General features: G+C 42.9%; 2 protein-coding genes across 3 annotated transcripts; both read left to right on the top strand.

The window, feature by feature from the left end:
* Positions 1-10,564: 10,564 nt before the first annotated feature.
* Positions 10,565-13,138, top strand: LOC138579873 (neuropeptide Y receptor type 6-like). The gene has a single exon (XM_069650099.1). It carries the CDS (start codon positions 10,715-10,717, stop codon positions 11,831-11,833), a length of 1,119 nt encoding a protein of 372 aa, XP_069506200.1. The 5' UTR covers positions 10,565-10,714; the 3' UTR covers positions 11,834-13,138.
* A 7,565-nt stretch (positions 13,139-20,703) lies between these two features.
* LOC138581352 (neuropeptide Y receptor type 6-like) lies at positions 20,704-50,895 on the top strand. 2 transcript variants are annotated; one of them, XM_069652623.1, is made up of 3 exons: positions 20,704-20,893; positions 40,077-40,180; positions 48,565-50,895. In XM_069652623.1, exon 3 carries the CDS (start codon positions 48,743-48,745, stop codon positions 49,859-49,861), a length of 1,119 nt encoding a protein of 372 aa, XP_069508724.1. In that variant the 5' UTR covers positions 20,704-20,893; positions 40,077-40,180; positions 48,565-48,742; the 3' UTR covers positions 49,862-50,895. The 2 variants fall into 2 exon arrangements, with proteins under 2 accessions (XP_069508724.1, XP_069508725.1); XM_069652624.1 differs by lacking the exon at positions 40,077-40,180.
* The last annotated feature ends 19,037 nt before the right edge of the window (positions 50,896-69,932 follow it).

Here is a 69,932-nt window from a genome sequence, read left to right as displayed (position 1 = left end):
TTGAGACTTTCCTTCTATGCTCTTCTCTGTCCAGTGCACATTCATCCCTCCTTTCATCTCTTTCTGATGGCCTTTTGTATTGTATATGTTTTAATAGTTCTTTTCTTCTATTTTCATTCATTTGTGCTGATTTCTTCTCGTCATCTTTCTTTTCTTTTTTTCCCTCCAAGTTTGAAAATGTGCTGATGACTTGCCAGTCTGTTAAACTGATATTCTCCCATGTTTCATCTTCATGGTTATTTTTAATTACTTCAATGAGATCACTCAGGCACTCTGATCTATCTAAGTCTACTACTGACACTTCATCAGTGTCATCTTCCCTTGTATTGATCTTTTTCCTCTGTGGGCTTTTATTAGGGACTTTACTTAGAGTCAATTCTCTTCCTACTTTCTTTAGAGGCGGTTGCAATTCATCTCGTGGTGGGGTTCGCATGTTTCTTAGAAATGCTTGTGAGCCATTTGATTTACATTTAACTGCTTGTTTTTTTTAATTTCTTTGGTGGAAGTGATGAGGATGACTTTGGGAGACTATTTCCCAGATCCACTTTTTGCGTCTTCTCTTGATGATTTCCTTCTTGAAACATTGCGTATTTTAGGGGGACTTCATTATTGCCTAGATTTTTTCCCCTACCCCTTTTGTCTTCTTTGTGTTTACTTTGCATTTACCCTGATTTAGGAGGCCTTCCATGCTTTGTGTAGGGACTTTACGTTCTACTCCCAATGTTAATTTTTTTCTCGGGACAGTAGGGACCGGACTCGTTTTTTGTAGCTCTTTATTTGTTCCACTAACGGTAGCTCTTATTTCACAGGATTTTCTTATCTACTTGTTGTCCTCTAGAATAGCTTCCATTAGTAGATGTTTATCATTTGTATCTTTACATGCCAGATCGCACAGGCGGCTTTGCCATTGGCATAAAGTCTCCGATTCTTTTTCAAGCCTTGCGTCTAGTCATTTTTCAAATCCTGCCAATTCGCAAAAACCTGTTCTTGTGTATTCAGGTTTAATGCATAGGCCAATTTACTGAATCATTGATGGTCTCGTAAAGTTTCAAGAATGGTGCCATTGTTCTATTCAGGGCTGCCATAACAATGATCTGGATATGGATAAAGTCCTCTTGTCGACTTTTATCGCACATATCGCTAATTTTCCTCAGGGCCTCAATATTGATTATTCTAAATTGGTCCCCTTGGTCCAGTCCAGAATGAGGCGTGTTAGATAATTCGCCTGTCACTGGCCTTTGTGTGGATTTCCTTGCTTCAGATTGTGAGATTCCAATTGAAGCAGGATGGTTTGATGGGTCGTCTTCTTCCAGTGCTGCGTTTTTCCCATTATGAAGGATAGATTCCTTTTTTTTTCTCACTTACTATTTTTCCTGTGAGATTAGCAATGTCTTGGATCAGCTTAGTAGCCAGGGTTGAGTTTTTCTGTACTGGGGTCTTTGGGCTAGGTAGTTCATCTACCTGAAACAGAGGAATCCTTCTGTCTTGGTGCAAGGGTAGCTTCCCTTCATTTACTGGTTGTATTAGATGACTAATTTTTGCCTTTTTTCCGCTTCTTTCAGTTCTATTTGGTCCTTAGTCAATGTGGTGGCCATCATCTTGGTTTGTGGTTTTAGGGATGGTATATTTTCTTGATTATTCAAGTCATCCCAAATTTCATCCTGCCAGTCCAGCTCACTTATGTGGTTTGGTGAGTCTTGAGTGATTTCTACTATTTGACAGTCTTCGTCCAATTTGGGTTCTTGATGCTGTTGCCTCTGGTCTCCTTGTATTTGGTCGGGGTTACGCTGGGGCCTTTCATCTGGGAAATCTCCTCTCCTGGTATCGGAGTCTTTTGTCCCCCGTGCCCCTCCCATTCCTTCTCCTTGTTCTGGTACAATCCGATTTGCTTTGGATTTTCTAATGGTATAATTGGTATTTCTACATTGGTGATCTTTAAAGGGGTTGTAATTCTGTCCCCCTCTCGCTCGTGTTCCTCAAGCTCGTTTAGTCCCTCCTTTCCATTTAGTAAGGCACTTGTCTTTGCCAGGGCTAAATCGGCCCCAGGCCTCCTGATATCGTCATTTTTGTCCAGGTCACCCATCATAGGGGTCTTTGCCGGCTCCTCCTCGAGGGCCATGCTTGTGAAAATTAGGTGAGATTGGATTAGAGAAGAGAGTATTTTATGTCTGATTCGGGATGTGGTGGGAGACGTGGATTGGGTGGCAGGGTGGGAGGCCAGGCGCTGTCTTACCTGTAAACACGTATTTCTTTGCAAACTTGCCTCAGGGTCCTTTGAATCACTTATTGTGCGCATGTTCTAGGGCGTAGTGCACCTCCTCTAGTGCAGACCTCATTCGCGGCCAGCAACGGTAGATGATGGTCTTATCGTTTCTGCGCTCTTTACAGCCGTTCCGGCCGTAAACAGCAGGAAACAGCAATGATTCCGTGCCCTTGACTCCTCTGCGGGCTTAACGCCGCAAGGGTAGCTGGGCAGTGGTTTTGTGCTGACTTCCTGGGGGCATGGCTCGTAGGTATCACGTGACTTGCGACTCGCTTACCGAGTCAAATCAGCTGATGCCCGCGGTCGCTTCGAACTGCTGTGGCTCCAACAACAGTCTCACGTGAGTTCAAGCGGGGTAAAACAGTGTTCAGTGTAGGCAAAGGTAGGCTTCAGTTTACAAGAGATGCAGGCAATTTCAGCAGGAAACAGCAATGATTCGGCGCCCTTGACTCCTCGGCGGGCTTAGTGTTAGTTATGGAAACCCAATAGCAAGTAACAGTCCAATCCGAGGTAAGTGGTGGAAGGGAGTATGGAATGGGCATAGTGAAACAGCCTGGCAAGGAGATGAAGCAGCCTGGGAGAAGAGAGCCACGGAGAGGGAACCCAGGTCGAGCACAAGTAGGAATTACATCGCCGTACGGAAGGCTCGCAAGCGGGCGTTCCTGTGTGAAAGCTCAGCCTCAAGGAATGGTCGAGGATAGCAAATGGCAAAGCCGGTGAAGGAAAGGAAAAGAAAAGGCAGGAAGCGGACAGGCCATGAAAGAGAGAAAGAGACGGAGCGCTGGTGGCCCATGACTGAGGATAGAGAGCCGAGGGATGACGGGCACAGCAGGACAGCTGAGAGAAAAGAAACAGGGTGAGTAGGAGTGGGCCCCTCGAAGGGAGAGAGCACAGCAAGCCGCGGGGGAGAGAAACAAGTGGAGACTCAGGGAAAGGAAGAAAAGACGAAGCAGTGGCAGGGTTCTGAGAAAGCACGGAAAACAGCGTTGGTACCCAAAAGAGTAGAAGCACTATGTAGGGTTGTAATGCACCGGGCTCTGGCTGCGAATTGCATAAGAGCCAGTAGGCGGCAGCCATGACAGGCGAAGACTAGACCGTTGAGGCACTTAGAAACAGAACGTAGTGTGTATGTTCAATGGCACCCGAACCTCCAGGGTTTCCACAAGCGCCAGGATGGCAGGCGCGTGACAGTACCAGACAGATGTAAGCTACAAGAACATACACCTGACAAAAGTCCTTACAGAAAGGATACGAGGCAATTTAAAAGCTGCAAGACCATAAACAGAGGAGAAAAGCCCTTGTAAGAAAGTATACCAGGCTGGTTTAAATCAGAAGAGGAAAACTCCCTGATAAGAAAGAATGCAGAGATGAGAAGCCCTGGCAGTAGATTATACCAGGTATAGTCAAGTTGAACAGTGTGTACTATACAGTACCTAAAACAGTCTGCTAGAAGGCTGTGAAAACACAATAAAATGAAGTGGAAACCTGTCAGAAGAGAACACCAGGTATCCAAGTAAAATACGGATTAGCAGCCAAGTTGCTTTGTGTGATTGATAGTCTTAAAGAATTGACATTCTTGAAACACAAGGAAGAGTGAAGAGAAATCCAGGGGAAGGGAATCACACTCTGGAACAAGGAACTCTATTTGTGTGGATCAATTTTGTATTGGAGTTACGCATTTTCTTTTGGAACATTTGTGCTCTACTGAAGGCAAATACATTTTTCCTTTTCACCTTAGAGTTATTTTTCTTAGATGTGAGAGCCAGAATAGAACTTTGGACACTGGGTGTCGGGCAATTTGATTTAGACATCCTGACCTTTGACAGACCCTTAGTTTTGATTTTAGACAGGGAAACACCTCTTACAATAGGAACGGAGAGGCATTTCCCACCCCATTTCATGTTAATAAAAGTCTTTGACGAAAACCATGAATCCAATGTGTCTGCATCTCATTCCTGGCTCTTCACACTATCTTCTCTTTCCATTTGCTATGCCCTTTCTATCCTATTCACTCCTCCTTCACTTTTCACCCCATTCACCTTCCATCAGCTCCCCTAACCACCATTCCCAGCTACCCCACTACTCGCACCATGTCTTCTTGGCCTGGGTTTGGAAAATCGATGATGATGCCACCTGCTCCTCTGCAGGGGCTGAGCAATGAGGCCCCCAGTCCTGATTTCTACTCAAATGGTGTGTGCTCAACAATATCTCCCTGAATACAGTGGCTACTCCTAGCAGGCCACGGAGGAGGTGCTTGTGGTCGAGCCATTTTGTTATAAAAAGACAGACCTCTCCTACTCCTCGATAAATAATGAAGCAAGGAATAGGACATTTCGTTTCTTCCAAATAAATTTTGAAGCACAAAATCTTAGTTTTTGTTGCAATTTTGCAGCACATTTTAATTGAGTTGATGGTCTGTGGGAGTGCTAGCATGCATGACAGAGTGGAATCAGGAGGTAGACAGTGCAGATTGAGGGGTTTCTGGACTCCTGGTATCGCTCCCAGTTGGGTGTGGCAGTGAGGAGGGGCTGCTGCTCCCCTGCTACCCCCTAAACGTCATTGTCTGGTACATGCTGTTTACATATGGTTTATATCATGCAATAGTCCATGATGACTTCTTGTTTGACAACTTTAAGTTGATTTGCTATTGATTGTCACAATTTGGTTCAATAAATATGGCCTTATATTTTCCAAAGAAAGATGTGTGTGTGTTTCTCCTTGGTGAGCCCTGACCCCTGTGTTGCCCATCTATTAAACCATGAATGGGCCTTTTTTGGAATATTTCATACTGTAAACTAAATCACTCTAGGGGCATTTTGGCCGGAAACACACAGCGAGATTAAATGATTTGACCAGCATTATACACTTTATTTAAGTTGAAATGTAGGTACTTGACCACACATCCTCCCAGCTCATGTTGGTACAAATATGTATTGAAATTTGGTTTTAAAAACATAAGCAATACTAAATTGTATACAAATTACTTTAAAATTGCATTAGTTACATGATAAACCAACCTGACAATGTATAACACCATTGTAAAATGGGTTGATGAAAAGAGTAATGGGATACTTAGTTTTGAATCCTACATTTCATGGAGGTGACCACTCCTGTTTGCACTGTTTTGCAAAATAGCCCCTGCCGGCAATTTTAATTGTTTCCGGCAAGTACTGGAAAAGTAAATAGCAAAACATAGGCAGAATCGTCTTTTCTCGTCACTTCTATACTACATGTTTGCAAAAGTGTAAATCTCTCCCACAATTAATAATTTGGAATCAGCCTGCTTTTACCAATAAAGCTACAATCATAGGCTGTCATTTTTCAAGTCCTGCGAAGTGGAGAAAACAGTGCTAAAACGATTTTATGATTGTAGCTTTATAATCTCCATCCTGAATGGAAGCCTACAAGCTCCAGAATGCAGATTAATGAAATACAGACACAACGTGAAATTAAATTCATAGCAAAAGTAGTTGTTTCACACAGCTTGTTCTGTACCCCCATCAGCCGGTCAAGTGGCACAGCGAGCAGAGCGCTCGTTTTGACATCCTTGCAGAGCCTGCTAGTGCAGGTTTAAATCCCAGCAGGGCCAAACTCAGCCTTCCATCCTTCCGAGGTTGATAAATGAGCACCACACACCGTGGGTAAAAATAAGCAGCGCTCAGATACCTGAGGGTTTGTAGCGCTATATAAATACCAAATTATTATTATTATTATCATTTTAAATCACTCAACAATCTCACTTACATAGCTTATTAAAACCTTATATAATTTAAAGAAAAAAGAGCCAGTTACCTTTTCCCATGACTAATCACATCCTTTTTTAAATTATCTGCTTCTGAGACATGTTAAAAGGATAAGGCCTCCCTGGAAGGGCCTGTGCAGCCCTGGCTGACTCTGAGCGGAGAAAGGCAGAGCAGGGGGTCCCATGGGCATGTGCCCCTTGTCCTACTATTAAATCCTATACAACTACACAATGTTCCCCACTGTGTTTGATTTCTTAAGAGAAGAGAAATTGTTTATAGTGGTTGTGTGTACCAACATGGATATCACGCTGGGTAGCACCAAAACAGGTAAAAGAAACAGTGTTTTATTTGAAAGATGGGCAGAGTATGTTTTTTAAAAACATTCAATATGAAAAAAGGACTGAAAATGCTCGACGAAGAAAAAAGACAAAAAGCAAAAAACCTTAAATTAAGCAGGGCTGTACTAGCAAGTGGTGTATTCCAGTTAACTCAAGACGAGTGCTTAAATTTAAACGTTATGCAAATCATAAAGAACATTTTCGAAACAATTGTGCAACAAAAGCCAAGGAAGTCATATTTAACAACATAGAGGAACATCCAAACCGTGCAAAATTAAATAGGCATTCACTGTTGAAAACAGCTTTCCATGAAGTAACTCTGAATTATTGACAACATTGTTGACAGTAAAATTGATGATCTGATTCATCAAGCTAGATTCATCAATCCTCTAAGATTATGTGGAGCTGTTTAGAGGACTAAAGTCTGTTAATTCATTGTTACATTCAGATCACTGAGCTTATGCATCATCCCTATGTGAGTGTACACTTGTGGGTCTAGGTGTGCACTCTTCTCTTAAGTAATCACACACAGTGGAGAACATTTTGTAGTTGTTTAGACATAGATTACCCCTAACACCGCTGTTACCAGGGCCAGTCCCTACCTGCTTTTCTACTGTTAAATCCACCTCTGATTGCACTCTGCAGGAAATATTCCAATACCCTTTTTTTATTTTTAAAAGATGTGCACCGTTTATACTAGGCCAGCAACATAATACAAAATGCTCTTTTCTTGTGTTATTTTCCAGGTATTCATGATCCATCTTCTGAGAGGCAAATGTTTATTGTGGTTTGGGGGGGCATTCCTCCAGTTCCTCTCCCCCTCTCTGTCACTGGTGGGATCCCACATTAAATACGTTTATTTTCTGGTACTGCCTAAACACCCAGCAGTTACATTACACTTTCCAAACAAGATCCACAATACACATGATGTATTGTGTTTGCATGCAAACTGTTAATAGTTACTCCAACAGTATGACTTTATCAAGTCTGTATTTAGAAGTTCATTTCATGAAATGTTCTGGCCAGGAAGGCGAGTCTTCCATCAAGACAATGATACATACTGTTTAGGTCAGAACCCAACTGGTAAGTATGCATGAGAAGATCTGAAGCTGGTCCATACTCACCATCCTAGCCTGGAAATTTTCCAGTAGGGCCATTTTGGAACAGCTCAGTAAGATATACAAGCAAGGCACCCACATCTGGGCATATACACTTTAACTTAGGGAGACAAACTGAAACCATCACACATTGGCAACACCAACAGTTTGGTCTTTTGAATACGCATGGGATAGGCATTTGCCAGGTACTGCCATCACGCTACCTACCACCTGGCCATAGGATGGGAGCACCTGGAAAATGGTGCGAGTAGCTACGCATATGATGTAATTGTCTGGCAAATGTCCATCTAATACCAATACAGAAGCCAACACTGTTGGATTTGTGTTTGTGTTAGACAGGACTCCCTTGTAAGGAGCAGATGTGAGTTCACACCTATTGCTTTTAAATCTACTGCCTGAAAACATGCATTGTTAAGAGACTGTATTATTACAACAGGAGCTCATTTACAGAGACAATTAAGTCATTAAACACTCAAACAAATGCTTAGCTTTAACACAATCAGGCTCTATAGAGCACACAGTCTGGTGTTACTTTGTGACAGAGCTAGCTCAAAGAGTACCCTAGGGGATATGTTTCAGCAGGGAGGGGCGGGCAGGTAGTTGGTGGGACTACCATAGGGATTAACATGGCAATGGAAGGGTAAACGACCAAATTCGTCCATAGAATGTGTGTCCCTCCTAACATCCTGTCTCCATCCTATCTGTGATCCAATACAATCCTTCTGACTTACACCTAATATCTAATGCTAATTACGTAATCCCCCTGCCTGCAACCCCCCTTGGCCCACTGGGTTCCATTTGTGGTTAACACGACTAGCAAGGCCTCCTTTCTAGGAGGGGCAAGGGGGTGGCATTGTGGGAGGGGCCTGGCCCTCTTCTCCCCCTTGCTGGAGCTGGACCTGGTGCATCCCCATTCTCCAGTCTTTCATAGAGGTTCATAAGCCCCCAAATAACCTTTATCCAGTTACAGACTAATCCAAGGCTTGTGGAAGACACTCGTGCCATACCTTCAAGGATGGCCAATCTTGCAGCCCCTTTCCAAGGGCACACACGTGCTTTAGTGCACAGACCTCAGTACGGATTGCACCTGCAACCATTTCCACAATACTGCAATAGGTGCTGGCATTTATCAGGTGTACAGTGTGGTGCTGTCTTCTATTCCGCCGGCTCACTGTTCATTTACAGGGGGTGAGACCCGAGCTTGCCATTACCAACTTTATATTTTAAAACCATCTCATGTGCTCTGAAAAATCCTTCCTCTTACTTCACTTCAATGTCCTTATTTCACATCTTACAAACCAGCCATAGCATGTATGCCTTTTTCTAAGCTTTTGCTCTGTTTTTCTCTGTTGAATATCTTGCAGAAACGGACAGTGTGACACTGCTATTCAGGTGAGGGGGGGATACATGGCCCTGATGGATAACTACTGTCAGGGGATAAGAACAGAAGTTGGCGACTCTCAGATTTGGTACTTTCTTTATTTTAGTTTCTTTTCATTATTAATGAAGTACAAATGTATTAGATGCTAAGGATATGCAAGCTGTACTTTTTGAGGATTTTGAGCATACCTGCCCATTCTATTGGATTTTCCTTTAGAACCGCGTTTGAAAGTTTATTGGGTCCCGGTGTTCACAAGCCCTTAGGGTTATGGATCTCAGTCGTAATTACCCTCAGGGGCCAGTGGGCATTTGTCTTAAGTATCCCCATTAATGGAGTAGTTTGGCTATATTGCTTTTAAAGAAAGATTGACCATTTCCATGCTGGGATGGGGTTGACTAGCTTCTTTTGCCCATCTCCCTTTATCTTAGACAGCATTTGCCAGATATCTCCGGTGTTCCTGTTACATAACACTCTTAGAATCTGCTGCCATTGCTTTTTTTCATTACTGAATTGATGGCATGCTAGCCATTTTTTAACAAGTCCTTTTTTACTTTCCAATCATGCTAGCTTTTGCCTCAGGGATCTCTATAGATAATACCACTTTCCTAATAGCTCTGCGTAATGGTCTTTTTTCACCTTGCACCTCATGATCGAATTGGTGCATAGGCTTGTTATGACGGATCAATAGGTTTCTGTGTCTGAGGGACCCGACATTAAATGCTGGAGTGCTCAAGCAGTCACCCATCTCAGCCAGACCATATGTAGAAAATGTAGGTAGATCATATCTAAATAGACGCTGTGTGGCGCTGCCAGCCCTACGAAGATTTCCTGGTGTCCACCCCATTTGATTCCCTCCATTATTAATGTTGCTGCGCTTTCCTTGCACTAGGAAAAGCCCTGTGAGATATTTTACCTTTGTTCACGCACTCGTTATGTGGGCTCAGAGAAAAGCTATTGCTGCAGCAATTATACATTTGGAATGAGCCCCTGGGCTTGCATAGAACTGCACATTGCATCTCGGGCATAGTTGGTTTTTCACAGGAACAGCACTGTGAATGCAACTGCAGGCAACCCCTGCCATTGCATGCATGCTTTTCATGCACAACACGTCATGATTGTCACATTGCTAAACTATTTTCTAAATCAAATATGGTCCTAAAAATGAGAGCAAGCCGTTTACCATGGTGTTTTTCTCATTGCACCATATTCACCCATCTTACTTCTGATTGAGCACTTGGATGCCTTTGACAGACTCCATTTTATCATTTCTCGGTCTGCCTCACCAATCCAGCACTCCTCATGCAGGCTGCAATTGTAATTCACTTATTTGTTATTTCACAATGGCTGTTTCTCTAGCACCACTCTGGAAGCTTGTGGAAGCGGCAGGGCTCTGTGTAGAGAGCATGGCAAATGTAATGAGGTTGACAAATTAGAAGGATATGAAAGAGGTATCTTTTGTGTGCCAGGGTAATGTAGATAATGACAGGGCACAGGTGGAGTTTTGCAGATAGCGGATTAATGGGCCAAGTAAAGTAAAGTCTCGGTTGACGTGGGCACAAGAGGTCCTTTGTGTCGTCATTAAATCCATCGATAGAAATCTTACGCATCTTTAATGCATCTCCTACAGAGTTAAAATTATCGGTTGTTACAAGGTGTATAATAATTTCTACTAAAACATTGTGTTCTTTTCCAGGATCCTGCTGTATGTATTATTGTGAACGCTGAAAACAGTTACGAAAAGAACAAGCAGGAAAAATGAGTCTTAACAACCACATCTCAACAAGGCTCCGGCAAAGAACCTTCTGACGAAAGAATCAGCACAAACATTGCAGGCTGATTTTGGCGGGTAGTTTCAATCGTTGGACCATAACATGACTGAGCAAGTGCCTGCTCACAGTGGGGCCCTGCTTAATGTAACCGTTATGAGCAGCAGTAGGCCGCCCTTGCAGGAATTTGACTGCCAGCCTTTCGTTTCTGTTTACGTCCTGCTGATTATCGCCTACACGATAGTGACTTTAGTTGGCCTTTTTGGAAACCTCTGTTTGATAATTATTGTAAAGAAGCAGAAGGAAGCTCAAAATGTGACCAACGTGTTGATTGCCAACCTCTCCCTCTCCGACATCTTGATTTGCTTCATGTGCATTCCTTTCACGGTTGCCTACACCTTGATGGACTACTGGATCTTTGGCGAAGCCATGTGTAAGATGAGCTCCTTTGCTCAAAGTGTCTCTGTCTCTGTATCCATATTCTCACTTGTCTTGATTGCCATTGAGAGATATCAGCTTATTGTAAACCCGCGCGGGTGGAAGCCGTGCGTTACGCATGCTTATTGGGGCATCGTCTTCATATGGCTCTTTTCCGTCATCATCTCCATTCCATTTTTCATCTTCCACCAAATCACAGATGAGCCATTCAAAAACATTTCCTTGCACAATGATTTGTATAAAGGCAAGGTGGCCTGCATGGAGGTGTGGCCTACGGTTGCCAAGCGACGGGTATTTACCACCTGCCTTCTGGTTTTCCAGTACTGTGTGCCGCTGTGCTTCATTTTCATTTGCTACCTGAAGATATTTGTGTGCCTCAGGAGGAGGAACGGTAAGGGGGACAGGCTGAAGGAGCGGGAGAGCCGGGTGAATGATAGCAAGAGGATTAACATGATGCTTGTCTCCATCGTGGTCACCTTTGCTGCCTGCTGGCTGCCGTTAACCATCTTCAATGTTGTCTTTGATTGGCATCATGAGGCCCTGATGAGCTGTCACCATGATCTGATGTTTACGCTGTGTCACTTGGTAGCCATGATTTCCACCTGCATCAACCCGATCTTCTATGGCTTTCTAAACAAGAATTTTCAGAAGGATTTGCTTTTTCTCATACGCCACTGCAACTGTGCCATGCCACAGGAAGAATGCGAGAATATTGCCCTCTCAACCATGCAAACCGATGTATCAAAAGGCTCTCTGAAGTTGAATAATGCACCCACCGATATCTAATGCAACTAATTCATTATCACCAAAATCAGCTGTATTTCATGTCCTGTAACTGGCTATCAGATTTCCAATGTGTACTAGTACGAGTAAATGGTTTATGGTCTTTGCATCGAATGCTATTACATCTAATGCCATTCCATCGAAATGTTTCCATCTAAAAAATGGCCATCAAATGCATTTTTTTTCCTTATTTTGGGGGTCCCCACCTCAAACCCCTATTTTTTTACCCTTTGAAATGCACCTTAACAAAAATTAACCCTTTATCCCCCAAAAATATGCATTCAATGGACATTTTTTAGATGGAAACATTTTGATGAAATGGCATTAGATGCAATGGCATTCGATGCAAAGACCAGATACCCTGGTAAATGTGTGATGCTAACAGGTTAAACACATGTAATTATTGGTCCAACATTGTGTGCTGTGGGTGAATCCAGTATATAGCTAGTTGTGTTCATGGTTGCTGTGAAATGTCTATTACAAATGCAAAGTCTCCTGCCCCCTACCAACACCAAAGCACATCCACACATGCCACTTGCATGCTGTTTGGTGAAGCAGGACAGTAGGGTGTCTCACTGGGTCCATTACAGAGCTTGCATCCAAACACTGTGATTATGGCGCTCAGAAAACTTTGACAACATCATGAGATTTGGCACACATGTCCATGCAATATTATGTATGACAAAATATCATCTGTCTGGATAGTCATTAATATTGATTATTGGGACAGATTGTCAGGCGTGAACAACTAATGTGTGGATCTCACATTGCCATCAATTCACAGTGTCTCTTGGAACCCATTTAGGAGGTCCCCTCGCCCATTTTTCAATGCTACTAGGAGTAGTTATCCCCCCTCTGCCCAAAGAGTTACTACTCCTTTAATTAGGATTTTTACTCATGCCTCACTCTACTTTAAAATATATCAGAGCTCACTCAACCTCCACTTGCGGGCGAGTGGGGGAAGCAGCCCCTACCTCACTCTACCCCTCTTAAACTGGCCCCAACCCACCTCTACTGTAAATGTTAATCCTGGTTGTATATAGATTAATATGTTTATTGGTCCAATATACATTGTGGTACTATGCCCCTTATGTTAATATTATTGTTTCTGTCTGCTCCAGTATCCCTTTGCTCCATCCATAACCGCCCATCACCAGCCGGCACACGCCCAGCTCAGAACCAGTGCACACTCTAATGTCCTCCTTAACCAGGTGCTGCCTCTGCCATCTAGAAATGTATCCTATGTAAGGCATTTCGATTTCCAATGGCATCCCTAAAAGAAGGCGTGGAGACCGAAGAAATGCACAGGCAGCCATAGAGATAATTGAGAATATGCCGCGTTAGGGGTGGAAACTGGTGGACTTCTGTATTCTCCCCTCACCCCGGTGCAAACCCCCACATCCCGCCATTGGGGAAAACTAGAAAGCATGGTTAATGTTAGTACTGAATCACCATCCAATCAGCTGTGGCCCTAGTGTGGCTGCCCCACACTAGTTCTGGGATTAGCAGAGATGGGGTGGTCATCCAAGGGTTCTCCACAAAAAGGTTTAGAAAGGAAGGTGAAGTGTTGAACCAACTACTGACCAAGTGAAGACACTGTTTTGCAGCCACAGTGGCGCCTTTAAGCACATCATGACACCGGTATTGTTAGTTCTTGCCCTGTTTGTCTTGTAACAAGATAGTCAATCAGATCTCAGTCTATTGTCTACTAACTGTGGAATTGTTCTGTTGATGTTAATAAATGCAAGAGAACGGTATTCACATGGAAGGAGAGTTATTTTTTATTTTACTTCGCATGAGTCTAGCTATTGACATTGTAGAGAGTGATGGTTTACGTCTGAGTTCCGCAGGTATTTTGTGCCCCCACCCCTCCTTTTCTGCTCAACACCACTAAGCACCCTCTTTTCCAGCTGAATAGCTGCTTAAGGCAACAATCAACTGATGAGAGCTCGGTATGTCTTCATCTTCTGAGATAAATGGATTAAGGCCAGTCAATTGTGCAGTATTTGGGCTGAGGTATGCATTGGAGGAAGGCAAGCAATGTACACCTCAATAGCCATAAAACCAAAGTTCTGCTATTTCAATTCCACCCACAGAATGCCCCCCCATATGTATGGTCCTATTCAAAAGGGGTCTCTATAATTGGTATACTCGTTTAGTCATCTGAGAGGTTGATATATCCTTTTACTATAGTGGCACAAGTCCAAGGTATATCTGAAGCGGCCCCTGACCATACACACGAATTGTGCAGGATACGCTCCCTTACTCAAGACCAGGCAGACCAGCACTATCGCAGACCCTCAGTAAGTGCTCGTTGAAAACCCACAGCCACATTTATCTACGACTCTTAAATGGAAAGACCACAGCCATATGTTTCCAGGACTCAAATTAAAAGATTCCAGCCTTGCTTTTAAAGATGATCAGGAATAGAGCGAGCATGCCTAGATTGTGGGGATCATGACCCCAAAACTGTGTCCTGGTGAGAGTGGATAGTGGTGTATGCAGCGTTATAACTTCAAAGTCTGATCCTCTTATGGCCCTGGTTGATATCCTGCGAAACACATTCTGCGGGAAAGGTGAAGTCAACCCACGACGCCTAGCCTCTGCCAGTGGTCAAAATAAATACTCACGAAGTGAACCTGGTTTTTGCCAAAGACATGCGCCGAGGTAGGGGAACTTTGGATTCATTTTCTCCAAGCTGTCAGATTGGATTCATTTTCTCCACGCTGTCACATGGATTCATAGATCTATGCCCTTGTGTTGCAGAGGTTTTTCATGTGGAGTCCTCTCTGTGCGATGTTTAACTATGCTATGTTCGTTTTCATTTTATTGTCATAATGTTTTGGGATTTTCTTTTCAGCTAGTCAAATAGCAAAAGCCTTTTCAGACTGCACAAGGTAAAATGGCATCAGATAGAAGACAATGCAAATGGTCAGTGCCACATTACTGGATCGCTTCAGCTTTCTGAAGGCTTTTTCCAATGCACCACTGAGAATAGAAATAGGCCTGGGCACAGAGGCGGTAGTCCCATGTGATATGGCAAACACCGTCAACTGTAAGATTTGTTTCAGACACAGCATTCAGGAAGCACTGAAGTGCCTCCAATGGGATTTGTGATAGGAATTTGTGACGTGATACAAACCTAATTGCACCTACGTCACTATGAAATGAGCCCCTATACCGAACCTGTAGACAAAGTAGGGGAATTTTCATCGAAAGCATTGACATATTTTTCTACCTGTATGTTCTTTATGTGGGTTTATTTGTATAGTTGATGTATATATAATTGGGAACATATGCAATGTACTGTTGTATGGCAGTTGTAACATTAGCCAACAATGGATGGATCATTTTCCCCAATATGAGACCTGTTATCCCACCCAGTGATATCTGCTTTATTTAGTTATTTTTTCGCATTATCAATATACCTAAAGAGAAAGAACCATGCCTCTCTACTCTCTCTAACTTGTGGTACTTGACGGAACTGTGATGACCATGTGCAAAGTTCTTCATGAGATGAGTGCATGGTGGGATATGGGGAGGAGCTAAAATGTGTGACGCACTTCTTAACTGCTCAAGCTGCCCTTTCCTCGCTCGCTCCCGCTCCCTTTAGCTGTTGACACCTGACTGCAACTCGGTCCTCTGTGGAAAGGCGCAAAGTACAAGCTGGGGCAGTATCAGGCACACTGTAGGCTGGCCTCCAAAAACAAATTGAAAGGGCCCTGTAAAAAAGAGTAAGAAATGAAAAGAGGAGGTCGCAACCATAGCACACATTTCAATAAAGAGGTCACACTACAGAAACAACATTTTGTTTACTGTTATTTTACACAGAAGCCAATACAGTGAAATCCTCAGCTGCAAATTGTCCAAGTATGTAAATGGCGTGTGCTGAATTAAACAGCACTGCCCTTTGCCCTTTCTAGTCAATGAAGCAATGCAATCTAGAGGAAAGTCCCTACCTAGAGGATTGAGCTTTAAAATGGTTGGCATCAGGGTACCAACCTTGTCCTATTTAAAAATGCCTTTAGTGACACACCTGTACTAAAGGTGCCCTGCATATGTATGTACACCACTATATAGCTTTAAAAGTAGAAAAGTGAATTCTGACCTTTGAAAATCTCACGTGAGCACTGTCTAAATGAACATTTAAAGGTCTCTGAATAAAGGTACCTGAACCATTTTTAAAATTCCATGGTGAGAAATACATGTATTCTTCTTTTAAAGCCCCTTTTGAACCTGCCTCCAACCAAAGATTGTATGCATGCTGTCTGTGAATTCTGCGGCTTGTTAACACTGAGCGGTAGCATATTCCTGTATGAGGTGCTGATAAATCTCCTGCTGGGAGCAGCCGAGCTCATCTTGTCTAGTGGTTATGAACGTTTCATGTTAAATTTTACGTTTGTGGGAATTTATCTGCTCAGAAAAATTCTGTATTTGATCAATCTTTAAAAGCTGTAGAGTGGGCTGCCCCCTATGACCACCTCTAACACTAAGCCCACACCATCTATAACCACAGACGCTAGCTGAAAACAGCTGGCAAATCTCTGTTGGTGAGGTGATTGGCAACCAATGCCAACCCTTAGCAACCATTGGCAACTGATGAGTCTTTATATGACTAAAGTGGGGAGGGATACAGTAGGCCAGGTTTGAATGGGCTACTTTTCTGTAAGAGCAGTAACAGGTGGCGGGGCAGGGAGGGATGGGGCAGGAATAGACCATAAGTATGTACTTCCTCCTCGGTTATGCCATAAGTATGTGAAAAGGCACGAGAACGCAACAGACCTCTGTCTTTTGGTCTCTGGCTGTGTGCACAGAGGTGTTTTAATGAGTGCCTGAACATGTTTGGGGAATCCAGGATAATGCAACAAGGACATGGACATGTGATATCAAAACCTGCCAAATGTGTGAATACCTAGACTTTTTTCGCACTATCTAGCATACGATAGCGATACCTGTCATATGATGTAATTCTTATAGCAAATAATGGCAGTAACTGGTATATGGAAAATGCCTGGACAATTCCTAAACACTTGCATTACCAGTGCTTTTTTTGTTGTTTTCGTAATGTAGCGGTTTATTGAGAAGCCACACTCAACACAGGGAGTCCCTTCCCTCCCCACTCAAGTGGTTATTCAACAAACTGTTTAACAGATATTTTTCTTTAGCCCTATCTCAGACACATATTATGCCCCTTGCAACCCTCGCCCCAAAGCTAACAATGAGCCAAGAACCAGGCCGACGAACAGGAAATGTATTGGTATTTATTTAAATGAAAAGTAATAGAAATTAGCCTGGAAATATCAAACACACCACTTTATCCGTGGCACAACACAATCACCTTCTGTCAGCATAAATAAATCACAAAAGTGAGTTGATAAGAACACTGTCACAATTGTACACTTTCTGCCAATTTCACTTCATGAAATAATGACACTGATCAATAATATAATTTCACCCAAGCTTTTGGTTTAAAACAAACACAGAGCGATGTATCCCTCTGTTTTTCAGACGGCCCCCTTGCTTTGGTTTATGTTGGGAAGTCAGACAAAAAAATGGAATGCTTTGGGGAATGTGGGATTTAAGACCTCCCCTTACAATGTGAAGTGAAGTTTGTTAATTTCAAATGTTAACAATATTCACCCATAGTGTTCTGCCAAATGGGGAATTAATTAAATGAATATGTTTGTGTACATAGGCTAAGGATCTACACAGTATTGCCTCCTGCCCTGCTATAAAGGGAAAGGATTCATGGTAAGCAGATTATCCACATGTTTTGGTTTTGCAGGGATTAGTTCTACTTACATAGCATGCCTCTGTTTAAGGTTCAGGAAAGCCAGCTGCATCTCAGGACACTCTGGAAAGATAGGGCAGGGGTCTGGCCACTCCACCCTCAAATATGGCCCCCACTCTCCACCACAGGACCCAGTCAGCTTTGAGGCCTTTCTAGAAATAGACAGCTCCACCCAGATGCACTCTCAGCAATCTCCTCTGGTGTCTCCTTACAGATGGCAAATTTCAGCAGCCTTCCTGATGGTCTGTCTCTTCTCTCCTTCCTCCTGTCTTTCTCCTTTTCTGTCTGTCCGGTTTTGGTCTGTCGTTGTCCTAGTGCAGCCCCCCTTATAAGCAGCAATGACATCACCAATTTTACAATCTTGGGGAAGTACCCTGCAATAATTCCTGCCACTAGGATTAGACAGTTACGCCCCACTCTCCTCCCAATCCAACTTCCAAGCCAGGATTGGTGTTGGGGTCTGCAGCACCATATGGCAATTCCTATTTGTAATCATCCCTTTGTTCTCCTTTCAACTTTTTGACCCAAACTAGTTATGTATCACAACTTCATAATTTTACTAGCAACTGCCATACTAAACATATTTTCTGATTGAGCTAACCATGGAGAATTAGATAAGCCAACCACCAAATCCGTACGATGTAGCATGGCCATGTGGCACATCTCTGCCGTTTCCATATAAAGCACAGCAGTTATGAAGATGTAAGTTATTAAGCATATCCCTAATTTAATTTTACACCCGCTTACCAAATCTCACATTTGGAACATGTTCAGATCAGCCAGAAACCTAGTCTAACTAGCTATTACAGTTCCCAGAGTCACAGGTAGATGCATTTTATATCCCCAAAATTGCCTAGAAATTAGATAACAAATAGTACAAAAATGAAATCAATCCACATTATGGTTGCTGAGAAAAAGGCCTAAATGATAATAGTCCTTTTAACTTATTTGAGAATATTCCTGTGGGACAAATGGCAATTTCTGCTTCAAGCCATTTGTTTTCACTGGGTCAGCCTGTACCTTCATCAGCCTCCTTTATGTTGGAAGCTTGCTCTTTGAAGTGGGTGCCCCCATTTTCACACGTTAGTCATGCTCCAGCCAAGGGTGATTTTTCTTGAAGTCCCTGCTTTCAGAGACAGCAGGTCTGCAGAACACTGAATTTCGACACCCTTAGCAGCACATTTTTATTGCGGTGGTTATTAGATGGGCGATGTGACATCTAGGCTAGAAGTGGGAGTTTCCTTCATGAGGTTTTGCCCACAGTCAGAAACATTTCCCGACATTGTTCTGTGAGCAGTCATATTTTTTTAAGTTTTGCTTTTGAAAGGCGTTTTAATTTGCACACAAATCAGTTTGTGTGCAGTCCCTTTTTGTTTTCAATGTTTACAAATCCTGTTTTCCATGTGACAGGGAGCTTTGATTCCTCCTTCTTTTGTAAATTAAAATGCTGCTTGTCCATTGGTAATGACAGGGAAGCCTCTTTCCACATGGCTCTATAACTTTACTTGAAAAACAAAAACAAAAGCCAGCCCGTTTTTGTTTTAGTGTTTAAAATCTTGCTATTCATGTTAAAGGGGCTTCTGTTTGTGGCCTTTAAATGCATCTAACATGGCCCGCCTGTTCTTCCATGACTCTTGGTTGGGGAAGAGCATGGCATAGTGAGGTTTCCTTAGGCGTAATTTCCTTCTTCAGGGAACGGGCACTCCAGTCTCCCCTTCCATCTCTGGATTGGGGGTATTGCATGGCACCCCCTTTTCTTCCTTCTTTTGGGAGTGTACACTCCAGTTTCCCCTTCCATCTTTGGGTTGGAGTGCGTGGCATGGCAACCTGTTTCTTCCTTCCTTTCCAGGTCCCTGGGGTTCTCACTGGACTCCACTCTGAGCTCCAGGCTGGAAGTTTAAGGAGGTTAGTTCTCTAATAAAAGACAGAAAGAGAGTTTCAATACTTTTTACACACATTTTTGCCCCAGGAAGATTTACATAGAATTTACAACAACAACAACATACTTTTTATTTTTATTTTTTTATTTGTTTTTGGTTTATGAGAAAACCTTTACAAAAGAAAGTATTAAAAATTCAGATTTCGTACAAAAAGCAGTTTTTCCCGCATATTTAAGAATACAGAAAGTGAAAGAATAAAGCAAAAGGGTGAAATAACAAGGTAAAATAAAGGCTTAGAAACCAGGGATTTAACTAAGCAGACTGATCCCCTTGACTGGAGGGTTCAAGAACTTGGCTAGTCTGTTGATGGTTCCTTAAGATAGTAAGCTTCTCCAAAATGTTTACAATCTCAGCAGTTAGCATGACTTCTTGGCCAGAGATCAGTCTGTCCCAAAATGCATCTTGAACTAGGCTCTCCTCTCTGGTTATAAATCTCCCCAGTGATGATACCCTGATTGTCCATGTGCTTTCACACTCCAGCAGCAGGTGTTTGAGGGATTGTAAGTTCGGAGTGGCACAGATCTTGCAAAGGCTTATTGCCTTCTCGCCCTGGTTTCTTTGGTCCAGTATTTCACCCGTGTGGGCTATATTCAATCTGAGCCTGAGAAAGTTGTTTCTGATTCTTTGGTCCGGGAATTTTTCCAGGTAGTGCGGGATGGTGCCAAGCTTTCTGTCCGCTGTCAGGAATAGGTTTGGAGGGTTAAGTCTTCTGATTCCCTCGATCGTTTTGATCCAGTCCTCCGTTTCTAATGTTTTTTTAACTTTCTTAGGATTTTGTATGAGAGTTTCTCTTGTTAATTCCAGCCTATATAAAATGCAGCCAATCTTTTCTTCCAAGCCGAGGAGTTTTTTTTGATTTACACTTTTTTAGATGTTGGTTTACATCGAAGAAAAGAGTGGATACACTGACTGTAATTATGTTACGATAGAGGGACAGTAACTTCCACTCCGCGCGGCAGCTCAAAGAGGTCAGGCCCAACTCAAATCTCAGACTAGCGAGAGGAGTGCACAATGGGAGATGAAGAGAAGATTTCCACAAAGAGGCCTCAATTTTGCTCCAGTTGTAGCAACAACAACAACATACAGTTATAACATGATATTTCCATTTCACCAAACACATTTTATTTATTTTCTTAGTATGTACAATAACAAAAAGTAAATCCATCTGAGTTATCATCCTTCCTTTTCAAACTTCAGATGGTTCCTCTGCTCGACTTTCATTTGGCTCATCAATCAGTCGTAAAGCGTGTCTGGGATGACAGCTTCAAAGGCACCACGCGAAGATGGGAGGAAATTTCACTCCTTGACCTGATTCCTTTGAGAATTGTACAGGTAAGCCTTGTCACCTACTTCATACTCTTTCTTGTTGGTCTTTAGATCATAGTAGGTCTTCATTCCTTCAGCCGACTTTTCTAAATTGTGCTGAGCATAAGCAAAAGAATCCTGTAGGTGCTTCCTTAAATTTTCAATGTACTCATGAGTAGTGGATGCATTTATCAGGGTCTGCTCCTGAGTCCTATAGAGGAGATGTTGTGGTAACACCATTTTTTGTCCGTTCATGAGCTCAAATGGAGACATCTTGGTTGCAGAAGATAGTGTATACCTAATAGCCATCAGGACAAGTGGCAATCGGATGTCCCAAATGGGTCCAGTGTCTGCCACAAACTTCTTTAAGATACTCACAATTGTTTTGTTGCATCTCTCAACCCCTCCACTTGAGGCCTGGCGGAAGTCAATGTGGAGTTTTCTTTTTAGCCCTAGAATCTCCTACACCTTCACCATAACCTCACTGGTAAAATGGCTTTCTCTGTATGACTCAATACTTTGCTGGATGCCGCAACGAGAGAAGATGTGGTTGATCTTTAGTGCAGCAGCATGTCACAGTCAACATGTACTGAGCGAATCACTAGCCTGGTAAAATCAACTTTCAAATCTGACCAAGGCAGTGTAATTCACCTTCTTTGCAGGGGAGCTCTGTGTGTGAGAGAACTGGATTGGAATTGAGCACACACAAAACACCCCTTTAGGTAAGTGTCAAGGTCCTATCCTATATATGGCCAATAGCCAACCTTCCGCAAGATTTCCAATGTCGTATGAAACCCCCTATGACCGGCAGTGGCAGTAAAATGGGCGTGGTTCAATATCAGGCCTCGGAATGAGGTAGGTACAACCCACTGGTCACTGCCAACAAACCGTCTTATCTGAAACATCTTGGAAAACTTCATGAACACCCGGAGATCCTCTTTACCCGTGTAATCTGACTCTGTTAGAGGATAGCTTCCGGGGTCTTCAGTGTGTCAACAGAATGTCCCAATAATTGGGTCCTCTTTCTGTGCAGTGATCAAATCTGCCTCTGAGGTATCTTTTCTCCACTGGGCTGTTGAGAGTTCACTGTTAGCCCGAGTTTGTGACCTGGTGACAGCTGCATTTGGATTTCACCCAGGAGGGATTCCGTTTCTACGAAATCTCCCTGCAGAACTCCAATTTTCGCCATCTTGTCAGCCAGGTCCTTCCCAGTCTTATCTGGCCCCTCTATCTTGGAATGACCTCTTATCTTCTTCCAATAGATGGTCATCTCAGTGGAAGTCACCAGATTGTCGATTCACTGGATCAGTTGGGCATGCTTTAGGGGTTTGTTGTTTGCAGAAAGCATGCCTCGATTCTTCCAGTTATTCAGGTGTTCCACAAACCCATTCCTGACATAATTAGAGTATGTGATTATGACCAGTTGGTGGAGCACTGTAGTGAGGATGGCTTGATAAACATCCATCAGCTCTGTAAGCAGACTCATTTGGGGTCCTATTTTTTTATTTTTTTTATTTGTATATGGTTTACATAAGAAACCTTACATTTAATGAATAGAAAAAGAAAAAATACAAAACTATAAATTAGCAATACAACCAAACCCTAAACTCCTTATAAAATGTTTACACAGCAGATACAATCAGTGCAGAGAGATATAAAAATTGGACATTAATAAAAATTACAAACAAGACAGGGCATCGCAGGCACTCCTACTTAACTGATATAGCTCAGATAGTAGAGTCATAGAGCAAAGATAGAGGGAATGTAGATGAGAATGCATTAGACAAGAGACTCAAATCAGGGGTGCATAGAGATCTAAAGATTTGATAAAGCCTGCAACCGCAAGGCCCTCGATAACGTTAGAAATTGAGAGACATCTTGACCATATATACTTTTCCACCCACAGATGTCCCAACATATTGAATTTTCCCAAATAAAGTGCCCTTAAACCTTTCAGTGCAACACAGTCTAAAAACAGATGACTAACCATTTCAATGACCCCTGTCGCATGACAGAAATGACAGAGGATATTTAGATCTTTAATTGCCTTCCTTCTGTGTAAGACTTCCTTCGTAGGAAGAATATTCCACCTTAATTTCAAAAGGAGGGAGCGATAATAGCGATTGGGAAATTGTGTCAAGATAAAGGACATAATACTTCTCTTCTTATGTTCGAACTTCAAATCACAGAGAGAAGGATAAGGATGGAGTTTTTCAGTTGTACTTATCCAATCATGGGAGTAGAGGAGCTTTTTCACTTTGTCCGGGTTAATCATCAAGGTATCCAGGTCCGTAGACAGATCTAATAGAGTCCCATCACAGAGGTCTCTAAATTATAGAAAATATACATTGGGATCCAAGCATCCTTGTGAGAGGAGGATTTTGCCCAAATCGACATAAAGAGAATCCTCTTTATGACAGAGCAGAGAACGGAAAAGCGCTAAAACCCACCAAAGGTTTTTGGCTCCCAAAGATACCAGATATCAGACCTAATTCAAACCTTATAGCCACTACAGGGATAATATTTGGAAGTTTCATAACCTTTCTCCAAAAAATACCCCCAAGAGAATCCCAGAAAGTGTAGATATCCAAGTAGTGGAGTTCCAGGCCATATATTAATTTTGGAACAACCTTTCCTTCTAAAAAAGTCTACTGCTGGCTTAAAAGAGAACCTACCATACTTATTGTCCAACTTAATAGTCTGAGAAATAAGGGGTAGTGCTTTATATCTGATATAACGTCTAAGTTCACCAACTGAGGGTTGAGCCAGGATCAAGAAACCTAAATGAACAATTTTTTGTGCTCTAACAATCAGTTCCCCACATATTGTCCACACTTGTTTGTTCCCTTTTTTTCCTTTCGAGAAGACCATGATACGAGTTTTATTAGGGTTGATTTTTAACCCATTAATTACAGCATATTCTTTGAACTTACATATTAGTTCTTGTAAGCCGACTTTGGTCTGATCAAAAAGGAGAAAATCGCCAGCATATGCCAACCACGAGAACCTTAGCTCTCCCAATTTTGCGCTAACCAGTCCTGAATCCCTAAGGAATTCCCCCATATCAGCCAGATATAGGATAAAAAGACAGGGGGCCAAAGAACAGCCTTGTCTTACCCCTATGCAAGTTCTTATTCTTCTTGAGAGGGTCCCTTCTAGATGAATCCTTAAATGGACCCCCAAATTCTCATACAAGGCCATAATCACATTGGGAAGGCCTGCCGGTGGCCCCCATTTAGAGAGTTTGGCCCATAGATGGGACCTAATCACCAAATCAAAAGCATTTGACAAATTGATCGATGCAACATATAACGTTCCACCAAATTTGCTCCATGCTGAGCCTTGTAGAGCAGTTAAAATAAAAGCATTTAGGTTGGTAGAATGGCCAGCCATGAACCCTGTTTGGAATTTCTCTAGAATATGATTCTCTTGAATCCAGACATTAAAATGAGAGAGAAGCAGAGAGGCAAACAGCCTGCAATCCGCATCAATAAGGGAGATCGCTCTATAGTTCTTAACAAGAGTCCGCTGACATCTCTTAAAGATGGGAACAATATGAACAGTCTGCCAGCTAGTTGGTATAGTGCCAGTTCTCACTATGTCTTGGAAGCGTGAGCGTACCTGGGAACCCGTGTCAAACATGAATGCTCCCAGGTTGGTTCGACGATTTCATCTGATCCATCCGGGCAAACCCAGAGGAGCTGGTTTCCAGAGGAGGCATACTGTCATGAACCGTCGTCTACGTCCTTTCTGGAGCTCCTGGTCCCTGACTCGCAGGGGATTGCATGCAGTTATCCTTCCAACATGGCCGCCCGGAACAGAATACTCTGGATCGGTCTATGCGTTCCACGCTGCTCATCCTACAAAAGGGACACACCCCCGCGGCTCTGCGCGTCTCAACGCTACCGCTACCTGTAGTTGGACGTGCTTAGCCGGAGTTCAATCGGGGCTCTAGCTTGATTCCTTGTTCCCAGTCCCTTGAATTCCCTCCTGTTCCCTTTCCTCCCCAATCTCCTGGAAAACTTTCCGCGCTCGATTCACGGTCTTCCGTGCCTCCGAGCGTACCTTAATTACTTCCTGGAATTACCCTGGACTTGTAGAACGCTCCTGGAAACTGAACCGCTGCTCTCACGCTGGACGCCGAAGACCAGCGTTCGGGACTATACAAATCCCAGTCCGTAAAGAAGAAGAAAGGTTGCAAGTACACAACAGAAACAGATGAGAAGGGGAGAAACTTGTGACACATAGCTACTGTATTAGTATTAGTAAGGAGATGTAGATTTCCCCTTGTATTCTAGGACATAAAACCCAATTTATTAGAGTCTGTTTTCTTTGTAACAAAGCCCAGACTATTACTAGGTAGCTAAATTCCACAGTCCAGAGGTAACCTGGTCCCAATTTCGAGCGCCTCCGTAATTCCTGGCCATGAAATGCTTCCATTGAGGATGAGAGGGTCTTTCTGGTAAACCATAGTAAATTTCCCCTTTACTCCTCAGAACTCCCATGCATACGGGGTGGTTGACTTGGTTTTACCAATTTAATTTCAAAACCAAGCTCCCTCAAACCCTCTTTTTCTCCCATTATCAGGTGCAACACCACTCTCGATTTCAAAACAATATTGCTAAGATATACATGATCCTTAAGGGGAAAGTAGATCCTTTCTAAATAATAGCTAAAGATCAGAGATAATGTAGGAATTTGATGTAAAATTTTAAGGATATTCCCTCGGTTAAGACACAAGAGGGACACTACCCCAGAGACTTACAAGTTGTTCATTATTTCCTGAGAAATAAGGCAGGGAGTCCGAGATATCCTTACTGAATTGATTTAATGGATTATCTTGAGATTCAGGGTCCCTTGCACCCCGTAGTCTAGTCCTTTTCTGAACTAAATGGGGACCCCTTGGGAATCTTTTCGGGCTACCCAGGGATCCTAGATTAATAGGCTTAGATTGAGTAGAGCCCAAAAAACCAGGGACATAAAGATCCCCCAGTGCCCTGAATCCCACCATAGGGTCTTTGGAATCTGGAGAAAGAAAATCCTCACCAGTTTTCAGAGACTCAAGAGTAGCCTCAATGGCTGATTGACTCCTAAGACCCCTAAGTGTCATCCAAATACCGATCCACGCACAAAACTAGAGAACCAGAGAAGCAAACTAGAGATAGAGACAGTACTCAGACCAACAGGGGCAAAATGCAACCACAATATATAAGTCATAAACTTCAGTAAAGATACAAATAGAAACACATTATTTCAATAAAAAGCCCTGAGTAGGGGTAAGAGCTGAGTTAAGTCATAAAATAGGGATGTACATTTGCAACAAGAACATCAAGACATCCAGATGTATATCTAAAATGCTGCTTCTAGATATTAAATAAGTGTTAATATTTAAACACGTATAGACACCAAAATTCCTAGAGAGCAGCCAATTATCCAGTAAATACTGTATAAGTCACACGGTAAGGAATGCCCGACAATGACTTAAGCTGTTAAAATAGTAAAGATGGCCAAGATATTAATTAGCTGAGTTTGTACAGCTTTATGCTACTCACACGTTCACTTCTGGGTGGTAGTCAGCCATCAGCAGGGCAGAGCAAGTCAAATATGTTCCCAGGGTCAGGGGCACAGGTCACAGCCAAACAGCAAAACAGCGGCTCCAGCCCTTACAGCTCCAGGGCTTAACGCTGCAAGGGTGGCTGTGCTGGTTAAGAGCCTCCTTGCAACGTCACCTGAAGTGGTCATGTGATCAGGAGCTCCGCCTTCCGTCCCTCGGAGCAACAAGAGCAGCAAGAGCAGGTGGCTCGCAGTGCTGCCTTGGACGTGTGGAAATGTACAGTCAAAAAACAGAAAACAAAGTGACACCAGCACTATTAAGATGCAGTTTCTGAACCTTTTATAACCAGCGCAGGGTTGCAGGGTATCATTCACCCAGGCATTCCCAATGCCAGCCACCAGTTCTTTTGCCCCATTGCTATCAGCATGGTAGGAGCACCCATCCACATAAACTGTGGGTATCTCCCCTGACACATGTCTTCTTCATAGACCTTGTGTGGGGAAGTTAAGTACGCCTCCAGGTTGTTGTTGGTCATTAGACTTTCATCCTCGAGACAGTTTTCTTGAGCACAGTCATGCAAGTCCACCAACCCTTGCGCTAGGGGACTCCTCCTGTTTTGGTCATATCTGACCTCCACAGGAAAGCCTTGAATGTACAGAATCTAGGAAGTAATTCTGGAATTACTAACGTTCCCACCCAGATTCTGTCACTTCGTAGATACTGCAAGTGTAGGTGAGGAGTCTCGACAATGATGTGCACCTCCGGTAGTTTTTCAGCTCCCACATCATTGCCAGGAGTGCCTTCTCGCAGTCATTGAAATTTTCCTCCACAGAGACACTCGTGTCAGGAGCCTGATTTAGCAGGAAAGCTAAATCAGGCTCCTGACACGAGTGACTCGACGTCTCCATTGAATTCATCTGCACGGACCGACCCAGGAGATAGAGCTGCCGCCTGCCACATGGAGCCAGCCCAGCCTGCCTGACATCCGTGACTGCAGTCCTGCACTCGAGTTGCCCCGACCCTCTGCAGACCACCCGACCGTCGGCGGCGTCAACATCTTGACATGTGGACCTGTTTGTTCAACTCCCTCAGGTCTGCACATAGTCTCCATTGGCAGTTTGGTTTGAGGATCCCCAGTACTGGGTTATTGAAGGTACTCTGGATCAGACAAATTATCCCACAGGATTCTAAATTCTTAATAGTCTCTGTGAGTGACTCCATGGATGCGAGAGGTAACGAGTATTGTTTCACAAATATGGGAGCCATCTCGGGGTCCGTGGGAATGGTAGTTGAATGAATAGATGTGCGTCCACAGTCATATGAGTCCACTGAAAAGATATCTTGTAATTCAAGGAAGACCTGTTTTAGCTTTTGTCTTTGCTCCTCAGTCTTACAGGCTTCAGCCAGATTGAGCCTTTCCTCTAGCATCTGCCTGATATCTGGAAAGGCCAGAGGCCTGGCAATTTCAGCGGTATCCTCCAGTTGGGTGGAGAGATCTCTTCTGATGGTGTTGACCTGGACAGGGGATTCGAGGTAATGGTCCTTGACTCTGAACACTACCGCTTCCCTCATAATGTGACAGGTCACTTGTTCCACACTGTAGGGGCAGGAAAAGTACACCAGGAAATTCCCCCCATGCATAGTAAAAATATTTTCTGGAGGAATACCGTATCTGATGTCAAAACAGTTGTTTGCGATTAGTCCCATGATTTCATTACTTAAGTCAATAGAATAATGTTGGGCGTCAACTGTCATTCCAATAAAGGTGACTGCACCCAAAGTGATACTTCAAGGGTCGCTGTTATACACCAATATTCAAATTGTGTTGTGTTCTAGGTCTACTAGAGGTGTTGGATTTAAATATAAACCTTGTTGTTGGAGATGGGAATTTAGATTTATATATGCGTCCTGAAGTTTGAGGTTCTGTCCTCGCTTAATTTTGAGGGGAAGAGTAAATTGTCACACCTGTCCTGGGATGTAACCTCTTCTTGCACTTGAACTTCAAACACATAAGGCAGCAATAGAGCTGACCGGAATGCTTTTTCAATGTTGTGAAAGCCCATGGGGTTACTCCCCAGTTGGGACCAGGCTTTATTATCAATTAGATCCAAATTGATTGCGAATCGGTTCAGAATGTCACTTCCCTGATAAAAGGCAGAAGGGACATCTCTCACGACCCAGCAATTATGGTCTATGCTTTTGTTGCCAATGGAAATCTTTAGCATACACCTGCTAGGCAGGAAATGTTTCCAGACCTACTTCCCATTTGTCAATCAATTTAAATGTGGGAATGGTCTGATCTTTTGGGAGTTTCCTGAATAATTCTCTGCTAATGAAGCTCCTTCCATTATTCAGGCATTCTCTGGCGAGCACAGGTTCCTCCCCCTCATTTAACTGAATGGGGAAAAACAACTGTTCTCCCTTTTTCTGAATGTCTGTCAGACTTTGAGTAGATTCTTCCTTGTCTGGTTTCACAGGACTCAAGGTAACTTCTGATTTTGGACTGGTGTAACATTTTAGGGTGTGCCCTTCCAGTGTGGATTGCCACTTAAAATGGAGAGAAAGGTGGGTCTGCATAGAATTAACCGCAAAGAAGTTCAGAAGGTCAAAGGGTTTGATGGTAGCCCTCTTAGTTCCGGAACAATCACCCAGACAACTGAACTCTTACTTTTGTCTATTCAACAGCACTCCAAAGAAATCCGGTTCAACATAATACGTGCTGCACACTTTTCGTTAATCCTGGGAATCATTTGGTTGTGGAAACACAATCCCTGCATCGACTGGTCTACCAATAGTTTGAGCTACGAATCTTTGTTCTGTTGGAACAGCTGTCTTCACAACACACCTATCTGGAGGCGAAGGCTCATTTCGTTCCTCCGGACAATACCTTTGGGGTACACTCCATTCCGTTCGATCTCACAGACTTCAAAGCAGTCTTCGCAGAAACGACCCCCGCTAGAACTACCACCTCATCGCCCAGAAGACTGTTCTATAGATCTAATCCCCACACTTTGGTTCCATTTGATAGGATGTTTGCGTTATCCCAGGTAGAAAAGAAGGCACTCTGATCCTACCTGGAAGACAACTTACAGAATGGCCTTATTAGACCATCCAAGTCCCCTGCAGGGGCACCACTGTTTTTCATTCCAAAGAGGGACTCCCTTGATCTCTGGCCTTGCTTTGACTACAGTGGGTTAAATAAAGTGACTATCCAGGATTGCTACCCTATACCGCTTATCACAGACATCCTGGAGGCGGTGCAGGGAGCTAAAATATTCACAAAATTGGATCTCTGCAATGCCTACCATTTGCTAAGGATCCGCTCTGGCGAAAAGTGGAAGACGGCCTTTAGAACACCTTTTGGGCTGTATGAGTACCAGGTGATGCCGTTCGGGTTGGTTAACAGCCCGGCCATGTTCCAACGATTTATGGACCGTGTTTTCTTAGACCTCATGTTTGTGTCAGTAATCGCGTACCTCGACGATATACTGGTGTTCTCTCGAGATATACAAGAACATAAATCCCACCTGACAGAAGTCCTTAATCGTCTCAAGCTACATCGTCTCCTCGCCAAAAGAGAAAAATGCATCATTGGGGCCAGTCTGTACCTTACTTAGGATTCATTTTATCATCGCAGGCAATACAGATGGACGGAAAGAAGACGGAAGCTATCCTAAACTGGCCCTCTCCCGATTCTGTGAAAGAAGTCCAGAGGTTCCTGGGGGTGGCTAATTTCTATAGGCGCTTTATTCTCCAGTTTTCAGAAGTCATATTGCCCATAACCCTGCTACTCAAGAAGACCTACACTCCTTTGGCATGGGATTCTCCAGCAGAAGAAAGCTTATAACATCTCAAAGCTCTGTTTTGCAGCGCTCCCATACTGCACCACCCGGACCAAGGAAAACCCTTCATACTAGAAACCAATGTCTCAGCCGTGGGAGCTGTACTGCTGCAAGAACAAGATCAAGAGGAACACCCTAATGCATATCTATCACGCACACTCCGAGACAGTCAACTGAACTATTCCGTAATTGAAAGAGAGCTCCTACCTATGGAATTAGCTTGTGAGGAATGGAGGCATTTGTTTCAAGGGAGCACTTACCCCTTCACCATCAGAACAGATCACAAGAATCTCCAAGTGCTCCAAACTATGGACTGTATCAATTCACGACAGGCCCGTTGGGCTCATTTCCTTGCACAGTACGATTTCCGTATCACATACATACCGGGAAGCCAGAATACTATGGCGAATGCTTTGTCATGTAAGGGAGTGTTTCCTGGTTCACATCTTCCCCCTCTAGAAAGGTTATTCCCGAGAAACAAGTTTGTCAGCCAGGTAGTGACATTTCTACAGCAAGTCAAAGAGGCCCTGATCATGCAAGGACCACTCGAGGAAAAGAAGACGCTCACCGAACAGGAAGGTCTCAACACCATGTCTCTTGCCCTCTCTGACCCGAGCTGTATAACAATCCATCCATCCTGCTTTCATCTATGAATTCAGTAATCGCTATATCATCTGCCCGCAGCTTGTCACCTCGAAGAAACTGATTTAACAGCATAGTTAAATTTTTTCTATTCAGAAGAATTTTCTCATGACTTTTGTTCATCCTTTCCAATTTCAATTTAAGGAAATTTGTATTTGGGATAGTTCCCCTTGGGTCAACTTTCCCCCGATCTTTCCAAATCGTTATTTTGATTATTTCTATTTTTTCTTGGTGCAAACCTTGGTATGTTTTCTTTTCCATTTATCCTTATCTTATATTTTCTCTCTCTCTCTTTATCTTCTCCATCTGGTTGCTCGGACTTCTTTCTGTACAATCGATCCTCCTTGTCTTTCCAGTATATTCCCTGGGTTTTTGAGACTTTCCTTTTATGCTCTTCTCTGTCCAGTGCACATTCATCCCTCCTTTCATCTCTTTCTGATGGCCTTTTGTATTGTATATGTTTTAATAGTTCTTTTCTTCTATTTTCATTCATTTGTGCTGATTTCTTCTCGTCATCTTTCTTTTCTTTGTTTCCCTCCAAGTTTGAAAATTTGTTGATGACTTGCCAGTCTGTTAAACTGATATTCTCCCATGTTTCATCTTCATGGTTATTTTTAATTGCTTAATGAGATCACACAGGCACTCTGATCTATCTAAGTCTACTACTGACACTTCATCAGTGTCATCTTCCCTTGTATTGATCTTTTTCCTCTGTGGGCTTTTATTAGGGACTTTACTTAGAGTCAATTCTCTTCCTACTTTCTTTAGAGGCGGTTGCAATTCATCTCGTGGTAGGGTTCGCATGTTTCTTAGAAATGCTTGTGAGCCATTTGATTTACATTTAACTGCTTGTTTTTTTTAATTTCTTTGGTGGAAGTGATGAGGATGACTTTGGGAGACTATTTCCCAGATCCACTTTTTGTGTCTTCTCTTGATGATTTCCTTCTTGAAACATTGAGTATTTTAGGGGGACTTCATTATTGCCTAGATTTTTTTCCCCTACCCCTTTTGTCTTCTTTGTGTTTACTTTGCATTTACCCTGATTTAGGAGGCCTTCCATGCTTTGTGTAGGGACTTTACGTTCTACTCCCAATGTTAATTTTTTTCTCGGGACAGAAGGGACCGGACTCGTTTTTTGTAGCTCTTTATTTGTTCCACTAACGGTAGCTCTTATTTCACAGGATTTTCTTATCTACTTGTTGTCCTCTAGAATAGCTTCCATTAGTAGATGTTTATCATTTGTATCTTTACATGCCAGATCGCACAGGCGGCTTTGCCATTGGCATAAAGTGTCCGATTCTTTTTCAAGCCTTGCGTCTAGTCATTTTTCAAATCCTGCCAATTCGCAAAAATCTCTTCTTGTGTATTCAGGTTTAATGCATAGGCCAATTTACTGAATCATTGATGGTCTCGTAAAGTTTCAAGAATGGTGCCATTGTTCTATTCAGGGCTGCCATAACAATGATCTGGATATGGATAAAGTCCTCTTGTCGACTTTTATCGCACAAATCGCTAATTTTCCTCAGGGCCTCATCATTGATTATTCTAAGTTGCTCCCCTTGGTCCAGTCCAGAATGAGGCGTGTTAGATAATTCGCCTGTCACTGGCCTTTGTGTGGATTTCCTTGCTTCAGATTGTGAGATTCCAATTGAAGCAGGATGGTTTGATGGGTCGTCTTCTTCCAGTGCTGCGTTTTTTCCCATTATGAAGGATAGATTCCTTTTTTTTTCTCACTTAATATTTTTCCTGTGAGATTAGCAATGTCTTGGATCAGCTTAGTAGCCAGGGTTGAGTTTTTCTGTACTGGGGTCTTTGGGCTAGGTAGTTCATCTACCTGAAACAGAGGAATCCTTCTGTCTTGGTGCAAGGGTAGCTTCCCTTCATTTACTGGTTGTATTAGATGACTAATTTTTGCCTTTTCCGCTTCTTTCAGTTATATTTGGTCCTTAGTCAATGTTGTGGCCATCATCTTGGTTTGTGGTTTTAGGGATGGTATATTTTCTTGATTATTCAAGTCATCCCAAATTTCATCCTGCCAGTCCAGCTCATTTATGTGGTTTGGTGAGTCTTGAGTGATTTCTACTATTTGACAGTCTTCGTCCAATTTGGGTTCTTGATGCTGTTTGGTCGGGGTTACGCTGGGGCCTTTCATCTGGGAAATCACCTCTCCTGGTATGGTAGTCTTTTGTCCCCCGTGCCCCTCCCATTCCTTCTCCTTGTTCTGGTACAATCCGATTTGCTTTGGATTTTCTAATGGTATAATTGGTATTTCTACATTGGTGATCTTTAAAGGGGTTTTAATTCTGTCCCCCTCTCGCTCGTGTTCCTCAAGCTCGTTTAGTCCCTCCTTTCCATTTAGTAAGGCACTTGTCTTTGCCAGGGCTAAATCGGCCCCAGGCCTCCTGATATCGTCATTTTTGTCCAGGTCACCCATCATAGGGGTCTTTGCCGGCTCCTCCTCGAGGGCCATGCTTGTGAAAATTAGGTGAGATTGGATTAGAGAAGAGAGTATTTTATGTCTGATTCGGGATGTGGTGGGAGACGTGGATTGGGTGGCAGGGTGGGAGGCCAGGCGCTGTTTTACCTGTAAACACGTATTTCTTTGCAAACTTGCCTCAGGGTCCTTTGAATCACTTATTGTGCGCATGTTCTAGGGCGTAGTGCACCACCTCTAGTGCAGACCTCATTCGCGGCCAGCAACGGGAGATGATGGTCTTATAGTTTCTGCGCTCTTTACAGCCGTTCCGGCCGTAAACAGCAGGAAACAGCAATGATTCCGTGCCCTCGACTCCTCTGCGGTCTTAACGCCCTAAGGGTAGCTGGGCAGTGGTTTTGTGCTGACTTCCTGGGGGCATGGCTCGTAGGTATCACGTGACTCGCGACTCGCTTACCGAGTCAAATCAGCTGATGCCCGCGCTCGCTTCGAACTGCTGTGGCTCCAATAACAGTCTACCGTGAGTTCAAGCGGGGTAAAACAGTGTTCACTGTAGGCAAAGGTAGGTTTCAGTTTACAAGAGATGCAGGTAATTTCAGCAGGAAACAGCAATGATTCGGCGCCCTTGACTCCTCGGCGGGCTTAGTGTTAGTTATGGAAACCCAATAGCAAGTAACAGTCCAATCCGAGGTAAGTGGTGGAAGGGAGTATGGAATGGGCATAGTGAAACAGCCTGGCAAGGAGATGAAGCAGCCTGGGAGAAGAGAGCCACGGAGAGGGAACCCAGGTCGAGCACAAGTAGGAATTACACCGTCGTACGGAAGGCTCGCAAGTGGGCATTCCTGTGTGAAAGCTCAGCCTCAAGGAATGGTCGAGGATAGCAAATGGCAAAGCCGTTGAAGGAAAGGAAAAGAAAAGGCAGGAAGCGGACAGGCCATGAAAGAGAGAAAGAGACGGAGCGCTGGTGGCCCATGACTGAGAATAGAGAGCCGAGGGATGACGGGCACAGCAGGACAGCTGAGAGAAAAGAAACAAAGAGCAGAGTGAGTAGGAGTGGGCCCCTCGAAGGGAGAGAGCACAGCAAGCCGCGGGGGAGAGAAACAAGTGGAGACTCGGGGAAAGGAAGAAAAGACGAAGCAGTGGCAGGGTTCTGAGAAAGCACGGAAAACAGCGTTGGTACCCAAAAGAGTAGAAGCACTAGGTAGGGTTGTAATGCACCGGGCTCTGGCTGCGAATTGCATAAGAGCCAGCAGGCGGCAGCCATGACAGGCGAAGACTAGACCGTTGAGGCACTTAGAAACAGAACGTAGTGTGTATGTTCAATGGCACCCGAACCTCCAGGGTTTCCACAAGCGCCAGGATGGCAGGCGCGTGACAGCACCAGACAGATGTAAGCTACAAGAACATACACCTGACAAAAGTCCTTACAGAAAGGATACGAGGCAATTTAAAAGCTGCAAGACCATAAACAGAGGAGAAAAGCCCTCGTAAGAAAGTATACCAGGCTGGTTTAAATCAGAAGAGGAAAACTCCCTGATAAGAAAGAATGCAGAGATGAGAAGCCCTGGCAGTAGATTATACCAGGTATAGTCAAGTTGAACAGTGTGTACTATACAGTACCTAAAACAGTCTGCTAGAAGGCTGTGAAAGCACGATAAAATGAAGTGGAAACCTGTCAGAAGAGTACACCAGGTATCCAAGTAAAATACGGATTAGCAGCCAAGTTGCTTTGTGTGATTGATAGTCTTAAAGAATTGACATTCTTGAAACACAAGGAAGAGTCAAGAGAAATCCAGGGGAAGGGAATCACACTCTGGAACAAGGAACTCTATTTGTGTGGATCATTTTTGTATTGGAGTTACGCATTTTCTTTTGGAACATTTGTGCTCTACTGAAGGCAAATACATTTTTCCTTTTCACCTTAGAGTTATTTTTCTTAGATGTGAGAGCCAGAATAGAACTTTGGACACCGGGTGACGGGCAATTTGCTTTAGACATCCTGACCTTTGACAGACCCTTAGTTTTGATTTTAGACAGGGAAACACCTCTTACAATAGGGACGGAGAGGCATTTCCCACCCCATTTCATGTTAATAAAAGTCTTTGACGAAAACCATGAATCCAATGTGTCTGCATCTCATTCCTGGCTCTTCACACTATCTTCTCTTTCCATTTGCTATGCCCTTTCTATTCTATTCACTCCTCTTTCACTTTTCACCCCATTCACCTTCCATCAGCTCCCCTAACCACCATTCCCAGCTACCCCACTACTCGCACCATGTCTTCTTGGCCTGGGTTTGGAAAATCGATGATGATGCCACCTGCTCCTCTGCAGGGGCTGAGCAATGAGGCCCCCAGTCCTGATTTCTACTCAAATGGTGTGTGCTCAACAATATCTCCCTGAATACAGTGGCTACTCCTAGCAGGCCACAGAGGAGGTGCTTGTGGTCGAGCCATTTTGTTATAAAAAGACAGACCTCTCCTACTCCTCGATAAATAATGAAGCAAGGAATAGGACATTTTGTTTCTTCCAAATAAATTTTGAAGCACAAAATCTTAGTTCTTGTTGCAATTTTGCAGCACATTTTAATTGAGTTGATGGTCTGTGGGAGTGCTAGCATGCATGACAGAGTGGAATCAGGAGGTAGACAGTGCAGATTGAGGGGTTTCTGGACTCCTGGTATCGCTCCCAGTTGGGTGTGGCAGTGAGGAGGGGCTGCTGCTCCCCTGCTACCCCCTATACGTCATTGTCTGGTACATGCTGTATACATATGGTTTATATTATGCAATAGTCCATGATGACTTCTTGTTTGACAACTTTAAGTTGATTTGCTATTGATTGTCACAATTTGGTTCAATAAATATGGCCTTATATTTTCCAAAGAAAGATGTGTGTGTGTTTCTCCTTGGTGAGGCCTGACCCCTGTGTTGCCCATCTATTAAACCATGAATGGGCCTTTTTTGGAATATTTCATACTGTAAACTTAATCACTTCTAGGGGCACCTTATTTTGGCCGGAAACACACAGCGAGATTAAATGATTTGACCAGCATTATACACTTTATTTAAGTTGTAAAGACAGAATTTGACCTAGCCTGAAATGTAGGTACTTGACCACACATCCTCCCAGCTCATGTTGGTACAAATATGTATTGAAATACAATACTAAATTGTATACAAATTACTTTAAAATTGCATTAGTTACATGATAAACCAACCTGACAATGTATAACACCATTGTAAAATGGGTTGATGAAAAGAGTAATGGGATACTTAGTTTTGAGTCCTACATTTCATGGAGGTGACCACTCCTGTTTGCACTTTTTTGCAAAATAGCCCCTGCCGGCAATTTTAATTGTTTCCGGCAAGTACTGGAAAAGTAAATAGCAAAACATAGGCAGAATCGTCTTTTCTCGTCACTTCTATACTACATGTTTGCAAAAGTGTAAATATCTCCCACAATTAATAATTTGGAATCAGCCTGCTTTTACCAATAAAGCTACAATCATAGGGTGTCATTTTTCAAGTCCTGCGGAGTGGAGAAAACAGTGCTAAAACGATTTTATGATTGTAGCTTTATAATCTCCACCCTGAATGGAAGCCTACAAGCTCCAGAATGCAGATTAATGAAATACAGACACAAAGTGAAATTAAATGCATAGCAAAAGTAGTTGTTTCACACAGCTTGTTCTGTACCCCCATCAGCCGGTCAAGTGGCACAGCGAGCAGAGCGCTCGTTTTGACATCCTTGCAGAGCCTGCTAATGCAGGTTTAAATCCCAGCAGGGCCAAACTCAGCCTTTCATCCTTCCGAGGTTGATAAATGAGCACCACACACCGTGGGTAAAAATAAGCAGCGCTCAGATACCTGAGGGTTTGTAGCGCTATATAAATGCCAAATTATTATTATTATTATCATTTTAAATCACTCAACAATCTCACTTACATAGCTTATTAAAACCTTATATAATTTAAAGAAAAAAGAGCCAGTTACCTTTTCCCATGACTAATCACATCCTTTTTTAAATGATCTGCTTCTGAGACATGTTAAAAGGATAAGGCCTCCCTGGAAGGGCCTGTGCAGCCCTGGCTGACTCTGAGCGGAGAAAGGCAGAGCAGGGGGTCCCATGGGCATGTGCCCCTTGTCCTACTATTAAATCCTATACAACAACACAATGTTCCCCACTGTGTTTGATTTCTTAAGAGAAGAGAAATTGTTTATAGTGGTTGTGTGTACCAACATGGATATCACGCTGGGTAGCACCAAAACAGGTAAAAAAAACAGTGTTTTATTTGAAAGATGGCCAAAGTATGTTTTTTAAAAACATTCAATATGAAAAAAGGACTGAAAATGCTTGACGAAGAAAAAAAGACAAAAAGCAAAAAACCTTAAATTAAGCAGGGCTGTACTAGCAAGTGGTGTATTCCAGTTAACTCAAGACGAGTGCTTAAATTTAAACGTTATGCAAATCATAAAGAACATTTTCGAAACAATTGTGCAACAAAAGCCAAGGAAGTCATATTTAACAACATAGAGGAACATCCAAACCGTACAAAATTAAATAGGCATTCACTGTTGAAAACAGCTTTCCGTGAAGTAACTCTGAATTATTGACAACATTGTTGACAGTAAAATTGATGATCTAATTCATCAAGCTAGATTAATCAATCCTCTAAGAGTATGTGGAGCTGTTTAGAGGACTAAAAACTGTTAATTCATTGTTACATTCAGATCACTGAGCGTATGCATCATCCCTATGTGAGTGTACACTTGTGGGTCTAGGTGTCCACTCTTCTCTTAAGTAATCACACACAGTGGGGAACATTTTGTAGTTGTTTAGACATAGATTACCCCTAACACCGCTTTTACCAGGGCCAGTCCCTACCTGCTTTTCTACTGTTAAATCCACCTCTGATTGCACTCTGCAGGAAATATTCCAATACCCTTTTTTAGTTTTACAAGATGTGCACCGTTTATACTAGGCCAGCAACATAATACAAAATGCTCTTTTCTTGTGTTATTTTCCAGGTATTCATGATCAATCTTCTGAGAGGCAAATGTTTATTGGGGGTTGGGGGGGCATTCCTCCAGTTCCTCTCCCCCTCTCTGTCACTGGTGGGATCCCACATTAAATAACTTTATTTTCTGGCACTGCCTAAACACCCAGCAGTTACATCACACTTTCCAAACAAGATCCACAATACACATGATGTATTGTGTTTGCATGCAAACTGTTAATAGTTACTCCAACAGTATGACGTTATCAAGTCTGTATTTATAAGTTCATTTCATGAAATGTTCGGGCCAGGAAGGCTAGTCTTCCATCAAGACAACGATACATACTGTTTAGGTCAGAACCCAACTGGTAAGTATGCATGAGAAGATCTGAAGCTGGTCCATACTCACCATCCTAGCCTGGAAATTATCCAGTAGGGCCATTTTGGAACAGCTCAGTAAGATATACAAGCAAGGCACCCACATCTGGGCATATACACTTTAACTTAGGGAGACAAACTGAAACTATCACACACTGGCAACACCAACAGTTTGGGCTTTTGAATACGCATGGGATAGGCATTTGCCAGGTACTGCCATAACGCTACCTACCACCTGGCCATAGGATGGGAACATCTGGAAAATGGTGCGAGTAGCTACGCATATGATGTAATTGTCTGGCAAATGTCCATCTAATACCAATACATAAGCCAACACTGTTGGATTTGTGTTTGTGTTAGAAAGGACTCCCTTGTAAGGAGCAGATGTGAGTTCACACCTATTGCTTTTAAATCTACTGGCTGAAAACATGCATTGTTAAGAGACTGTATTATTACAATAGGAGCTCATTTACAGAGGCAATTAAGTCATTAAACACTCAAACAAATGCTTAGCTTTAACACAATCAGGCTCTGTAGAGCACACAGTCTGGTGTTACTTTGTGACAGAGGTAGCTCAAAGAGTACCTTCGGGGATATGTTTCAGCAGGGAGGGGCGGGCAGGTAGTGGGTGGGACTACCATAGGGATTAACATGGCAATGGAAGGAGAAACGACCAAATTCGTCCATGGAATGTGTGTCCCTCCTAACATCCTTTCTCCATCCTATCTGTGATCCAATACAATCCTTCTGACTTACACCTAATATCTAATGCTAATCACTTAATCCCCCTGCCTGCAACCCCCCTTGGCCCACTGGGTCCCATTTGTGGTTAACACGACTAGCAAGGCCTCCTTTCTAGGAGGGGCCAGGGGGTGGCATTATGGGAGGGGCCTGGCCCTCTGCCCCCCCGCACCCCTCTTGTTGGAGCTGGACCTGGTGCATCCCCATTCTCCAGTCTTTCATAGAGGTTCATAAGCCCCCAATGAACCTTTAGCCAGCTACAGACTAATCCAATGGCCAATCTCGCAGCCCCTTTCCAAGGGCACACACGTGCTTTAGTGCACAGACCTCAGTACAGACTGCACCTGAAACCTTTTCCACAATACTGGAATAGGTGCTGGCATTTATCAGGTGTGCAGTGTGGTGCTGTCTTCTATTCCGCCAGCTCACTGTTCATTTACAGGGGGTGAGACCCGAGCTTGCCATTACCAACTTTATATTTTAAAACCATGTCTCATGTGCTCTGAAAGATCCTTCCTCTTACTTCACTTCAATGTCCTTATTTCACATCTTACAAACCAGACACAGCATGTATGCCTTTTTCTAAGCTTTTGTTCTGTTTTTCTCTGTGGAACATCTTGCAGAAACGGACAGTGTGACACTGCTATTCAGGTTGGGTGGGATACATGGCCCTAATGGATAACTACTGTCAGGGGATAAGAACAGAAGCTGGCGACTCTCAGATTTGGTACTTTCTTTATTTTAGTTTCTTTTCATTATTAATGAAGTACAAATGTATTAGATGCTAAGGATAACCTAGCTGTAATTTTTGAGGATTTTGAGCATACCTGCCCATTCTATTGGATTTTCCTTTAGAACCACGTTTGAAAGTCTATTGGGTCCCGGTGCTCGCAAGCCCTTACGTTTTATTATTGCCTTATGGATCTCAGCCGTAATTACCCTCAGGGGCCAGTAGGCGTTTATCTTAAGTATCTCCATCAATGGAGTAGTTTGGCCATATTGCTTTTAAAGAAAGATTGACCATTTCCATGCTGGGGTGGGGTTGACTAGCTTCTTTTGCCCATCTCCCTTTATCTTAGACAGCATTTGCCAGATATCTCTGGTGTTCCTGTTACATAATACTCTTAGCATCTGCTGCCATTGCTTATTTTCCTTACTGAATTGATGGCATGCTAGCCATTTTTTTTACAAGTCCTTTTTTACTTTCCAATCATGCTAGTTTTTACCTCAGGGATCTCTCTTTCCTAATAGCTCTGCGCAATGGTCTTTTTTCACCTTGCACCTCATGATCGAATTGGTGCATATGCTTGTTATGACGGATCATTAGGTTTCTGTGTCTGAGGGACCCGACATTAAATGCTAGAGTGCTCAAGCAGTCACCCATCTCAGCCAGACCATGTGTAGAAAATGTAGGTAGATCATATCTAAATAGACGCTGTGTGGCGCTGGCAGCCCTACGAAGATTTCCTGGTGTCCACCCCATTTTATTCCCTCCATTATTAATGTTGCTGCGCTTTCCTTGCACTAGGAAAAGCCCTGTGAGATATTTTACCTTTGTTCACGCACTCGTTATGTGGGCTCAGAGAAAAGCTATTGCTGCAGCAATTATACATTTGGAATGAGCCCCTGGGCTTGCATAGAACTGCACATTGCATCTCGGTCATAGTTGGTTTTTCACAGGAACAGCACTGTGAATGGAACTGCAGGCAACCCCTGCCATTACATGCGTGCTTTTCATGCACAACACGTCATGATTGTCACATTGCTAAACTATTTTCTAAATCAAATATGGTCCTAAAAATAAGAGCAAGCCGTTTACCATGGTGTTTTTCTCATTGCACCATATTCACCCATCTTACATCTGATTAAGCACTTGGATACCTTTGACAGACTCCATTTTATCATTTCTCGGTCTGCCTCACCAATCCAGCACTCCTCATGCAGGCTGCAATTGTAATTCACTTATTTGTTATTTCACAATGGCTGTTTCTCTAGCACCACTCTGGAAGCTGGAAGCGGCCGGGCGCCGTGTAGAGAGCATGGCAAATGTAATGAGGTTGACAAATTAGAAGGATATGAAAGAGGTATCTTTTGTGTGCCAGGGTAATGTAGATAATGACAGGGCACAGGTGGAGTTTTGCAGATAGCGGATTAATGGGCCAAGTAAAGTCTCGGTTGAGGTGGGCACAAGAGGTCCTTTGTGTCGTCATTAAATCCATCGATAGAAATCTTACGCATCTTTACTGCATCTCCTACAGAGTTAAAATTATCGGTTGTTACAAGGTATATATTAATTTCTTTTTTTTTTATTTTAATAATTTTTTTGTTTATTATGGTATGTAGTATACAATCATAAAGTCATAACTTCATAAACATAATGCAGTGAATCCTTAACAATAGTGTAGATTAAACAATGATAAAAGAAAGTGTTCTGAGGGAACAAGTAATTTAGTACACTGTGTATAATTAAGAGTTCAACACATGAGGAACAAAAGTGTCAATGCAATTGAAAACATACACGAAACAACCATAGCACAGAATTGTGCTAAACTTATTATAGAACGATTTCTGCATTATTATGTCTTACGTGGGGGAAGACAAACACAAGACTAACAATAACAAACACGAGATGTGAGGGGGGGGAAAGAGGGGAGGTAGATATCAATGAAGAGAGGCACCTTGGCATATATTGCAATAAATATACAGTTGAGTGATCGGATCAATATTAGCATAGAAAAATCATGGGGCATCAAATGAGTATGAGATATTTGAGGATGTCACATTCCGTGTGTGGTTACATTAAAGTGATTCAGATAGCGAATGAAAAATGACCATTTAGCATTAAATTTGGGTATAGAATTGAGATGGTTTGCCATGCACATTTCCATTTTTTGCGTGAGACATATATTGTTCCACCAGCTTCTTATAGATAAGGAACGAGAATCTTTCCAATTGGCGGTTATGCACTTCCTAGCCAAACAAATAAAAAGATCATAGAGCTTGGATGCACCGGAGGGCAAGTGGGTGGTGATAGCAAGACTACCTAAAACAATATTCACAAATGAAAGTGGTATATCAGTCAAAAAAATGGAGTGAAGGTATTTCCACACTTGTTGCCAGAACTTAAGGGTATAGGGACATGAGAAGAACATATGCTCATACGATGCAGGAGTGACTCCACATGTCCAACAATTATCATTTTTATTGATATTGGATAGAAATAGTTTGGTTGGTGTGACGAAAGCTCTGTGTATAAAGAAGAAAAAATGTTGGGAGTTATTTGCTGATGTTGAGATATATTTGATTCTAGAGAAGAGCTTAGACCATGTGTGTTCGTTTAAGATGTGTCCAAAGTCATCTTCCCATTTGTGCCGTATCGAGCACAACTTCAGGGATGATATTAGAATGTTGTAGAATTTAGAAGCTTTTGTGTCAGTGGGCATAGTAAAATGTAGCAATCTTGAGGCATCAGGAGTCAGAATATCATTGGAGGAGCTGTGGAGAGCATCAAAGCATGAATTAACTAATTCATTATAGAAGTTGTAATCTGTGTTAGGGATTGAGAATTGATTTTTAAGCTGCTGAAAGGAGAGAATAGATGATTTATGTATGATTTGTTGTATAAATCTAATACCCTTTTTCTTCCAGGATTTTCTATTCAGGGTTTTATTCTTAATCAGTATCTTATTGTTATGCCATAGGTAAGGAGAGAGGCATTTTTTTGGGGAGTTTGTCTGTGTGAATAAAAAAAGTTGGAGGGCTGACATTGTTGCTCTAATGGGTTCTGATATAGCCAGTGAGGAGTGCTTAAATATATAAATGAGGTCGGTGATTTCTACAGGATACATTAACTGCTTCTCTATGGTACACCATGTGGCTATGTCTGACGTTATGGGGCAGGCAAACCAGTATCTAGCTTGCTTTAAAAGAAAGGCAGTGTGGTATGCTTTGAAATCAGGGAACCTGACACCTCCTTTGTCATATGGTGCCTTCAATTTGATTAAGGCTATTCTTTTGCTTTTGCCCTCCCCCCATAGAAAATTTAGTAGGATAGAGTAAATTGATTTATAAAAGGAAGGAGATATAGGAACACATAAGAGTTGAAGATAATACAAAATAATTGGTGATAACATCATCTTGATCGTATCTAATCGGCCCCACCAAGACAGATATAAGGGGGACCATCTGGATGTTAGTTCTCTAAGTCTATCTAGTAATGATTGAGTATTCTGTTTTATGGTGTCTTGGATGGTAGGAGCAAAACTAAGGCCTAGGTATTTAATAGAGGAACTGCACCATTTAAAACCAAAGGGGTCTATGTCATGTTTAAAGCAGTAGGGATTGAGGGGCATAATTTCTGACTTATCTTTGTTAAGTTTGTACCCTGAAACTGAGCTAAATTGGGATAGTACTTCAAGTAAATGTGGGAGGTGTGTTTTGGGGTTTTTGATAAGAATAAGGATGTCATCAGCGTAAGCAGCTATTTTGATATGGGATGTGCCACTTACTATACCTGGAATATTTTTATTGGATCTGATTAGTTCTAGTAACGGTTCTAAGGAGAGGATGTATAGAATAGGGGAGAGGGGGCAACCTTGTCTAGTGCCTCTGCTAAGGGAAAAAAATGGGGAGGTAAGACCATTAATACATATAGAAGATTTCGGGGATGAGTAAAGTAAACTGACTAGAGAGATGAACTTGTCACTGCAACCGTGCCAGCGGAGGGATTGAAACATGAAGTCCCAGCTGACTCGGTCAAAGGCTTTTTCTGCATCTAGTGCTATAACCGCTGCGCCCTGTTTATCTTTTTTATTTTTATTGGATAAGTGGATAGCATTTAGAAGGAGTCTGGCATTGGAAGAGATGTTGCGCCCTTTAACATAGCCGACTTGTTCAGGTTTGACAAGAGAAGGAAGGGAGGATTCAATCCTGTTGGCTAAAATTTTTGCAAAGATTTTACTTTCTACGTTTATTAGAGAGATGGGCCGATAATTACTCGGTAATGACGGGTCCTTATCGGTTTTGGGGAATAGAATAAGTAAGGCTTCCGAGAAGGAACCTGAGGATGCTTCTTGGGATATAAAGTAAGAAAATAGATTTTGAAGCTTGGGTATGAGAGATTGAGCTAACCTGTCATAGAATTCTGTGGAAAGACCATCTGGGCCTGGAGCCTTGCTTTTACCCAATCCTTTGATTGCTTTTGAAATCTCTGGAAGAGTAATTACAGAATCTAAAGAGGATAGATCAGCTTGAGGGTAGGAGGATCTATTAATATTATCAAAAAAGGACGTGATGTTATTATGGGGAATGGAGTTTTCGGGAGTGTATAGGTTGGTATAGAAATCTTTAAAACAATTTAGTATATCTTTGGGATGGTGATGCACTTTGCCTGAAGAGTCTTTGATGTGGGATATGAAAAATTGTTCCTTTTTGGTTTTTAAGTAAGAGGCCAGTGCTTTTCCAGCTTTGTTGGATGTTTGATATATTTTCGTTTTGTATTTAAGGATTGTCCCTGCAGCAAGATTTGTAATCTCCTTATTAATTGAGAAGCGTAAAGTTAGTACTTTGTGGAGGTTGGTAGGGTTGGAAACACGGTAGTAGTGTTGTTCGGCTGTAGTTAGCTGAGAGTAAAGGTCATCTAAGTGTTTTTTGCGTAGGGCTTTCATTTTTCCAGAGTAAGCCATGATGTGACCTCTCAGGGCAGCTTTAAAGGCATCCCAATTATTCACTACCGAAGTGTCACTGTCTTGATTATCCGTATAGAATTGTTGAACAAAAGACTCTACGGATAGGATGAATTGAGGGTCTTGTAAAAGAAAATTATTAAGCTTCCAGCGAGATGACAGTTTCCGAACATCAGAAAGACAGAAAGAGGTACAGACAGGGGCATGATCAGAAATAATGATATTTTCTATTTTGGAATCTATAATGGTACCTGTAAGGTTTTTAGTGGAAAAAATATAGTCAAGACGAGAGAGAGTATTATGTGGGGAAGAGTGAAAAGTGTAGTCAAGTTGGGTAGGGTGAGATATTCTCCATGTATCAATAAGACCAGTTTCGGCTAAGCATCTTGAAAAGGATTTGTGTGTTTTGTTATTTTTGAACAAGCAGCTAGATTTTCTATCCAGAAAAGGATCAAAGACTTGATTCATATCCCCACACATAATTAAATTTGTAAAGTTTTTTTGAAGTATCATTTGTTTGATGGTGGTCCAGAACTTGGGATCTGGGTTGGTGGGGCCATAAATGTTCAGAATGGTAACATCAGTAGAATTTATATTTAGTTTAGCCCAAACCCATCTACCATCTGTGTCCGCACCTTGGTCGAGAACTCTGTATGATAGTTTCTTACTGATTAAGATGGCTACCCCATTTTTTTTAGAGACTGCAGGACTAGAAATGATTTCTTTGATCCAACGGGACTTCAGCTTCAATGTTTCTTTGACAGATAAATGCGTTTCCTGTATACAAGCAATGGAGGGGTTTAGTTTGTTAAGATGCGAGATGACCTTACACCTTTTGATAGGATTTTTACAACCTTTGATGTTCCATGTTACACATTTAAAAATCATAAAACAGTTTAAATGTTATGATAGCATTGCGATAATATAAGACCATATACACGCAAATGGTAGGTGCTCTAAAACAGTGTCGGAAACAGCATTTATGAACCACATAGATGCAAATAATGAGTGCCAAAGAACAATATTTTGAATACCAATTAGTGAAAAAAGGACACAATAGGAAAACACATGAGGTAATAGGGTGAGGGTTGGGGTGTCTGATCATAAACGGTTGCCTAATGGCTTGGAGATATGGAATAGAACACAGATCCGACTGGAAAAAAAGGGAGGCTAGGGGAGTTTCAATAAGTAGGGAAGGGTGACACCCGCTGAGTCGTCAAAAGGGAGGTAGAGCGACTCTGGATGGAAGATGGACGTCACGAGGCCACCCGTCCCACATCATATATATAGGAGTTATTCATGGCATTAAATTTGTAATAGTGGGGAGAGAAAGGGAGTAAAACGTTTATGTAACGAAAGAGGTGGAGGTACTTGCAGGCGAGGTAGTGTCCATGTTATCGGTTTTGATGGATCGTATAAATGCTTTTAGGTCTGCTGGTTCTTCAAACATTCTGGTACGGCCTTCACATGTGATTTTGAAAGAACAAGGGTGGTATAGCCCGTAACGTATATTAAGCTGTTTCAAGGCTGGGCGAAAGGATAAGAAAACTTTCCTGCGCTGAGCCGTACTTTTAGCGACATCCTGTGAAATGAAAATCTTAGAGCCATTCCATATAAGGGATTTACGTTCCTTTGCTGCAGATATGATGAGCTGAAGTTGGGAGTATTCCAGAAGATAAAAGATCATTGTTCTGGACGAAGGTCGAGAAGAGGTGGAAGTAGTTAGTTGACCAACTCTATGAGCGCGTTGAATATTGAGTGTTAGATCAGGAGGTAAGTGAAGCAGCTCTGTTAAAAATGATTGCAAAAAGACAATGGTATTAGTTCCCTCTGATCCCTCTGGCAGCCCTGAGATACGGAGGTTATTACGTCTGCTGCGATTTTCCAAATCTTCATTGTGTTTTTGAAGTTCTTTTATTGTATTTTCCAGTTGCGTTACTTTAGATGTAGTTTCTTCTACTAGACCCACTCGCCTCTCTACCTCGTCCATTCTATTCTCAAAACCTCTCCATCTGTCGTCCAACTGTTGTAATTTTAAATTTGTAGTCTCTATGAAGGGTTTGAGTGATCTAATCTCTGCCAAAATGGCCTCCAAAGCAGGGTCCGAGATGCCCAACGGAGGAGGTGAGTCACTTTTGGGTCTCTTGAGATTGGTGGTGATAGCATTGGGATCTTTGGTTGTTGAGGTATTATTTTTTTTGTTGGCCGCCATGATATTGGCGGCAAAATATGGATATATGAGCAGTTGAAAGGAGCTTGGTTAGCAATATTAATGATGCAAGGTAAAGAATTGCAGAAAGTTGTTGTATGTAGAGCAATAGTAGGTTCCGTTGCAAATAGAAGATAATTTGAGAAGGGCTTGTAGAGGTAAGCACGAATGTATAGAGTCTTTAAATAGCAACTTCGTAGGGTTCTATGTACCAAAGTTTACAATTATTACGTCCATATTATTTAGGTGGTGCAACTCCTGATAGAGGAGGTTAAAAGGAGCACTGTTGAATAATAAGGCGTAAACTTAGGTGTGAGTTGAGGGTGGTAAGAACCTTATGGTGGTAGGAGGCTTCCAATTAATATGGGTATCCAGTAACAGTCAATTCAATTATGAGTTGTGGTTATACCCAGTTTCATACCTGTTACTGCAAATGGAATGCTTGGTTCTCCTTTGTGTGCTTTCTATCAGATCCAAAATCTAGCAACAAATAGAAAGGGTAGTGTCACATGAGTGGTAACTTATGAAGGAGATCTTGTGCAAGAAAACAGTATTCCTTTCTATGTTTCTTTACTGTTGTTTTCTTAATTTGTTTATTTTATTTTTCCACTCTTTATCTAGTCCCAAAAGTCACCAGAGATCATGTAATTGTTCAAATTCTTCCCTGTATGGAAGGGTAGGGCAGAGATATTGGATATATTTAGAGTCGTTACGGTGTCTTGTGGCGTGTGGTGTTTTATGAAGCTGAACGGGGCTTCTTAATCCCTTTTTTTTTTTTTTTTTTTCCTCAGTGAATGCTTTATTTATGGAGCAGTCGCACGCCGACACCAGAGGCAGCAGTCGTGAGGCGGGGAAGTGAAAGAGGGCGGACCAGGCCGCAGCCGGCGTGTCACGTAACGCGTGACGCCGACACTTACTTCACAGTGATCGGAATGCGGAAGGCGGCCGCGGCGGTCCCCGGAGCATGTCCGCTGGAGCTGGTGAGCCGGCGCGGGCGAACGTGGAGCTGCGCTGAGTTTCATTCAGCGGTTCGTAGAAGAGGTCCAGACCACGGCGCGGGAAGAAAAAGGTGAGTAACGGGGGAAAAAAAATAGTGGGAAATGCCTTATTTAGTTAATAGTGGGACGGAGCTGCCGGGTCACGCCGCCATCTTCGTCGGCGTCAAGCCACGCCCCCCCTATATATTAATTTCTACTAAAACATTGTGTTCCTTTCCAGGATCCTGCTGTATGTATTATTGTGAACGCTGAAAACAGTTACGAAAAGAACAGGCAGGAAAAATGAGTCTTAACAACCACATCTCAACGAGGCTCCGGCAAAGAACCTTCTGACGAAAGAATCAGCACAAACATTGCAGGCTGATTTTGGCGGGTAGTTTCAATCGTTGGACCATAACATGACTGAGCTAGTGCCTGCTCACAGTGGGGCCCTGCTTAATGTAACCGTTATGAGCAGCAGTAGGCCGCCCTTGCAGGAATTTGACTGCCAGCCTTTCGTTTCTGTTTACGTCCTGCTGATTATCGCCTACACGATAGTGACTTTAGTTGGCCTTTTTGGAAACCTCTGTTTGATAATCATTGTAAAGAAGCAGAAGGAAGCTCAAAATGTGACCAACGTGTTGATTGCCAACCTCTCCCTCTCCGACATCTTGATTTGCTTCATGTGCATTCCTTTCACGGTTGCCTACACCTTGATGGACTACTGGATCTTTGGCGAAGCCATGTGTAAGATGAGCTCCTTTGCTCAAAGTGTCTCTGTCTCTGTATCCATATTCTCACTTGTCTTGATTGCCGTTGAGAGATATCAGCTTATTGTAAACCCGCGCGGGTGGAAGCCGTGCGTTACGCATGCTTATTGGGGGATCGTCTTCATATGGCTCTTTTCCGTCATCATCTCCATTCCATTTTTCATCTTCCACCAGATCACAGATGAGCCATTCAAAAACATTCCCTTGCACAATGATTTGTATAAAGGCAAGGTGGCCTGCATGGAGGTGTGGCCTACGGTTGCCAAGCGACGGGTATTTACCACCTGCCTTCTGGTTTTCCAGTACTGTGTGCCGCTGTGCTTCATTTTCATCTGCTACCTGAAGATATTTGTGTGCCTCAGGAGGAGGAACGGTAAGGGGGACAGGCTGAAGGAGCGGGAGAGCCGGGTGAATGATAGCAAGAGGATTAACATGATGCTTGTCTCCATCGTGGTCACCTTTGCTGCCTGCTGGCTGCCGTTAACCATCTTCAATGTTGTCTTTGATTGGCATCATGAGGCCCTGATGAGCTGTCACCATGATCTGATGTTTACGCTGTGTCACCTGGTAGCCATGATTTCCACCTGCATCAACCCGATCTTCTATGGCTTGCTAAACAAGAATTTTCAGAAGGATTTGCTTTTTCTCATACGCCACTGCAACTGTGCCATGCCACAGGAAGAATGCGAGAATATTGCCCTCTCAACCATGCAAACCGATGTATCAAAAGGCTCTCTGAAGTTGAATAATGCACCCACCGATATCTAATGCAACTAATTAATTATCACCAAAATCAGCTGTATTTCATGTCCTGTAACTGGCTATCAGATTTCCAATGTGTACTAGTGCGAGTAAATGGTTTATGGTCTTTGCATCGAATGCCATTACATCTAATGCCATTCCATCGAAATGTTTCCATCTAAAAAAATGTCCATCAAATGCATTTTTTCCTTATTTTGGGGGTCCCCACCCCAAACCCCCGTTTTTTTACCCTTTGAAATGCACCTGAACAAAAATTAACCCTTTATCCCCCAAAAATATGCATTCGATGGACATTTTTTAGATGGAAACATTTCGGTGGAATGGCATTAGATGCAACGGCATTTGATGCAAAGACCAGATACCCTGGTAAATGTATGATGCTAACAGGTTAAACACATGTAATTATTGGTCCAACATTGTGTGCTGTGGGTGAATCCAGTGTATCGCTAGTTGTGTTCATGGTTGCTGTGAAATGTCTATTGCAAATGCAAAGTCTCCTGCCCCCTACCAACACCAAAGCACATCCACACATGCCACTTTCATGCTGTTTGGTGAAGCAGGACAGTAGGGTGTCTCACTGGGTCCATTACAGAGCTTGCATCCAAACACTGTGATTATGGGGCTCAGCAAACTTTGACAACATCATGAGATTTGGCACACATGTCCATGCAATATTATGTATAACAAAATATAATCTGTCTGGATAGTCATTAATATTGATTATTGGGACAGATTACCAGGCGTGAACACCTAATGTGTGGATCTCACATTGCCATAAATTCACAGTGTCTCTTGGAACCCATTTAGGAAGTCCCCTCACCCATTTTTCAATGCTACAAGGAGTAGTTATCCCCCCTCTGCCCAAAGAGTTACTACTCCTTTAATTAGGATTTTTACTCATGCCTCACTCTACTTTAAAATATATCAGAGCTCACTCAACCTCCACTTGCGGGCGAGTGGGGGAAGCAGCCCCTACCTCACTCTACCCCTCTTAAACTGGCCCCAACCCACCTCGACTGTAAATGTTACTCCTGGTTGTATATAGATTAATAATTTTATTGGTCCTGTATACATTGTGGTACTATGCCCCTTATGTTAATATTATTGTTTCTGTCTGCTCCAGTATCCCTTTGCTCCATCCATAAAATTATTAATTATAACCGCCCATCACCAGCCGGCATACGCCCAGCTCAGAACCAGTGCACACTCTAAAGGTGCTGCCTCTGCCATCTAGAAATGTATCCTATGTAAGGCATTTCGATTTCCAATGGCATCCCTAAAAGAAGGCGTGGAGACCGAAGAAATGCACAGGCAGCCATAGAGATAATTGAGAACATGCCGTGTTAGGGGTGGAAACTGGTGGACTTCTGTATTCTCCCCTCACCCCGGTGCAAACTCCCACATCCCGCCATTGGGGAAAACTAGAAAGCATGGTTAATGTTAGTAAAGAATCACCATCCAATCAGCTGTGACCCTAGTGTGGCTGCCCCACACTAGTTCTGGGATTAGCGGAGATGGGGTGGTCATCCAAGGGTTCTCCACAAAAAGGTTTAGAAAGGAAGGTGAGGTGTTGATCCAACTACTGACCAAGTGAAGACACTGTTTGTGCAGCCACAGTGGCGCCTTTAAGCACATCATGACACCGGTATTGTTAGTTCTTGTCCTGTTTGTCTTGTAAAAAGATAGTCAATCAGATCTCAGTCTATTGTCTACTAACTGTGGAATTGTTCTGTTGATGTTTAATAAATGCAAGAGAACGGTATTCACATGGAAGGAGAGTTATTTTTTATTTTACTTCGCATGAGTGTAGCTATTGACTTTGTAGAGAGTGATGGTTTACGTCTGAGTTCTGCAGGTATTTTGTCCTCCCACCCCTCCTTTTCTGCTCAACACTACTGAGCACCCTCTTTTCCAGCTGAATAGCTGCTTAAGGCAACAATCAACTGATGAGAGCTCGGTATGTCTTCATCTTCTGAAATAAATGGATCAAGGCCAGTCAATTGTGCAGCATATGGGCTGAGGTATGCATTGGAGGAAGGCAAGCAATGTACACCTCAATAGCCATAAGACCTAAGTTCTGCTATTTCAATTCCACCCACAGAATGCCCCACAATTTGTATGGTCCTACTCAAAAGGGGGCTCTATAATCGGTATACTCGTTTAGTCATCTGAGAGGTTGATATATCCTTTTATTATAGTGGCACAAGTCCAAGGTATATCTGAAGCGGCCCCTGCCCATACACACGAATTGTGCAGGATACGCTCCCTTACTCAAGACCAGGCAGACCGGCACTATCGCAGACCCTCAGTATGTGCTTGTTGAAAACCCACGGCCACATTTATCTACGACTCTTAAATGGAAAGACCACAGCCATATGTTTCCAGGACTCAAATTAAAAGATTCCAGCCTTGCTTTTAAAGATGATAAGGAATAGAGCGAGCATGCCTAGGTTGTGGGGGATCATGACCAGGCACTGTGTCCAGGTGAGAGTGGATAGTGGTGTATGCAGCGTTATAACTTCAAAGTCTGATCCTCTTATGGCCCTGGTTGATATCCTGCGAAACACATTCTGCGGGAAAGGTGAAGTCAACCCACGACGCCTGGCCTCTGCCAGTGGTCAAAATAAATACTCAGGAAGTGAACCTGGTTTTTGCCAAAGACATGCGCTGAGGTAGGGGAATTTTGGATTCATTTTCTCCAAGCTGTCACATTGGATTCATTTTCTCCAAGCTGTCACATGGATTCATAGATCTATGCCCTTTCGTTGCAGAGGTTTTTCACGTGGAGTCCTCCCTGTGCGATGTTTAACTACGCTATGTTCGTTTTCATTTTATTGTCATAATGTTTTGGGATTTTCTTTTCAGCTAGTCAAATAGCAAAAGCATTTTCAGACTGCACAAGGTAAAATGGCATCAGATAGAAGACAACGCAAATGGTCAGTGCCACATTACTGGATCGCTTCAGCTTTCTGAAGGCTTTTTTCCAATGCACCACTGAGAATAGAAATAGGCCTGGGCACAGAGGCGGTATTCCCATGTGATATGGCAAACACCATCAACTGTAAGGTTTGTTTCAGACACAGCATTCAGGAAGCACTGAAGTGCCTCCAATGGGATTTGTGATAGGAATTTGTGACGTGATACAAACCTAATTGCACCTACATCACTATGAAATGAGCCCCTATACCGAAACCTGTAGACAAAGTAGGGGAATTTTCATCGAAAGCATTGACATATTTTTCTACCTGTATTTTCTTTATGTGGGTTTATTTGTATAGTTGATGTATATATAATTGGGAACATATGCAAAGTACTATTGTATGGCAGTTGTAACATTAGCCAACAATGGATGGATCATTTTCCCCAATATGAGACCTGTTATCCCACCCAGTGATATCTGCTTTATTTAGTTATTTTTTCGCATTATCAATATACCTAAAGAGAAATAACCATGCCTCTCTACTCTCTCTAACTTGTGGTACTTGACGGAACTGTGATCACCATGTGCAAAGTTCTTCATGAGATGAGTGCATGGTGGGATATGGGGAGGAGCTAAAATGTGTGACGCACTTCTTAACTGCTCAAGCTGCCCTTTCCTCGCTCGCTCCCGCTCCCTTTAGCGGTTGACACCTGACTGCAACTCGGTCCTCTGTGGAAAGGCGCAAAGTACAAGCTGGGGCAGTATCAGGCACACTGTAGGCTGGCCTCCAAAAACAAATTGAAAGGGCCCTGTAAAAAAGAGGAAGAAATGAAAAGAGGAGGTCGCAACCATAGCACACATTTAAATAAAGAGGTCACACTACAGAAACAACATTTTGTTTACCGTTATTTTACACAGAAGCCAATACAGTGAAATCCTCAGCTGCAAATTGTCCAAGTATGTAAATGGCGTGTGCTGAATTAAACAGTACTGCCCTTTGCCCTTTCTAGTCAATGAAGCAATGCAATCTAGAGGAAAGTCCCTACCTAGAGGATTGAGCTTTAAAATGGTTGGCATCAGGGTACCAACCTTGTCCTATTTAAAAATGCCTTTAGTGACACACCTGTACTAAAGGTGCCCTGCATATGTATGTACACCACTATATAGCTTTAAAAGCAGAAAAGTGAATTCTGACCTTTGAAAATCTCACGTGAGCACTGTCTAAATGAACATTTAAAGGTCTCTGAATAAAGGTACCTGAACCATTTTTAAAATTCCATGGTGAGAAATACATGTATTCTTCTTTTAAAGCCCCTTTTGAACCTGCCTCCAACCAAAGATTGTATGCATGCTGTCTGTGAATTCTGCGGCTTGTTAACACTGAGCGGTAGCATATTCCTGTATGAGGTGCTGATAAATCTCCTGCTGGGAGCAGCCGAGCTCATCTTGTCTTGTGGTTATGAACGTTTCATGTTAAATTTTACGTTTGTGGGAATTTATCTGCTCAGAAAAATTCTGTATTTGATCAATCTTTAAAAGCTGTAGAGTGGGCTGCCCCCTATGACCACCTCTAACACTAAGCCCACACCATCTATAACCACAGACGCTAGCTGAGAACAGCTGGCAAATCTCTGTTGGTGAGGTGATTGGCAACCAATGCCAACCCTTAGCAACCATTGGCAACTGATGAGTCTTTATATGACTAAAGTGGGGAGGGATACAGTAGGCCAGGTTTGAATGGGCTACTTTGCTGTAAGAGCAGTAACAGGTGGCGGGGCAGGGAGGGATGGGGCAGGAATAGACCATAAGTATGTACTTCCTCCTCGGTTATGCCATAAGTATGTGAAAAGGCACGAGAACGCAACAGACCTCTGTCTTTTGGTCTCTGGCTGTGTGCACAGAGGTGTTTTAATGAGTGCCTGAACATGTTTGGGGAATCCAGGATAATGCAACAAGGACATGGACATGTGATATCAAAACCTGCCAAATGTGTGAATACCTAGACTTTTTTCGCACTATCTAGCATACGATAGCGATACCTGTCATATGATGTAATTCATATAGCAAATAATGGCAGTAACTGGTATATGGAAAATGCCTGGACAATTCCTAAACACTTGCATTACCAGTGCTTTTTTTGTTGTTTTCGTAATGTAGCGGTTTATTGAGAAGCCACACTCAACACAGGGAGTCCCTTCCCTCCCCACTCAAGTGGTTATTCAACAAACTGTTTAACAGATATTTTTCTTTAGCCCTATCTCAGACACATATTATGCCCCTTGCAACCCTCGCCCCAAAGCTAACAATGAGCCAAGAACCAGGCCGACGAACAGGAAATGTATTGGTATTTATTTAAATGAAAAGTAATAGAAATTAGCCTGGAAATATCAAACACACCACTTTATCCGTGGCACAACACAATCACCTTCTGTCAGCATAAATAAATCACAAAAGTGATTTGATAAGAACACCGTCACAATTGTACACTTTCTGCCAATTTCACTTCATGAAATAATGACACTGATCAATAATATAATTTCACCCAAGCTTTTGGTTTAAAACAAACACAGAGCGATGTATCCCTCTGTTTTTCAGACGGCCCCCTTGCTTTGGTTTATGTTGGGAAGTCAGACAAAAAAATGGAATGCTTTGGGGAATGTGGGATTTAAGACCTCCCCTTACAATGTGAAGTGAAGTTTGTTAATTTCAAATGTTAACAATATTCACCCATAGTGTTCTGCCAAATGGGGAATTAATTAAATTAATATGTTTGTGTACATAGGCTAAGGATCTACACAGTATTGCCTCCTGCCCTGCTATAAAGGGAAAGGATTCATGGTAAGCACATTATCCACATGTTTTGGTTTTGCAGGGCTTAGTTCTACTTACATAGCATGCCTCTGTTTAAGGTTCAGGAAAGCCAGCTGCATCTCAGGACACTCTGGAAAGATAGGGCAGGGGTCTGGCCACTCCACCCTCAAATATGGCCCCCACTCTCCACCACAGGACCCAGTCAGCTTTGAGGCCTTTCTAGAAATAGACAGCTCCACCCAGATGCACTCTCAGCAATCTCCTTGGTGTCTCCTTACAGATGGCAAATTTCAGCAGCCTTCCTGATGGTCTGTCTCTTCTCTCCTTCCTCCTGTCTTTCTCCTTTTCTGTCTGTCCGGTTTTGGTCTGTTGTTGTCCTAGTGCAGTCCCCCTTATAAGCAGCAATGACATCACCAATTTTACAATCTTGGGGAAGTACCCTGCAATAATTCCTGCCACTAGGATTAGACAGTTACGCCCCACTCTCCTCCCAATCCAACTTCCAAGTCAGGATTGGTGTTGGGGTCTGCAGCACCATCTGGCAATTCCTATTTGTAATCATCCCTTTTTTCTCCTTTCAACTTTTTGACCCAAACTAGTTATGTATCACAACTTCATAATTTTACTAGCAACTGACATACTAAACATATTTTCTGATTGAGCTAACCATGGAGAATTAGATAAGCCAACCACCAAATCCGTACGATGTAGCATGGCCATGTGGCAAATCTCTGCCGTTTCCATATAAAGCACAGCAGTTATGAAGATGTAAGTTATTAAGCATATCCCTAATTTAATTTTACACCCGCTCACCAAATCTCACATTTGGAACATGTTAAGATCAGCCAGAAACCTAGTCTAACTGGCTATTACAGTTCCCAGAGTCACAGGTAGATGCATTTTATATCCCCAAAATTGCCTAGAAATTAGATAACAAATAGTACAAAAATGAAATCAATCCACATTATGGTTGCTGAGAAAAAGGCCTAAATGATAATAGTCCTTTTAACTTATTTGAGAATATTCCTGGGGACAAATGGCAATTTCAGCTTCAAGCCATTTGTTTTCACTGGGTCAGCCTGTACCTTCATCAGCCTCCTTTATGTTGGAAGCTTGCTCTTTGAAGTGGGCGCCCCCATTTTCACACGTTAGTCATGCTCCAGCCAAGGGTGATTTTTCTTGAAGTCCCTGCTTTCAGAGACAGCAGGTCTGGAGAACACTGAATTTCGACACCTTTAGCAGCACATTTTTATTGCGGTGGTTATTAGATGGGCGATGTGACATCTAGGCTGGAAGTGGGAGTTTCCTTCATGAGGTTTTGCCCACAGTCAGAAACATTTCCCGACATTGTTCTGTGAGCAGTCATATTTTTTTAAGTTTTGCTTTTGAAAGCCGTTTTAATTTGCACACACATCCGTTTGTGTGCAGTCCTTTTTTGTTTTCAATGTTTACAAATCCTGTTTTCCATGTGACAGGGAGCTTTGATTCCTCCTTCTTTTGTAAATTAAAATGCTGCTTGTCCATTGGTAATGACAGGGAAGCCTCTTTCCACATGGCTCTATAACTTTACTTGAAAAACAAAAACAAAAGCCAGCCCGTTTTTGTTTTAGTGTTCAAAATCTTGCTATTCATGTTAAAGGGGCTTCTGTTTGTGGCCTTTAAATGCATCTAACATGGCCCGCCTGTTCTTCCATGACTCTTGGTTGGGGAAGAGCATGGCATAGTGAGGTTTCCTTAGGCGTAATTTCCTTCTTCAGGGAACGGGCACTCCAGTCTCCCCTTCCATCTCTGGATTGGGGGTATTGCATGGCACCCCCTTTTCTTCCTTCTTTTGGGAGTGTACACTCCAGTTTCCCCTTCCATCTTTGGGTTGGAGTGCGTGGCATGGCAACCTGTTTCTTCCTTCCTTTCCAGGTCCCTGGGGTTCTCACTGGACTCCACTCTGAGCTCCAGGCTGGAAGTTTAAGGAGGTTAGTTCTCTAATAAAAGACAGAAAGAGAGTTTCAATACTTTTTACACACATTTTTCCCCCGGGAAGATTTACATAGAATTTACAACAACAACAACATACTTTTTATTTTTATTTTTTTATTTGTTTTTGGTTTATGAGAAAACCTTTACAAAAGAAAGTATTAAAAATTCAGATTTCGTACAAAAAGCAGTTTTTCCCGCATATTTAAGAATACAGAAAGTGAAAGAATAAAGCAAAAGGGTGAAATAACAAGGTAAAATAAAGGTTTAGAAACCAGGGATTTAACTAAGCAGACTGATCCCCTTGACTGGAGGGTTCAAGAACTTGGCTAGTCTGTTGATGGTTCCTTAAGATAGTAAGCTTCTCCAAAATGTTTACAATCTCAGCAGTTAGCATGACTTCTTGGCCTGAGATCAGTCTGTCCCAAAATGCATCCTGAACTAGGCTCTCCTCTCTGGTTACAAATCTCCCCAGTGATGATACCCTGATTGCCCATGTGCTTTCACACTCCAGGAGCAGGTGTTTGAGGGATTGTAAGTTCGGAGAGGCACAGATCTTGCAAAGGCTTATTGCCTTCTCGCCCTGGTTTCTTTGGTCCAGTATTTCACCCGTGTGGGCTATATTCAATCTGAGCCTGAGAAAGTTGTTTCTGATTCTTTGGTCCGGGAATTTTTCCAGGTAGTGCGGGATGGTGCCAAGCTTTCTGTCCGCTGTCAGGAATAGGTTTGGAGGGTTAAGACTTCTGATTCCCTCGATCGTTTTGATCCAGTCCTCCGTTTCTAATGTTTTTTTTAACTTTCTTAGGATTTTGTATGAGAGTTTCTCTTGTTAATTCCAGCCTATATAAAATGCAGCCAATCTTTTCTTCCAAGCCGAGGAGTTTTTTTGATTTAGTCTTTTTTAGATGTTGGTTTACATCGAAGAAAAGAGTGGATACACTGGCTGTAATTATGTTACGATAGAGGGACAGTAACTTCCACTCCGCGCGGCAGCTCAAAGAGGTCAGGCCCAACTCAAATCTCAGACTAGCGAGAGGAGTGCACAATGGGAGATGAAGAGAAGATTTCCACAAAGAGCTCTCAATTTTGCTCCAGTCGTAGCAACAACAACAACATACAGTTATAACATGATATTTCCATTTCACCAAACACATTTTATTTAGTATGTACAATAACAAAAAGTAAATCCATCTGAGTTATCATCCTTCCTTTTCAAACTTCAGACGGTTCCTCTGCTCGACTTTCATTTGGCTCATCAATCAGTCGTAAAGCGTGTCTGGGATGACAGCTTCAAAGGCACCACGCGAAGATGGGAGGAAATTTCACTCCTTGACCTGATTCCTTTGAGAATTGTACAGGTAAGCCTTGTCACCTACTTCATACTCTTTCTTGTTGGTCTTTAGATCATAGTAGGTCTTCATTCCTTCAGCCGACTTTTCTAAATTGTGCTGAGCATAAGCAAAAGAATGCTGTAGGTGCTTCCTTAAATTTTCAATGTACTCATGAGTAGTGGACGCATTTATCAGGGTCTGCTCCTGAGTCCTATAGAGGAGATGTTGTGGTAACACCATTTTTTGTCCGGTCATGAGCTCAAATGGAGACATCTTGGTTGCAGAAGATAGTGTATACCTAATAGCCATCAGGACAAGTGGCAATCGGATGTCCCAAATGGGTCCAGTGTCTGCCACAAACTTCTTTAAGATACTCACAATTGTTTTGTTGCATCTCTCAACCCCCCAACTTGAGGCCCGGCGGAAGTCAATGTGGAGTTTTCTTTTTAGCCCTAGAATCTCCTACACCTTCACCATAACCTCACTGGTAAAATGGCTTTCTCTGTATGACTCAATACTTTGCTGGATGCCAAAACGAGAGAAGATGTGGTTGATCTTTAGTGCAGCAGCATGTCACAGTCAACATGTACTGAGCGAATCACTAGCCTGGTGAAATCAACTTTCAAATCTGACCAAGGCAGTGTCATTCACCTTCTTTGCAGGGGAGCTCTGTGTGTGAGAGAACTGGATTGGAATTGAGCACACACAAGACACCCCTTTAGGTAAGTGTCAAGGTCCTATCCTATATATGGCCAATAGCCAACCTTGCGCAAGATTTCCAATGTCGTATGAAACCCCCTATGACCGGCAGTGGCAGTAAAATGGGCGTGGTTGAATATCAGGCCTCGGAATGAGGTAGGTACAACCCACTGGTCACTGCCAACAAACCGTCTTGGATCTGAAACATCTTGGAAAACTTCATCAACACCCGGAGATCCTCTTTACCCGTGTAATCTGACTCTGTTAGAGGATAACTTCCGGGGTCTTCAGTGTGTCAACAAAATGTCCCAATAATTGGGTCCTCTTTCTGTGCAGTGATCAAATCTGCCTCTGAGGTATCTTTTCTCCACTGGGCTTTTGAGAGTTCACTGTTAGCCCGAGTTTGTGACCTGGTGACAGCTGCATTTGGATTTCACCCAGGAGGGATTCTGTTTCTACGAAATCTCCCTGCAGAACTCCAATTTTCGCCATCTTGTCAGCCAGATCCTTCCCAGTCTTATCTGGCCCCTCTATCTTGGAATGACCTCTTATCTTCTTCCAATAGATGGTCATCTCAGTGGAGGTCACCAGATTGTCGATTCACTGGATCAGTTGGGCATTCTTTAGGGGTTTGTTGTTTGCAGAAAGCATGCCTCGATTCTTCCAGTTACTCAGGTGTTCCACAAACCCATTCCTGACATAATTAGAGTAAGTGATTATGACCAGTTGGTGGAGCATTGCAGTGAGGATGGCTTGATAAACATCCATCAGCTCTGTAAGCAGACTCATTTGGGGTCCTATTTTTTTTATTTTTTTTATTTGTATATGGTTTACATAAGAAACCTTACATTTAATGAATAGAAAAAGAAAAAATACAAAACTATAAATTAGCAATACAACCAAACCCTAAACTCCTTATAAAATGTTTACACAGCAGATAAAATCAGTGCAGAGAGATATAAAAATTGGACATTAATAAAAATTACAAACAAGACAGGGCATCGCAGGCACTCCTACTTAACTGATATAGCTCAGATAGTAGAGTCAGAGAGCAAAGATAGAGGGAATGTGGATGAGAATGCATTAGACAAGAGACTCAAATCAGGGGTGCATAGAGATCTAAAGATTTGATAAAGCCTGCAACCGCAAGGCCCTCGATAACGTTAGAAATTGAGAGACATCTTGACCATATATACCTTTCCACCCACAGATGTCCCAACATATTGAATTTTCCCAAATAAAGTGCCCTTAAACCTTTCAGTGCAACACAGTCTAAAAACAGATGACTAACCATTTCAATGACCCCTGTCGCATGACAGAAATGACAGAGGATATTTAGATCTTTAATTGCCTTCCTTCTGTGTAAGACTTCCTTTGTAGGAAGAATATTCCACCTTAATTTCAAAAGGAGGGAGCGATAATAGCGATTGGGAAATTGTGTCAAGATAAAGGACATAGTACCTCTCTTCTTATGTTCGAACTTCAAATCACAGAGAGAAGGATAAGGATGGAGTTTTTCAGTTGTACTTATCCACTCATGGGAGTAGAGGAGCTTTTTCACTTTGTCCGGGTTAATCATCAAGGTATCCATGTCCGTAGACAGATCTAATAGAGTCCCATCACAGAGGTCTCTAAATTATAGAAAATATACATTGCGATCCAAGCATCCTTGCGAGAGGAGGATTTTGCCCAAATCGACATAAAGAGAATCCTCTTTATGACAGAGCAGAGAACGGAAAAACGCTAAAACCCACCAAAGATTTTTGGCTCCCAAAGATACCAGATATCAGACCTAATTCAAACCTTATAGCCACTATAGGGATAATATTTGGAAGTTTCATAACCTTTCTCCAAAAAATACCCCCAAGAGAATCCCACAAAGTGTAGATATCCAAGTAGTGGAGTTCCAGGCCACATATTAATTTTGGAACAACCTTTCCTTCGAAAAAGTCTACTGCTGGCTTAAAAGAGAACCTACCATACTTATTGTCCAACTTAATAGTCTGAGAAATAAGGGGTAGTGCTTTATATCTGATATAACGTCTAAGTTCACCAACTTAGGGTTGAGCCAGGATCAAGAAACCTAAATGAACAATTTTTTGTGCTCTAACAATCAGTTCCCTACATATTGTCCACACTTGTTTGTTCCCTTTTTTTCCTTTCGAGAAGACCATGATACGAGTTTTATTAGGGTTGATTTTTAACCCATTGATTACAGCATATTCTTTGAACTTACATATTAGTTCTTGTAAGCCGACTTTGGTCTGATCAAAAAGGAGAAAATCGCCAGCATATGCCAACCACGAGAACCTTAGCTCTCCCAATTTTGCGCTAACCAGTCCTGAATCCCTAAGGAATTCCCCCATATCAGCCAGATATAGGATAAAACGACAGGGGGCCAAAGAACAGCCTTGTCTTACCCCTATGCAAGTTCTTATTCTTCTTGAGAGGGTCCCTTCTAGATGACTCCTTAAATGGACCCCCAAATTCTCATACAAGGCCATAATCAGATTGGGAAGGCCTGCCGGTGGCCCCTATTTAGAGAGTTTGGCCCATAGACGGGACCTAATCACCAAATCAAAAGCATTTGACAAATTGATCGATGCAACATATAACGTTCCACCAAATTTGATCCATGCTGAGCCTTGTAGAGCAGTTAAAATAAAAGCATTTAGGTTGGTAGAATGGCCAGCCATGAACCCTGTTTGGAATTTCTCTAGAATATGATTCTCTTTAATCCAGACATTAAAATGAGAGAGAAGCAGAGAGGCAAACAGCCTGCAATCCGCATCAATAAGGGAGATCGGTCTATAGTTCTTAACAAGAGTCCGCTGACATCTCTTAAAGATGGGAACAATATGAACAGTCTGCCAGCTAGTTGGTATAGAGCCAGTTCTCACTATGTCTTGGAAGCGTGAGCGTACCTGGGAACCTCTGTCAAACATGAATGCTCCCAGATTGGTTCGACGATTTCATCTGATCCATCCGGGCAAACCCAGAGGAGCTGGTTTCCAGAGGAGGCATACTGTCATGAACCATCGTCTATGTCCTTTCTGGAGCTCCTGGTCCCTGACTCGCAGGGGATTGCATGCAGTTATCCTTCCAACATGGCCACCCGGAACAGAATACTCCGGATCGGTCTATGCGTTCCACGCTGCTCATCCTACAAAAGGGACACACCCCCGCGGCTCTGTGCGGCTCAACACTACCGCTACCTGTAGTTGGACGTGCTTAGCCGGAGTTCAATCGGGGCTCTAGCTTGATTCCTTGTTCCCAGTCCCTTGAATTCCCTCCTGTTCCCTTTCCTCCCCAATCTCCTGGAAAACCTTCCCCGCTCGATTCACGGTCTTCCGTGCCTCCGAGCGTACCTTAATTACTTCCTGGAATTACCCTGGACTTGTAGAACGCTCCTGGAAACTGAACCGCTGCTCTCACGCTGGACGCCGAAGACCAGCGTTCGGGACTATACAAATCCCAGTCCGTAAAGAAGAAGAAATCCCAGAAAGGTCGCAAGTACACAACAGAAACAGGTGAGAAGGGGAGAAACTTGTGACACATAGCTACTGTATTAGTATTAGTAAGGAGATGTAGATTTCCCCTTGTATTCTAGGACATAAAACCCAATTTATTAGAGTCTGTTTTCTTTGTAACAAAGCCCAGACTATTACTAGGTAGCTAAGTTCCACAGTCCAGAGGTAACCTGGGCCCAATTTCGAGCGCCTCCGTAATTCCTGGCCATGAAATGCCTCCATTGAGGATGAGAGGGTCTTTCTGGTAAACCATAGTAAATTTCCCCTTTACTCCTCAGAACTCCCATGCATACGGGGTGGTTGACTTGGTTTTACCAATTTAATTTCAAAACCAAGCTCCCTCAAACCCTCTTTTTCTCCCATTATCAGGTGCAACACCACTCTCGATTTCAAAACAATATTGCTAAGATCTACATGATCCTTAAGGGGAAAGCAGATCCTTTCTAAATAATAGCTAAAGATCAGAGATAATGTAGGAATTTGATGTAAAATTTTAAGGATATTCCCTCGGTTAAGACACAAGAGGGACACTACCCCAGAGACTTACAAGTTGTTCATTATTTCCTGAGAAATAAGGCAGGGAGTCCGAGATATCCTTACTGAATTGATTTAATGGATTATCTTGAGATTCAGGGTCCCTTGCACCCCGTAGTCTAGTCCTTTTCTGAACTAAATGGGGACCCCTTGGAAATCTTTTCGGGCTACCCAGGGATCCTAGATTAATAGGCTTAGATTGAGTAGAGCCCAAAAACCCAGGGACATAAAGATCCCCCAGTGCCCTGAATCCCACCATAGGGTCCGCCATAACCAATTGGGGCAAGCTCATATGAGCATCAAGAGGAAGAGTTGATTGACCAGCTAAATGGAGAGAGCAGATGTCAACAACATTGGGCCGTTCAGGACCAGCAGTCAAGTTAACGTCCACCGAAGAGGTGGACTTCACTCCATATAGATCAAAAAGAAGTTGTTTTGCCATATCAGTATTGACCAAAGTCGGGGGAGCAGTTGTGGTAGGAATCAGAGAATCCATAGGGATCAGAATAAATGACAGATTGCCAGGGAGGATACCTGGCAGGTTAACAGAGGGAGGAAAAAGTTTCAGTAGGCTGTTCTTTTGAAGAAATTGAAATACCCAGACTACTTTTTACAGGGTCAGAGACCTCAGGGTTGCCATTAGAGATAGGGAGAGTAGTGATACACTGAACGAAATAGCAATGCCTGAGACCTTAGGGCAAATGCTATCAACAGGAGCAGGCATATTTACAGGCGGATCTGTCTGAATACCTATAGCTGCTTTTGAAGGGAGTGAGTTATCCTCACTAGCCAAAATACCGGCAGTAGCGGCCATGGTTATAGGCACCCCTGCTACCCCAGAAGGCTGTACCCCCTTAGGCAGCACAGTCACACCAGTGGGCAAAGAGAACGTAGGTAAAACCAAATTTTTGTAGAATTTGTTTGTATAAGCGAATTCATTTTTTAAATATTTTTCTGATTTTTGGTTTTCTTAATTTGTTGAAAAAGTTTTTTACCTTCTGGGGCAAGGCTTTTGGAGGAGAGATTATCTTTCATCAAGTCTATGAGAACAGGAACGTTCTCCAGATTTTGGAAAACTTTTGAACCGGGAGTAGAAGAACTGTCAACTCCCTTATCTCGTTTAGGATCTTCAGATATATTTGGGTTACCTGCACCACTAGGAGCAGATATGCACGGAGTGCTAACAGTCAACCTCTCTAAAGTTTCCTCAGGCATAACAGCTGGATTAGTTAGATCTATAATGGCAACAACCTTCTTGTGGTTTTGCGATTCTTTTTCCCCTAAATCGTGAGCAATGACATCTCCCTCAATCTGCAGAGAAGATATCGTTGGAACATGAGCAGATACGACCATCCCAGAGAGGTGAGAGAGAGTAGAGCGAGGGACCTTGTGTAGATCTTCCCCAATAGCACTGACTGTTGCTAAACCCAAGGCTGTTACAGGAGGCCCCCCTCCCAATTAAACTGAGGCAGCAAGGGGGAAGCAGAGCATTGCTTAGTAATAATTGGATTATCTTCCCTGATGATCTTCACCAACACTTCAAACCTGTCAAGTGTTAGGCGATCCTCTGCACACCAGGCCACGACACATCAGAACACTGCTCACATTCCCCCAACATCTCCTCCCAAGCTTCGAGGCTCAAGTGATTCGGTGAAGCCACAGAACCGAAAATTCTGTACCGTTGTACGGGCTCGATTGCAACCCTTTCTGCATTGGCAACTGCCTTGGAGAACGTATAGCAGAAAGGGCGGCCCTACGTCTCCACGCCGGTCACGTGATACGCTATGGCGTTCCCCATGTGATCTTGGTGGACGTCACATGATCCAGAGAAGTCACGTGACCCAGGGGCGATCAGTATAAAGGTCTGAGAGACAGAACGCTCATTGCTTCTCAGCTGGCTTCGGACACTGCTTGGCGTTACATCTTGCTCCTTGTTACCTTGATCACGGAACTCTATCTCGGACTCCCTTGGACACCCCTTGGTACTTTTGCTTGGAACTGTTTACCTGTTGCCGGATATTTGGACTGCACCTCGACTTATCTTTGGATCATCCCTTGGTACCTTGCTGATCTTCTACGCCTTTTCCCTACTGGGGATTCAAGTCAAGCCCTGACTCCCACAGGTGGCTACCCTTCATCCACGCTAAACTGCGGTTCTACTATTCCAGGGACCGCCGCATCTAATGAGCCTCGAACCTCCCTACTAGGTTACCTGGGTCTCCCTTACACCAGATAGGTAAGACACTTTAGATTCTTTTGTTTACCTGCATGTATTGTGATTGCCTGGTGCTTAACCTCCTTCCTTCTTGACAGCAGCATCGGTGTTCCAGAGGCTCCGTGGATCTGGGAAGACATCTCTCACCTGTGGCCTCAAGGGTCGCACAGAGGGTTTCTATTTCGTTCCCCTGTGCGTCACTTGGGGACGGAGGTCTCATCGGTCTACACGACACTCAAGTCAGAACATCAAGCCCCTCTAGCCTGACATAGATTTCCGAGAGTAGGAGAGAATGAGATCTAACCTCTGCCCAAATATTATCGTAGAGACTGACAAAAGAGCTCAGCACCATATTCAAAGCAGAAACAGTAGGTTGGGTAAGCCTTATCTTTCGTCAGCCTCCTTAAGAGTGTGATGCAACATAGAGTCACCGGGAAGTTTCTTAATAGGCTCCGGAAGAAGACCCCTCTCTCTCATCCAATTTTGCTTTTCAGTGTACTCATCAATAGAATTCGTGAGTTTGGATGGAGAACCCATAGTAGAAGCTCGTACTCCGACACACATGTTTGCTGGGTAACATTGTTAGTGTCAGTCAGTCTAGTTTCTAACCCACTCTCGGCAATTGCTTTGTCAGCACATTCGATGATACTAATGTCATCAATATCATTGTGTGAGGCCTCTCCAGTGTCCAGTCTTTTCACTACTTCTGCCAAATGCAGGTGATCTAGAGTGACCACTGAGAGGGCCGAAGGAGGAGGTTTAATTAACGTGCTAGTGGCTGTTCTTTTCCCAAAATAGTTAGAATTGTTTTTGCCCAGAATAGGTTCTCCCAATGAGCTTAGCTTAGGTTTCGTTTTTGAGGTACTAAGCATTGGTTTCCTTAGGGGAGTTTTAAAGACTGGACATTTCAAAGTTGGACTGTCAAGGTTCCCAGCTGTACAGGCAGAGAGATTCATATGTGTGGTTAAACTCTGATTTACCACACCACCTGAGGGGGGCACCCCCCAAAGACTTGGAGGGAAAAGTTATATGATTGATATGGGCCTCCAAATGAGAGGATTGTAAAACAGTAGGAACACTAATAACAGCAGAAGTATTTGTATGCTTAGGACCAGGTGCAACCAACTGAGCAGCAGGCAAGGATGTATTTAACTGTGAAGAAGTAATAGCCAATTGGGAAACATTTGCCATTTCAGCATCTACTTCAACAGTATTCCCCCCCCCCCCAAAGGAACTACCCCTATTAACCAGATTTAGGGCTAAAGTAGATGCTAGTCGCTCTTCCTGAGCATCAATGGAAATATCATGGTTTCCATTAAAGATACAACTGTTGTCACCCAGAATACGTGGGATAATGCCCATAGAATTAAAAATCTCATTCCTATTTTGAGGATGAATCTGGGCATGTATAATACTTTTCTATGCAATAGCCCCTAAGGGACCTGGGATTTGAATGCTAGGGAGTTCAACCTGGGTAGTGTCCTGTTTGACTAGGAGGACAATAGCGGAAGACTGAGGGAGACTACCTTCTTTGGAATCTGGAGAAAGAAACTCCTCACCAGTTTTCAGAGACTCAAGAGTAGCCTCAATGGCTGATTGACTCCTAAGACCCCTAAGTGTCATCCAAATACCGATCCACGCACAAAACTAGAGAACCAGAGAAGCAAACTAGAGATAGAGACAGTACTCAGACCAACAGGGGCAAAATGCAACCACAATATATAAGTCATAAACTTCAGTAAAGATACAAATAGAAACAAATTATTTCAATAAAAAGCCCTGAGTAGGGGTAAGAGCTGAGTTAAGTCATAAAATAGGGATGTACATTTGCAACAAGAACATCAAGACATCCAGATGTATATCTAAAATGCTGCTTCTAGATATTAAATAAGTGTTAATATTTAAACACGTATAGACACCAAAATTCCTAGAGAGCAGCCAATTATCCAGTAAATACTGTATAAGTCACACGGTAAGGAATGCCCGACAATGACTTAAGCTGTTAAAATAGTAAAGATGGCCAAGATATTAATTAGCTGAGTTTGTACAGCTTTATGCTACTCACACGTTCACTTCTGGGTGGTAGTCAGCCATCAGCAGGGCAGAGCAAGTCAAATATGTTCCCAGGGTCAGGGGCACAGGTCACAGCCAAACAGCAAAACAGCGGCTCCAGCCCTTACAGCTCCAGGGCTTAACGCTGCAAGGGTGGCTGTGCTGGTTAAGAGCCTCCTTGCGACGTCACCTGAAGTGGTCATGCGATCAGGAGCTCCGCCTTCCGTCCCTCGGAGCAACAAGAGCAGCAAGAGCAGGTGGCTCGCAGTGCTGCCTTGGACGTGTGCAAATTTACAGTCAAAAAACAGAATACAAAGTGACACCAGCACTATTAAGATGCAGTTTCTGAACCTTTTATAACCAGCGCAGGGTTGCAGGGTATCATTCACCCAGGCATTCCCAATGCCAGCCACCAGTTCTTTTGCCCCGTTGCTATCAGCATGGTAGGAGCACCCATCCACATAAACTGTGGGTATCTCCCCTGACACATGTCTTCTTCATTGACCTTGTGTGGGGAAGTTAAGTACGCCTCCAGGTTGTTGTTGGTCATTAGACTTTCATCCTCGAGACAGTTTTCTTGAGCACAGTCATGCAAGTCCACCAACCCTTGCGCTAGGGGACTCCTCCTGTTTTGGTCATATCTGACCTCCACAGGAAAGCCTTGAATGTACAGAATCTAGGAAGTAATTCTGGAATTACTAATGTTCCCACCCAGATTCTGTCACTTCGTAGATACTGCAAGTGTAGGTGAGGAGTCTCGACAATGATGTGCACCTCCGGTAGTTTTTCAGCTCCCACATCATTGCCAGGAGTGCCTTCTCGCAGTCATTGAAATTTTCCTCCACAGAGTCACTCGTGTCAGGAGCCTGATTTAGCAGGAAAGCTAAATCAGGCTCCTGACACGAGTGACTCGACGTCTCCATTGAATTCATCTGCACGGACCGACCCAGGAGATAGAGCTGCCGCCTGCCACATGGAGCCAGCCCAGCCTGCCTGACATCCGTGACTGCAGTCCTGCACTCGAGTTGCCCCGACCCTCTGCAGACCACCCGACCGTCGGCGGCGTCAACATCTTGACATGTGGACCTGTTTGTTCAACTCCCTCAGGTCTGCACATAGTCTCCATTGGCAGTTTGGTTTGAGGATCCCCAGTACTGGGTTATTGAAGGTACTCTGGATCAGACAAATTATCCCACAGGATTCTAAATTCTTAATAGTCTCTGTGAGTGACTCCATGGATGCGAGAGGTAACCAGTATTGTTTCACAAATATGGGAGCCATCTCGGGGTCCGTGGGAATGGTAGTTGAATGAATAGATGTGCGTCCACAGTCATATGAGTCCACTGAAAAGATATCTTGTAATTCAAGGAAGACCTGTTTTAGCTTTTGTCTTTGCTCCTCAGTCTTACAGGCTTCAGCCAGATTGAGCCTTTCCTCTAGCATCTGCCTGACATCTGGAAAGGCCAGAGGCCTGGCAATTTCAGCGGTATCCTCCAGTTGGGTGGAGAGATCTCTTCTGATGGTGTTGACCTGGACAGGGGATTCGAGGTAATGGTCCTTGACTCTGAACAATACCGCTTCCCTCATAATGCGACAGGTCACTTGTTCCACACTGTAGGGGCAGGAAAAGTACACCAGGAAATTCCCCCCATGCATAGTAAAAATATTTTTTGGAGGAATACCGTATCTGATGTCAAAACAGTTTGTTGTTTGCGATTAGTCCCATGATTTCATTACTTAAGTCAATAGAATAATGTTGGGCGTCAACCGTCATTCCAATAAAGGTGACTGCACCCAAAGTGATACTTCAAGGGTCGCTGTTATACACCAATATTCAAATTGTGTTGTGTTCTAGGTCTACTAGAGGTGTTGGATTTAAATATAAACCTTGTTGTTGGAGATGGGAATTTAGATTTATATATGCGTCCTGAAGTTTGAGGTTATGTCCTCGCTTAATTTTGAGGGGAAGAGTAAATTGTCACACCTGTCCTGGGATGTAACCTCTTCTTGCACT

This window comes from Ambystoma mexicanum, chromosome 3p (assembly GCF_040938575.1).
Source record: "Ambystoma mexicanum isolate Mex_15411 chromosome 3p, UKY_AmexF1_1, whole genome shotgun sequence".
Taxonomy (NCBI): Eukaryota; Metazoa; Chordata; class Amphibia; order Caudata; family Ambystomatidae; genus Ambystoma; species Ambystoma mexicanum.
Note: the sequence above shows the minus strand (reverse complement) of the source record. Positions and strands in the feature narration are given on the sequence as shown.

Coding starts and splice junctions, on each gene's coding strand:
- LOC138579873 (XM_069650099.1), top strand. CDS start 10,715: ATGACTGAGCAAGTGCCTGCTCACAGTGGGGCCCTGCTTAATGTAACC.
- LOC138581352 (XM_069652624.1), top strand. CDS start 48,743: ATGACTGAGCTAGTGCCTGCTCACAGTGGGGCCCTGCTTAATGTAACC.